The sequence below is a fragment of the Fistularia commersonii genome, chromosome 8 (genome assembly GCF_037954325.1).
Source record: "Fistularia commersonii isolate RoL2024-O1a breed Wild chromosome 8, RoL_Fcom_v1.0, whole genome shotgun sequence".
Lineage (NCBI taxonomy): Eukaryota > Metazoa > Chordata > Actinopteri > Syngnathiformes > Fistulariidae > Fistularia > Fistularia commersonii.
In genome coordinates this window covers 18,157,366-18,229,454 of record NC_141291.1, presented here as the reverse complement: position 1 = coordinate 18,229,454, position 72,089 = coordinate 18,157,366, and the positions used below count along the sequence as shown (strand labels likewise).

At 38.8% G+C, this 72,089-nt stretch overlaps 1 protein-coding gene across 1 annotated transcript; it reads right to left on the bottom strand.

Annotated features, from left to right (window-relative positions):
- Positions 1-29,903: 29,903 nt before the first annotated feature.
- Positions 29,904-58,650, bottom strand: olfm3a (olfactomedin 3a). The gene is made up of 6 exons (XM_086150423.1): positions 58,395-58,650; positions 36,003-36,146; positions 35,561-35,716; positions 34,043-34,262; positions 32,950-33,056; positions 29,904-32,038 (listed from the first exon to the last, which is right to left on the bottom strand). The coding sequence occupies exons 1-6, from the start codon at positions 58,449-58,451 to the stop codon at positions 31,361-31,363; spliced, it is 1,362 nt and encodes a 453-aa protein (XP_086006549.1). The 5' UTR covers positions 58,452-58,650; the 3' UTR covers positions 29,904-31,360.
- Between the last annotated feature and the right edge of the window lie 13,439 nt (positions 58,651-72,089).

Below are 72,089 nucleotides of genomic sequence, written 5' to 3'. Positions count from 1 at the left end.
GCAGCCTGCAAACACAGAGCAGGAATTTGGCCAATTTTCTCTGGCAGATAAAAGAAAAATGATTCCTCGGAGGGAGGATCACAAAGTTCAGCAAATTCTGTTCTTATATTTGACACACTGTTGAAATGTTTGATACCAATCCTGCGGTCAGGGTGTGGTTTTGAATACTGAACCCTCCAAGCTTGTTTAATGGCATTGGTGACTGCCATACATGTTTCTGAATAAAATATTGTTAGGAAAAAAAAATCTTAAATAAGTGTCATTCTCTTTCATTTTATTGTAAGGTTGTTTTATGTTTGTTTTTTTTATCTGAGCAAACATTGTGACAGTGCTGGAGAAAACGCACTGTTTTTGCAAATGATGGGCTTAAATTATTTTAGAACGCTTCAACTTCCAGGCTGTCTACTGGTTGGTTTTCTAAACATTTGAACCGAAATTAAGTGATTTAAATCTCTGCAATTATACATTTATTACCTCTGTGTTTGCTGCTTTAGACACTTGAGAAGGTGTTTCAGTGACACTGTAACTGTAACTACAACCAAACAATAATAGGTGCGCATTTTCATTATCACCTTATTCTATCCCATATGACACTGCCGTAGCACCAAAACACAAATTGGCCCATTCAAACTGAATAATTTTTTTATCTTTACTGTTGCTGCATCAAAGTAGACAGGGAAGAACCAAATAAGAACAAATAAATGAATAATTATTTAACTAAAATAAATAAACAAACAAAATAGATTAATAAATAAGTAAATAAATAAAGTTGATGATTTTTATTTGAACTGTCTGGCTGCAAAAATCCATCAATGAACATATTGTCAAAGAGTGTAACATAGTGTCATGGCACACACTCTCCAACCACTGAATAAACTAGATTTTTTGATATGAATGTTGATATGAATATGCAACTCTTTGATTTATGAAAAAAATAAGGACAGCATGCCTTGTTTATCTCTATTAATGTCTCCTTTCACAGTGGGCGGCGCAGTGGTAAGTGATTTGGCCTCACAGCATGAAGGACCCAGGTTTGATTTTGACATGGTTCCTTTCTGTGTGGAGTTAGTATGTTCTCCCCATGTGGTTTTCCTCCCACGGTCCAAAAACACGCTACAGGTTAATTGGGAAAATTGTCAAGATGAGGGAATGGTTGTCCTTCCCTGTCCAGGGTGTACCCTAGCCCTTGTCTGATAGCAGGCTCCAGTATCCCCCTGCGGCCATGAGTAGGATAAGACGATGAATGGATGTGAGCAGCGGGCGCCTTATAATTGTAACTCTCACTTTCCTTTTTTAAAAACAATTTACATCTGTTTTTATTTGTTCCCTTCTCTGAGCCAGGACATAACAACCATGATGTTTCAAGATGAGAACTGTGATCTGAAATGGGAGCAGATGGAGGAAGATCTCGTGAGGTGGAGGGACGCAGCCTAAATGAAACGCAATGCAAGACGGTGGCGAGACCAGTGACATTGTATGGGTTAAAGACCGGAAGCAGAGCTGTATGTAGGAGAGATGATGTTTCGGTTCTCTTTGGGAAGGACGAGGATGGATAGGATCAGGAGAGTGCATCACAAGGACAGCACATATTTAACCGTTTTGGAGATAAGGTCAGAGAGCCCATACTGGAATGGTTTGTTCATGTACAGCGGAGAGATAGTAAACCTATTGATAGAAGAATGCTGAGGTTGGAACTGCATCCAGGAGGCCTAGAAAAAGGCCAAACATATAAGTTAGTTAGTGTAAGTGAAAGGATACAGAGAATGGAGTTACATGGAGGAGGGTGATTCGTTGTGGTAGTAGGGGGGGAGCAGCTGAAAGTAAAAAAAAATGAATTAATACCGTCAAACATTTTTTCTATTTTATTTATCTTTTATGACAGAATTAATTCATCTCGGTGCTTTCCACCCCATGTTCATAGATATTGGATAAAAATGAAACAAATACACACAAGGACTTTACCCCACCTGTCTTGTGCAGACTTCAGGATGAAATTTGATACGAAAGACATTTGTATTGCAGTTGGTTCCATTTCCATCGTTCTGTCGCGCTTTACATATTCGAGCGTATCATCAGCAGCAACAAGTATTTTTACTGTCACACGAAATTGCAGTCATTTTCTTGATATCAGTCATGTTGTCCTGTCCTCTTTGGTACATTGATTCTATAAATAATTTTCCCTTTTTGTTATTTAGACCCCAGCATTTGAATTCGGGGTCACATTGGTAAATACTGGATATATTTTACAAGATGTTTTCCACTTCTGTCAGTTTTATTTCAAAGGTGTCACTACAAATGTACATGCCAAAATAGCAATTGAACACAACATTCATTAGTTTTGTTCAACAGCATTTCCCCATTTGTTTGTTCAAGCTTGTAAACATTTTTAATTCTGAAACACTATTCAGTATAGAATATACATAAGCATACCCTTTTCCAAAAAATATTAGTGAGACAATTTTATTCCAGCAAGCACATTGGAAAGACTCAATGACAATTTGTATATTTGTTATCATTAACATCAGGGGTCCCCAAATTTTTTTTCCTGCGATGGCCAAATAACTTTTCCGGTCTCTGATGGGGGGCCGGCCCAGTTTGTAACAAAAGGTGTGATAATGGCAGAGGTGTATAAACATATATTGATTTCCAGAAAGCCACACAACCAAAAATGAACGCCTTTCTGGAATCTTGACAGGAAGAAAAAATCAGACAATAAATAATAACATTATTAATGAAATAAATAACACTATTTATGAAATAAATAATAACCAAATAACCCTTTTCAAGTTTTGCACAGAAAAAAAAAAAACAAGGAGCATTAACTTTTTGTAGACACAACTGTTTGCATATCAAATTCACTGTAAAAACCAGAAAGCAAGCAGGCTTTAAACCGAACTGATACTAACACCTACCAGTATGGTTGTAGAACAGATTTCATCCCAGTAGATTTTATTATGATTATATTTGTTTGTACTCAGAATGGCTCGTTCAAGTCAGAAAAGTAAGCTTACCAATGTGAATTGGGGAATTAGGCAGTGGACTTGTAGCGGGGCGGTAAGACCCCGTTCATCCATCTCCTGGTTCACAAGCCCAATTGGACCATGAGACGTGCCCACCGTACCACCATACCCTTCCATGGTTTGGCATACTTTGCCAAAAATATTCTCCCCCGTTGTAGTCCCTTTGAGACTTCGGAGGGTTTCCAGATCCTCGCACATTTCATAGTTGCGCTAACTCCACGAATAAAAATTAGCAGCTGCGCTGTGTCTTGCACATCCGTGCTCTCATCCAGTGCTAATGAAAAAAAGTAACATTCTTTTGTCTTCTGCTGCAGCTGGGCATATACATTACCCCCAATTTCTTCAATGCGTTTTGCAATTGTAGTCGCCAACAGACTCAAGACATCAGTTCAGCAACCCGAAAGTTTTCTCGCACAGATGACCGGTTAAGCTCAGCTTGGCGTACAAATGTACTCTGCTGAGCTAACGGTCCACTTTTTAGCTTTGAGAGTTTGTCTGCTTGCATTTGGCCTTGCAAGATATCATACTTGTCTTTGTGTCGGGATTCATAGATTGTATTCTTTGAAAACAGCCACCGTCTCTTGACAGATGAGACAAATAGCCTTTTCTTCGAATTGAACAAAAAAAAAAAAAATTGTTCACTGTGGGTTAAATACCCTGCATTCTGAATCTATTTTTCTCTTACGTAATCTTTTCACCATTATTCTGTGTTATTTGACAGGGATGTGTCCAGGATTTTCTTTTTTGAGGGAGGGGTTTCAGATAAGGGACAGACTGCAGGAGGGTGGAATAGAATGTAACGTTCTATGCACAAGTCACATTTACGTGACTAGAATGAAAAAAAAAAAACGAATGCATCTGGTATTGTTCAGGGGCCGGGCAAAATGTGGAGGCGGGCTGTATCCGGCCCCCGGGCCGAAGTTTGGCGACCACTGATTTACATGATGGAGACAAAGTGAGGAAATATCGTCTTTAGGCTAAAATTGGTATTTATGCTTCAAATACCAGCCTACATCACATTAAAAGAACTCTTACAGCTCAGCAGGCTGCTTTGCTACAAATATTTTGCATTATGTAACACAGCTTTTTAGAGAAATTTGAGAAATTACCACAAACAAGACAAGCCCTTTTCTATCAACTATGGAATGGCTATGTTTTATTTAAAATTGTCCAGTTTGAGTTTAGTGTACTTCTCATTGGTATTGAAAGTTGTCTATGATCAGTTGTGTGCTACACAGCTTCTGATTGAAGCTTTCCAACCATTTAAAATTCATGCCAGTTTCACTGAGGGACATGTCAGCTTGTGCTTGAGATGTAAGCAGACTTTTTCACATTTTTTGTTTTGATATTAAAAATTGAAAGGTTCAAATGACAGAAATGAAATTAAAAGAACTAGATAAAGCTTAAGCGATGCAATCGTCAGGAAATCTTGAAAAATCTGAACACCTTACCTCAGCAGATCAACAGAATATTAACTAACATGGGATCTACTCTCCAAGCATTTCACCAGTCCATTTAACAAGTACCAATTTTACTATGGGCAGCCAATATGAGAGCTGGATGGAGATAAATCTTGCATGTACTGCCGTGATCCATTTCTATTTCTGCTTTAGGTTGTGGATGATGTAGATTTCTGAATCCGTAATGGCACATCTCTGTTTTGGCACACCCTCGTAACTGCTTTTTCCTTTTTTTTTCAAGTTTTATTGCTCATATAGAGCCAACCTGCTACTGCCACTCCTCCGTGGTGTGCGAACGTCTGTCACAGGAACTGTAAGCGTGGCAGCTCTCTATAAGTTCAATCAGTACCTCGCCTTTTTTATTTGCACCAACCCCCGAGGACTGTAAGATATGAGAAAGCAGGAGTCAAAGACAAAGCGTAGCCTGAAGGCAAAGCCAAGCCTGCCTCAGAAAAGAATGATGGAAAAGTCTCATTCTTATTTTCCTCATGCGCCGAGCTTGGTTTAAATGACGGGCAGGGCGTAGTATAGGTGATGTATTAGCTTGAAAGACACGGTGCCGGCTGTTTGAAGTTGGACTGCAACCGTGTGATCGTGAAACTCCTACAACCTCCGATGGACTCTTCATTTTAAAAACACGCACTTCTATTTCAGATTTTCTGGTCACTATCTATCTATCACTATAATCATGATAATAAAGTATGATTAAAATGAGCTGATTCACACAGGATGCATGAAATTCATCATCCTCATGTCTTGTGATATTAGATTTATTCCGCTTTATTTGAAGCAACTAGGTTTTAGGTAACGGCTGTAATTTTTTGTTGTCGGCTCGATACCTGATATGAATAAAAACAGGAATTTTCTTTCTCTCCTCCACCACAAATGTCTTTTTTCTTTTTACAGGCCTAGCCTGTTGGAGTATGATAAGCAGGAGGGTAATGATTTTTCTCCATCTCAGATGTTCCTTGTCTTTTTTGGTTAACCCTTAAAAATGTCATCGCCACCTGGGAATCTTTCAGTCATTTCAATTCCGAAGGAAAATGTACTTCACCTTCGCGATCCATAATGACCTGGGATAAGTTGGCTTCCATTGATGGAAGTGGGTGCCGTTCTTAGATAACACACAGCCTGACACCACCGGCTGTTTTAGAGATCGATTTAACCCTCTCTCCCTTCCCTTTCCATACCGCTCCTACTCATGCTGCAAGCATTATTGTTTCCAAGGATGGGTGAAGAAAGACCGATCAATTGAGGTAAAAAGATGAGTGAGTGATGGGGACATAAGCACAATAAATGCAGAGATAGAGATTGTTTTTATCCATAATTATATGATAAATCTGCCAGAGTGGCGCGTGTGGGCTTGCTTGTTTATAGTCACCATGGTTTACTAGTGTTAATTAAGTCTTCTCACTCTGCCTGCAAGCAAACTCCTTCAGCTCCGTACAGATTGTTAGGAGTGGATGATATCCTTGTTAATGCATGATGCTTGATACAGAAAGCAAATCCAGCAGGAGCTGGATTAAAAGCGATCCAAAGCGTTTATTGTCACATGTACAGTGTAGAAACGAGTTTCCCTGTGCAGTGAAATTCCTAAAAGCAATAGAGGACACTTGTTTCATCAGGTTATAAAGCTGCAGGATGTTTCAGACAGAAGCTATTGCAAGGGATAATGTATGGCAACATTTGTACTATGAGGGCTCAAGGTCATCTGCTCGTGCAGCCGTCCTTCGCTTACAAGTCTGACGAATCGCACAGATTGTTATGAGATTAAATGGTGAACTTTCAGGGCCCCTGGATTCTCTACCCAAAATGCGTACGAATAAGTCATGGAAGGACAACAGCTGGGAAAAGAGGATTTAATATAAAAAGAAGGTTTGACTGCAGAAATAATTGATTTTTTTGTTGCTGATAAATTATATACTTTTCTAGTAGGTCCATGTCAGTACTGGCTTTCATGGACATTTCTATGCCATTTAAACAGATCCAGCTCTTCCTGTGGATTAGTTACAGATTCAAACTCCCTCAAAACTACAGTGGAATTCTTTCGGTATATTTTATTCACAGTACATTGTGTACTTCTGTTCACATTCATTGTGAGAAGAGATACAGAAAAGAATAGCTACTCTTATGCAACATTGTGCTCAAAGACAGTCAGAGACATCGGAGACATTCTTTGAACGGAAAAAAAAAAAAAATACCACTGTATCTCCCCTGCTGTGCCGTTCATACAGTTGGTGTGAAGTTTTATGACAAACTGTGATTACAGAGGTTGCAGCATATATACTCTGCAGACATGTGAACGTATTAAGCTGTTTTTTTTTCAATGTTCAAGTTTGAATAGTAAACAAAACTATTAGAAAACCATGTGAAATCAACAAATACACTGGACACAAGTTAGTGTTATTATTAAATGCAACAACGGGGATGACTAAGGGTGTAGCAGTCTGAGTCCTAAAACATTCTGGAGACTCTGTTAGGTTGTTGTCGGTCGGTTATTGTTTTCCTTTTAATTTCTCCGCAGCGATGTGAGTGGCCCTCTTGAATGAATTTGAATTGGTTTGGCACAAACAGAAATTGAAAAGGTCAAGATAAATCCTGGATCCCACTCAATGCACACATACCTGCCATCCTCCCAGTACAACAGCTTCTTCTCACTAGTCATAAGGCCAATCCATTTGAGTGTCAGGCAGCTTTTATATTGGCATCTCACAGTTACTTCTGTGATCATATCAATCCTTTTAGCCATGTCAACCTCCTAGTGCTACCCTTTTCTGCACTCTGTATCATCACTGCTGCTCCGTGCTGTCTTTGTATTTCCTATTTTTGAGTATCTGGCATTACATTAAGTCTTATGTCTGTACGCCGGGTGGCGTGGAGGTAGAGAACCTTTGGAAGGAAGCAGTTCTGGTTCAATTCCTGCCTCCTCCTAATGTGTCAAGTGTTGTTGAGCAAAGACACTGAACCCTTGGCGCCGATGGATGGCAGGCAAGTGCTCATGATTCATCCATGATGGGTTAAATGCAGAGAATAAATTTCCCCACAAGGGGTATAAAAAAAAAAAAGTATAACTAAAATTATCTCACCTTGCAGAAGTTTGACTTATTTATCTCATTCGTTGTGTTTACTTTGTGCCTCCTTGTGGTTTTCAAAAGGCAAATAACACCTACCAGCTGAAAATAAATCAATCTACACCACATCCCAACAGCAGAGGGTACAAGATTGAAAAACTCATTAACTTTTATGGATCACGTTTTTCATTCCTTTCGTCATTTCTTATCATTCGTAGTTTGATATACATGAAATTAGCCGATAACGAGTTATGATGCTCCTAATTAAGAAATACAGGTTTGTTAATAACCTCTCACATCCTACCGGCAGGCCAGATGGAAATCCACTCAGGGTAGGGAATGGTTGGACCAAAAATATTTCTCTGTAACTATTATCCACAAGCATGAACTTATTGTTCCCATTTGATATCTGTCTTTTTATCAAAATCAAGTTCATTTAATTCCCAATCAGGTCCCACTAAGCTCAAGTTTCTGGGAGACATTTAACATGAAAAGGATTGAGTTGCTAATATAATCCAGGCTGACCCCCTGCTGCCTTCCTGCTTGCTTGCGGAGATCACAACTATGTCAGCCGTGCATCTACGATACGAATATCTCTTCCATCACCTCCTAAAGTTCCCAGTTCTACTGGACCGGAATGGGTATGGTGACTCTTGACGCTATTTGAGCGCTGGGGCCCCACTGTCTTGTTGAATAAACCAGTTTGAGATGTAAATTGTCGACTCAATTTCCTGTCAGCTGACAGGGTGGTAAACCTGAGAGCGCTCCTGTAACACACCAGCTTCCGGGTGTAACATATGGTGCAGTCAGAGATGCGCTCCTGCATACATTTGTTGTAACAAGTGTATATTTGAGTTACTATTTCCCCTTTCTTCATAACCTCTGGACATTTTGACCCAGAGGACTTTTGCTCGGTGCATAATTTCTCTTCAGCAAGACATTCACTGTAAACCCCAAACAGCTCTACAACATTAGGATGTGTTTAAAAATCCCAATTGATAAGTAGGGTCAGAAGCGAACAGCCATGGCTCATTCAAAGTAATTAAAAACATCATTCATCTGTATTGTGGTTTGAACTTCAGTACGTCTGCATAACAAGAAGCACTGAGTTGCTGGCATGTGATTGGCTGATTATGTCATTTTGTTAGTGCCCAGTTGAAGTATTCAGATAAAGTAACCAATCGCGATCAATTGTGATCTCATAGTTGAGGCTGCTCAATTTAAAAAAGAAATCCTTACTTTTCAAAAACATTTGGATTTGTTAAAGCCCAGCTCAATGTCCTCCCATTGCATTGCTTCGAGAATGAAAAGCCGAACGATGTTCATTTAATTTCATTAAATATCATTGTTTTTTAATGTTCTGCTTTATGGGGTTGTAGCTTGTCATGTTACAATTTGGATTATTAGCTTAAGAATTTACAATGATTTTAGTATTGTCATGTTTATTAAATGTGCCTTTTATTTTCGCTCTTGAGGGGTTTATATAATAATAATAATAAAATTTTTAATGTTTCAGAATAGTGCTATATTGCATTGATTTATGTTGCATAATTCCATATGTTGCATAGTAAAAACTATTTAACAGCCTTGGTTGTGTGGTCATTAAAGTATCTAATTCAATTGAACACAGTTGATTGAAGTCATTAAACTTGCAAATTGAAGTCTCACTTTTGACAAACACGTATGCGTATGCTTTCACAAACACACACACACACACACACACACACACACACACACACACACACACACAAATAGATGTGCCTCATGTGTTGCCTCTAATGCTCTGCCACATCAATCTAAGCAGTATTGATTTTGTTGCAAAATGTTTTTATTAGCGTTGATACCTGCAAACATCAAGACTGCAGGAGCAGGGGAGGCACGCGCATCAATTAACAGCTGTTATTTTCCGTCTCTAAGAATTAAACATAATGATAGTACTTATATGATTCAAAAAAGATCACATTAAACCACATATCAAAAGATCAGCGATAAAAAAAACTTGAAATTATCGTGCAGTTAAAAGGCGCTGATCTTAATTTGCATCCTAAAAACAATAAAAAAGGAAGCATGCAAGCAAACAAACAAACACACACAGACTGATAAAAAAGGATGATACTCATTTTTCAAACTCATATTTTTTTCTTTATCCAGATAAGACTCGGCATCACTCTCTATAGCAGATGTAATTCTCGAGCAATATAGAAAATCAGGATCTGAAATCGGAGTAGATGAGTCAGGTCGAATGAAAACGCGGCTTCACCGAGAAAAATAAATTACAACACATCAGAAAACAAGTCCTGGGATGCAGTGAGGATTCAGCCCGGTGATATACTGTAGTATGTAACCGTCCAAGATGGGTTCATCACTGTCCATCCTCACATACGGTCTAGAGGAATCCCATGATACTACAATTAGTTTTCAGTGAGTGTCTTGAAACAAATTTTTCATTTTGACACTTTTTCTTTTTTCTGCCGCCGAGCCGTGAGATACAATTTGAGCGAGGTGTCGAAATAAATCCCCATTCCTCTCTGTCACTTTCTTTCCTCATCACAATTGGATTCCTTTGTGGGAATTCAGAGGTAGGAGGGGAAATGAGACAGGAGCCGGGCCAAAGGGAGAAGAAACGTCGGATCGTCGTGTTTCTGTGCGAATGAATCGAAATGCTCCGGCACTGCAGATATACAGTATATCCACAGCTGCCACCAATTAATCCAGCCGGACGTAAACGCACAATCACATTTATGTGTCTGGAGAATAATAATACATCTTTATGTTTCCTCGCAATGCTAACATTTATGGCAGCTCTCACTACAGCCCACTGCGCATTAGCATTCACATCTAGCGGCAATGGAAAATTCCTTGTAATATGAGGCGCATCCACTATTTTACAGCATCAGCTCTCCTTTTAATCTTGATTATATTTCTCAGTGTAGAAGAAACAGGCTCCGCTCTGGTGTATATCAAGGCTATAGAGGCAGATGTCAGGATCCCCCTTTTGTCATGTTGTCCTTGGTAGATCTGACCAAGTTCCCTTCGCCTTCTAATCCTGCCTCTGCATGCAAAGTCACACAAAAATAAAAGGTGTTATCTCCTCTGTGGTTAATTTACTTCAAAGTGTATTTACATTCTCATACTACCCACACAAGGGCATCAGTCACCTCTTGGGAGACATTTTTGTCACAGATCCACTCATTAGCGCGGTGTCGTTAAATCCGTTTCATGTTTTCCACCTAACCCCCGCCGCATCCAGGCCTTCCAGTGAAAAGATTACCAGCAGCGAAACGCCGCTCTTTGCCAGCCTGCAGGCCTGGAATGCATGTTGAACTTCAAGCAACGAAGTGATGGAAAGAGACAGTAAAATGATATTTCATCATATCATGCTGATGTTTCCTGCACAAGCTAAAAACCTCTAGATGGAGTAGAATGGCAAAATTTACAGTAGAAGATGGCGTCGGATTTAGATAATTTAATTTGATATTTTCACGCACACTGCAAGGAACATATCAGCGATGTAGTAGGACATGTGTGATGAGCGTTAGGCTAAACTACCTTGTTATGTGATAATTATATATTTTTTCACATATTTTTAACTAACAGCTGGCATTCATTGCTCCACTGCTGGAGTGCAGTGCGCAGAGGTATGGCCAGATCCAGGATTTAATGCTTTTTTTTTTTTTTTTCTTCACAAATCAGTTCCAGTCTGTGCCAACACCATTTTTTGACCCTGGGGATTCAGAGGTTCTTTCTGTCCATCATGTGAATTAGACAACACAAAGAACATGGTTGAAAATAGCAAGAAAACACAACATTGGTCATACATATTGAGGAAGAGTTTATCACCAATATGATATCTGTGGCTGCAGGCGCCCTGCAGCATAGTATTAGCTCATTGCTACATTTGTACAATCACGTTTTTAAGAAAATTTTTAATGTTTTCAATACTTTGCAAAAACCCTGTTGAGCACACATTTCTATATTAATTAGATAATTTATGTTTGCATGAATACATATTCAGAAAGGAACATCCAGAGCCCCAAGGCATGAAAATTCCCCAAAACAAAACAGAAAATACAATGAGTAATTGAAAAACACTTGCTTTTAGATGTTGTGCAAATTATCATCAGATATAAATTGATAAATAATTGGATAGCGGTTATTTATTTATTTTTTATTTTAAGGAAAAGCCTGTGTCCTGAGTGAATCAGACCCAATTCAAACATCCTGTTTTTGTTGTCACCACAACTTCTTTAGAGCTGGATTTTGAATTTATTTGTATTTATCGTCTTATTTTTCATGTTTTTTTTTGTGCCGCATCTTTCCCTATTCTTTCCCTTGTGAGCCTCTTCAGTGTACCCAAGCTCTTTGGTAAACTTACCGTTACACACATGAATGCAAATGAATTAATGTTTTCTCACTCTGAGAGGACTCGCACACTCTCCACTGCAGATATTGCACACTGTCACAATATATTTCGCCATATGTTGTGAGCTGATACTGTGCCCTTTTAGTCTTTGCTTTTCTATGCAGTATTATGTCTACCCCTGATTTTGTTGTAACTTTTCTTTTTCTTATTTTCTATGTTTCTACATTACATATAATATCAGCGATTGTGTACCGAAGGCAAATACTTCCCAGTCTTAAATCTCCATATTGTTTTTGACAAAAAAAAAATAAAATAAAATGAATGGACAAACAAACAAACAAATAAATAAAAGATAAATGGATAAATAAATAAATAATGATCTTAGTCTACCCTATAGGCAAATTTTATTAAAACAACATTTTGGCACTTTGAGAACACAATGATTATTTTTAGTTACCAAAAATATACATGGCTTTGGACTGGCAATTGAAGTTTTAAGTGATTCTCAGTCTCTGCAGGTGCATGTCTGGAGCCTGCAGAGCAAATGCTGCACCAAAGTGAGACATTATCTACGAGCTTGTGCGTTGAATGAAGATGAGACTGATAAGACCAAAACATAAACCAAAAGTGAGGGGATTTAATCAGCGCTTATAGCCAGATTTTCTCAATCAATTCTGGCATCTGGGACTTAAACATCACATAATTCTTGTTCAATTTGGCTGTGATCAATATTTTTGTTTAAACAGTCAATCATAAGAGTTGAGAGTGATGATGTACTTTTCCCCAGCTTAAGTGCTTTATAGCTTTTAGTACTTTTAGCTGCCTCGGTCTGAAACTTTATTTTTCCCATTCAGGCACAAAAATATGATGTATCATATTGTTTTTGAGAGGCAGGAGCTGCACAGGTGCACTGCACAGCATTTCTATAAAAACCATAAAGTACAGATGGAGAGTCTGTAAGAAGGAAAGAGGTTTTACTGTCAACAGTGTTTTTGTTGTCGTGCTTGAGCAATATGTTTTTGTTGCATTCCAGTAAATGACAAAAAGACCTGGAAAGCATCTGACGAAATCCCTGCAAAAATCATTGCAGTTCAAATCGAGAAACACTGATGAGTGTCTCGAAGATTTTTTTTCTGCCTGCACTCTCGTTTAAAACAGATTAAAAGAGATAAAGTGTGTGTCCAGACATTCACAACCCTGGTAATGACTTATGTATTGACATAATCACTAGTTCAGTTCCAAAATAACAAGGCTACTTAATGGAGAACCATAAAAAATAGTCTTACACTTTCACTATCAAAACTACTGCTCTGTATTGCAGTATAGGATGGCTACATAGAAAACAAACAGATAAATAGAGTAAATAACAATACATAATAACAGTATAATGATGTATTGATAAATACATGAATAAACAATTTAATCCATTATGATAATAAGCACTGCAACTCACTCATTTTACATCTTGTGTTTTCTCTAATGTCCGACATGTCCACAAATATCTGCTTGCTTACTCAACAAATATAAAGAAAATAAGCATCCTGTGAGCTACAGATGCCTCGAGCGAGGACCGCTGCCCTCTTGAGATGAAGAAAATGTCAGTCTTGTGCCAGTATCTCACCAGATTGTAAGACCAGGAGTTGAGACTGAATGTAGCACAAGTTTTGTGCCTAGTGAGTTTCCTTCTTTTATTGCGTGAGGCTTTCCAGAACCCAAAACCAAACAATGTGGAGTCATAACTGTGAATAGTCACTATATCATGTTTGGATTAGTGGTAGGTTTTTTTTCAACATTATTGTACACCTAGCAATGTGTAATGTGAATCTTTCCATTAAGCCACTCAAACATTTCAAAATGCTTAGCAATCCACACCTGACTTTTTACGGCTGGTATGTTGGATTACTATCTCTTGGTAAATTAGGTTTGTATGTATGTATGTATGTATGTATGTATGTATGTATGCATGCATGCATGCATGCACCTATCTATCTATCTATCTATCTATCTATCTATCTATCTATCTATCTATCTATCTATCTATCTATCTATCTATCTATCTATCTATCTGAAATGGTGAGATTCAGTCTTTGCTTATTACTGCAGAAAAATGTTGTATCTTCAATACCAGTCAAACAAAACATGTTGCTTTTTGAAACAAATATAGTTTTGCGTTGTTTGCATAACTGTTGCAATGCTAAGAATGAACAGTTCAATCGTTCATCTCGAGGTTAGTGACGGCGGCCTGTATTGATAGACTTCTAGTTCATGCAGATTCGATAAGTGCAGGCAGTTGAGTCATGGGTTGAATACCTAATAGCAGTATCGGGGGTCGTGATGTATAACGGAGACTCAAATAGCCTCTGTTTGTGCTTTGTTTGTGAGTTTGTAAGATGGTGACCACGGAGAGATTGAATGTTTCATTACACACCTTTGGCAGCTGGTGGAGCCAGCAGAGAAATGTGATCTGGGATGGATTTCTTGTGCAACACATTTTTGGCTACTATTTCAGACATAGTTGTTCGGGGATGTTGCTGCTTCTGAAAAATCATGGAAGGATGCTGATTAATAGAAGTCAGAACCATGCACATCGGATAACAAGGGAAAAGATTTCTCTCACTCTTTACCATATTGCATCCACTGCAAAGCACCAGCTTCGGCCGTAGGCCACTGTTACCATCCTGCTTTACTGAGGAGATGGTTCCTCCCTAACAGCCTCAATGCCGACATTCAGCACTGTTCTGTTTGATCTGAATAAATAACACCAAACTGTACATCATGCAATTTAAAACATTGTACGTTACACGCATGTAGGAAGTACCTACCCAACCCCCGGATGGATGTGATCCAATCCATTAAAAAAAGTCTATTTCAATACTTGAATACATTGGAAATGACATGTTTTGCCAAAGATAAGTACACTAAATAATAGATAAAGGACAGCTGGTGTGAACAACATCGCTGAAGTAAAAACACACTTGAAAAAATACTACAATATTAAAAATGACTGAACTCCAAATTGATGAATTCATTAAAAGGGAAAAATAAATATAAAGAAAAGGCAAAACAGCTCTAAGTTAAATGTTAGGGCATTTTGCAAAGCTTGATATATCAATGATGAGATCACATCTTCAAATTAAGTGATTAGTGTTAAATATCTATCACAAAAGAAACTAATTAAAAACAACACTAAAACAGATATAGTCAGAAAAAAGACCCACCTGCTGCGTAAATAATCAAACTCAAGCTGAGGTTTGACCGTAACATTTGTTCCCTTCTCATAAAACAGCTTATAGAGTAACGTAATGGGTTTCATGAAAAAAAGTAAAAAAAGTAGATAAAGAAAAACACTGATGTGATCTCGAGCTGTAACTATAGAAATTGCAGCTCCTGTTAGGGCAAGAGATAAATTCAAATAATACTGAATATTATAAAATTAATTTCTCTGTCAATTATGTTGTTGTACCCTTTTAATTAAAAAAATCAATTATAAGACAAATCATTGATGTTGAAAAGTAGAATATGATTTTGGGGCTTCATTATAAAGAATGAATACATAGCAGCATCCATTTTAAAGTCAGTCAAAATATTTGAATTTCAGTACAGAAAATGTATTCATTTATTTAGAATTATATTGTGGTTAAAACTAAGTTTGCTTGATAAATGTGGTCCTTAAAACTAATGGCTGCGGCTGCTATCATTTACTTGTATGATTTTTGTTACATAAAGTACTGGATTGATATTCTTTTTGAAAATGAAGCTCTAACTTGGTGAGACAGACCCTTTTTAACTGAACTTTGCTTCTCATGGCAATTGGGCTACACCTCCAATTTGTTGCCAAAAGTATAGTTAATTTCCACTTCCTGCTTCCAGCTCTCTTTCGAAGAGACCCAAGCCCTACATCTGAAATACATCTATGAAATCTTCACATCTGAGAAAATTAAGAAAGGAAAAGGTAAGGGTAGTAAACAGTGTGGTACTAAAACTGTTGCTTTCTAAAGAGAAACAGCGGCATCCTCCACTGCGCTAGTCTTGTTAAAAAAATGCAATAACATTTGAAGTCATAATATACCATATCATATTAATTCATTTTTAGTTTTATTCCTGTCACATATCTGATTGTTTGACATGATAATAAAATGAATGGACTGTGATTGACTGGCATCCAGTTCAGGGTGTACCTTGCTGCTTGACCGATGACTGTTGGGTTAGGCTTCAGCTTCCCTGAGTGCAGGATAGGCGGCAGAAGATTGATGGATGGATAGAAAGAGTGGAGTCACTGAAACCCTTGCCTATAAGGCTCTGAAAGTCCAAGCGCCATATCTCAGCGAAGTCTTGGAACCCATCCACCAAGGCAGATTTCTACGCTCCTTGGATGCAGAGCTACGTGTGGTCCCTACAGTCTCTAAAAGCAGAATGGTAGCCAGACTGACCTGTTACCAAGCTCTTCTTCCGTGGAACCGTCTTCACATCTGGATCTGGGGGACCGGACAACTTCTTTCTTTGTAAGAAAACTCATATTTAGGGCTTACCTAGTCCCTAGTTATGCTGCCAAAGCATAATCTGCTGCAGGACATCCCATGATGCACTTCTCCTATCCTCCCACTCTTTCTTTCTTGTCTGCATTTATGTCCCACCACCAGTCCATGGTAACAGCCTCACATCGTCGACTGAGTCCCCGGGCTCTCGAATTATGGAGGTCCCAGGGGGCGTGGCTTGATCTACTGCAGCGGTCCTGCTAGGCGCTCAGCACTATTACCTCTAATATGAATATTTAAGCTCATTGTATCTTGTCAGTTAGAACCATGTAACTGTTAGCACTACTGCTATTATTAGTATCATTGTGCCTGCACCTCCCAACCTTATAACCCTCTCTGTCTCCATTACACTCTTGCTTTCGATCTTATACCCTCCTCTCTAACTCTCTCTCCTTCTATCCTAACTGGTTGAGACTGATGGCCGCCTGCATTGAGCTCAGATCCGTTCAAGGTTTCTGTGTTTTTCCCTCTCCGCTGTCACAAGGTAATTGCTCACGGGGGAATAATTGGTTTTCTCTAAATCAGTTTAAAGAGTGTGGTCCATACTCCACATGAGAAGAGTCATCACACATCTGTGTTGTGAAGTGGTGCCATATACAGAACAGTAAATCTGACTTGATATACTTGACCTGACTTGACACACATGTGGTATTAATAGGGATTACTTTTGGTTGTAATGGTATTTGTTAACACTGACGTGACTAAAGATAATACCTGCATCCCCTATCATCGCAATTCTATGGTGCTTATTATGTCCCGATGCATCTTTCTGCAAATACTTTGTATAAATGTATTTATCTTGTAAATGATTAAAAATATCCCTGCTTCATTAACCACGTCCCCTGTTAACTTGTCTTTTCTTCAATTTCTGATCCCAAACAAACTCCGGCACTAATCCGTGTCTTTTCAAGCTTTCCATCGCCTCACACTGCGGCCAGAGGGCAGGTCTGGTCGTTGAATGTGAAATTGGCTTTTTCCTAGTAGCCTAATTCTGTTGTTAATAACATGCAGATTACAGGGATAAATTACATTTATGTTCATCTGGTGAACATTTAACATATATGTAAAAAAATCTCCACAGAAGCTCAAGACGCTTGAGATGAAATCCTCTCATACCGAGAGTCTTCATACATTTGGTAAAAATATTTTCTAATCAAGTGTAACCAACAAATACAATTGAGTGGCTCCGTTTTATGATCACCAGACAGACCAATTTGGGTTTCTTTCATTCTTTTTCTTTTTCTTATTTCTGTCTCCCATTAATTAGTGCAGAATCTATGAGAGACTTTTCATCTAATAGAGAAAGCAATGAATCAGGCTGTGGTTTTTTTTTTTTTTTTTGGTGTAACCAGTGTTTGCATTTCAGTCAACCAAATTTGCATTTATAGTGTTTCAGTAAGCTAGTTTAGCAGCTATTCAATCATCAGGGATATTTTGCAGAAAGAACAGGCTCATTACTGTCTTGTAAATCTTGTATGAAAACTGTGAGCTGTTATCTACGCAAACAAATGGCAAAAAGGCCAAAAAAAAAAAAAACATTACTGGTGCTCGATTTCGGTAAAGTTCACCCAACATGGATCTATAAAATATCTGAACCAATGAGGCTGCAGATTTAGGGCCCATATATGGCAAAAATTTGGCTGATACAACTGTAGACATACGGGGCGTAAATAACAGCTGGAATGATTAATTGTATCCAAAAAGTGACAAGCCGAGCAGAGTGCACACAGAATGACAAGTAGGGTGGTGAAAATATAGTCAGGTTTCATTATTGAAGAAGTTACTCTCCACTCTGTTCTTGGGAATATCATGAATACGAGCCATAAGGTTGCTGAGCATCATCCTTTGTGTTTGGAGAAATAAGCTACACCAGTCAGAATTATTTCCCTGCCTGTGGTTCAGAGCTGCTATGCAAGATGCTTGCACAGCTGTTGGGAGCAGCTGGGGGCTCAGTGTATTGCCTAAGGGACTACTCCGACAAGTAGACAGGAGGGAATTGAACCACCAACCTTCCTATCAGCCATGATCTTATCTAACTCTACAAAGTAGATGTATTCAGAATACAAGGCCACATGAGGATCCATCTTGTCGGGCTTCATATGATTGATTTCGGCAAGATAACGATGCCGTTTAATGAATAACAAATTAACTTTGATAAGCACAATCAAAGGTTTCTTTAAAATATCATCAGGGTCATTTAATATATATATACTGCTCCAAAAAATAAAGGGAACACTTGAACAACACAATGTAACTCCAAGGCAATCACACTTCTGTGAAATCATAGTGTCCACTCAGGAAGCAACACAGATTCATTTTGACTTGTTTTAAGGACATTACATCAAAGTTGGATCAGCCTGGAGTTTGTTTTTACACTTTAATTTTGAGTGTGATTCTTATCCAGACCTCCATGGGTTGATACAATTGATTTCCATTGCTCATTTTTGTGTGATTTTGTTGTCAGGACATTCAACTGTGTAAAGAGCAAAGTATTTCATAAGAATATTTCATTCATTTAGTTCTAGGATGTGTTTTTTAAGTGTTCCCTTTATTTTTTTGAGCAGTGTATATATATATATATTCTCTTTTGTTTCTGTTAAATTTAAAATAACATAATTAAATAGGATTATATAATATTAACACATAATAATATGATATTTCATACAACATGTTTATGCTTTGTTTTGAGAGCTACTATTTTGACTGTGTATTTTAGTTTCACTTTCCACTCCATGACCTCAAATAATTTTCAGTCTCAATTTTGCACTTGAAGCTGTCATTGTCTCTCCATATTCTACAGTGATGGTGACAGAAGATCATTCATCAATGTCGTACAGCTGGAAAATACACGTATGGTGAAAATGTTGAATATTTAAGTGTTTTCTAATGAACTGAACTCCATGAAAAGATTATTATTTACACCGTGTCTGGGATCATGGATTAAATATTACTATATTATATATTATATCATTTAAACAACCAAAACCGAGTTGTAAAATTGGACAGGTCGAATTCCCCAAGAGCCTAAAGAGACCTTTTAATTGGTGTAAATGTAATAGTTATTGAGCTGTATGTTTTTGTATTCTCTCCTGTACAACCTGTTTGGTTGTTTTCCCTGCCTCAGCACGGCTACTAATTTCAGCCTCAATTCCCTCTTGTTTTTATGTGCCCTTGATGGTGGTCCAATAACCGAAGCCATGATTTGCCGATTCCTTTGGGTTGAATTTCATTAACATACAATTTGGTTATCAGTTATACGGCATTTCCTTATTGCCAGGGAGAATCTTGAGAAGATTGAAAACAATAAGGTTTAACAAAAATCTCGATCTAGTTTAATATTTGTGTACCATCTCTAGCATTAACTGTACCTTGGGAAACATTAAGATAATGGGATACTGGTATACCTTCGGGAGAATTACACTAAAGTATGTACCTAATTCAAGATTTGTTGTTCCCAATATAGAGGGATCTGCAATCAAATCTAAAATAACTCTAAACTGAACCCAGAATCTCAAAAGTGGAAGGTGCGAGGTTACAAATAGCTTTACACCTAACTTGCTGTGATACAAGATCAAGTCAGGATATTATAAAATGAAATTACTTCTCACTGAGCTGATGGCTCTCTTGGGAAACAGTGACAGCATTCAATAATTGCGTAATCCATTGTCTACCGCTTATCCCACTCAGGGTTACGGAGGATGCTGGAGCCTTTCCCAACTGCCATTGGGCGAGAGGTGGGGTACACCCTGGATTGGTTGCAAGTCAATCACATGGCCACAGACCGACAACCATCCCCTCTCTCAGTCGTACATCTGGGCAATTTTCCCAATTTCTTCCAATTAACCCGCCGCATGTTTTTGGACTCCACACGGAAAAGGTCCCCAGTCGGAATCGAATCAGGGCCCTTCATGCTGCGTTTGTATCCCTGCTTGTCTCTCAGTTTGTGTAATGGATTTCTCTTTCTCCGCTACATTCAGACCGTTTTCAATTATGTAATTTATATACTCTTACCCTGGACCTCGCAACATTTGTGACTGATTGCCTGACAGCAAAACCAACCATTGGATTGTGAAAACCAGAGTTCACTCAGAAGCTGATAAACACTTCAATGCTTATCTGCAATTCCAGTTGGTTGGTTTAGTCACGTGAGATCGTATGAAAGATCCTGAATATGATGCATTTGCTTTGCGATAAAGGCCCTGCTTGGGTCCATAGAACACGTTACCAAGGCAACATATCCAACTGACATGTGAACCAGATTAATGGTAGTGAAGTTACTTTTTGTTTGTGGGTTAACATTGTGTAGTTGTTAACACAGCAAAATAAAAATGAAAATGAAAATGAAAATGAAAATGAAAATGAAAATGAAAATGAAAATGAAAATGAAAATGAAAATGAAAATGAAAATGAAAATGAAAATGAATGATATGCTATACCATGTGACTGAAGTAAGGAAAATTCTGAATACTCACACTAACTTCAATAACTGCATTTCTCAATGTCCTCTTGGGTGGGCTTTAGAGATACACTTTGAACAATAAAACAAAGTTTGGCTGCAGTGACAGTAGCATTGGATGGGTGCTTATCCCTGTATAAAATCCAATTCAAATGAATGGCAAGATAGGAAGGCTGTAGCTGAGACAGCAAAGTAAGAATAATTCCTATGAGGAAGAACCCATACTAAGCATATCAATTTGAGGTGGTTAATCTGGCGGTATGCCATGGAAAACTACTGGCTCTGTAACTATATGCACACCTTTGGGAATAAATCAATTTTGTCAATGACAGCAGCTCATTCTTTATGGGATTGAATTGTCAGAAAAAATTACCATTCCTGTTGAATCCCAAGGTGCATCCAATTAAGCATTGTCTTCTTTGAAATAACCTAAACTGTTGTGCACTAAATGGTTCTCCTTTTACTTCATAGCATTTACTTTGATAATATAATTAAACAATCACAGGCTATATGACAAAAGAAGTGCATTTTAATTACATAAACTTAAGCCTCTCGCTTCGCTGTACTTCAAATGAGACATTTTTAACAATCCTGAAAGGAAAATTCTCTGAAGGAGGAAATGGAGGGGACTTAGAAATAATTCCTTGTTGCCATAGGCTGCTTTGAATGCATTGTATGCTAAGTGAGATTGGTATCCGCAGCAGTTTTTTGCTGATTAATATCACCCTCTCAACTGTGCTGTCAAACGTCTAATAAGGGGTAGCTTTCTTTGCTTCTGGAAGTTTGAGGAAGCCTTTTATGAAGTCTCAAGAACAAATAAAGCAACATGCAGGCAAACGTACATGACTCCATGTAGTATTTTTCAGACAGCTGATTGTCGATCTACATACCAAAAGGAAAACCAAGAGCAGAGATTTCAGAATGTGATGCAATGTAAGAGAAATATTTGGAGTTGCCCTGAGAAATTTAACAAACAGAGCAGCGGTCAAAGACACGAGGCGCGTGTGTACGATAACAAAATACTACCGAAGACTGAAAAGCCGCTGAAGCTACAGAGCAAACCTGGGCATTTTACGACCCACATGTGGCCCTTCGGCCGTCGCCCACCGGCCCGCGTGGGGTCAATCAGTACAAAAAATGATGAAACATTCTTGTAGTGGCAGCTGGACTTGAATTTCTTCACTTGAAGATGTTTCAGCCCTCATCCCAGAGGCTTCTTCAGTTCTAATGGCTTCCAGATATAGTTTCCAAAAATAACTGCCGGAGCTGTGGGCAGGTCAAAGTTATGGTTGCTTGTCATGTGAATGAAAAGAGTTGGTCGGCAGAAACTAGGTCTAAAGGGGTTGTTATGCCAACGGGGGTGTTGTTCGTTGGGGACAGAGGAGTAAATTGTGACAAGATTTCAACAAGAATTTACCGTGACCTGGATGACGGAGAAGCTCCACAGACAATGACAAAACATGTATTCGGTTCATGTTACACAAGCGTGTTGCATTTCTGTTATCATTGGTTCAGCCCTCCAACGGTGTTCAGGTTTTTCATATGGCCCCTTGTAAAAACTAATTGCGCACCCCTGCTATAAAGGCCAACGAAGAAAAATGGTTGAACACTTGAACTCAAGTGTTTGAACACTTGAAATTTCACACATCTATGACAAAAAATCAAGGTCAGTTGTCAAGTCCATATTCTATGCCTTTTTTTTTCAGCACCACAAAAATGAAATGGACTCTTTTCAACATTTTCATAAAGTCCTCTAATGCACATACCGAAGGTTCATCTGAAATTCCAGGAGCGATCATCATCTGGACAAAGGCAAGCCAAGAGCTAGTCTCTCCTTCACCTTCTTAGTGTTGAATTGTTCACAGGGTATGTTATAACTGAATAAGTAACCATCATACATACATTGAAATTAAAGACTATATGGTAAGTGTAAGGCCTAGGATTAGTGTAAGGGGATGGAATTGGGATTGGAGTTGGGGATTTGCTCAGGGTCAGTCAAGGGTTAAGGTGACCAACAGGTAAACAGAGAGCGACTGAGATATTTAAAAATGTGAAGTTTGCAGTTTTTGTGGAAGGAAATATTTATTTTTGATTCATTATTTAAAAATAAGATTCCCTGTGTTGGTATCATTTCACTGAAGGAATGGCTTATTTGTAACAAAATAAATCAGTGTTTTTTTAATGAAGGACATATATATTAAATGTTTTGATGTGGAACGTCAGGCTCAAACAATAATACTACAAAACTGGGAAATGGGTGAAATCTATAATGCATATGCCTCTGAGCTACTGCATTTGTATGGGAATTACTGGGAAAAGTACAATATCGGTTTAACAATAACATTTCTGACCACCATTACGCAATTGTGTATTTTCTTCTCAAGCATATTCTAGGATGCCAATTAAGAATAAAAAAAATAAGAGAAAAAATGTCTGTCTCATTATTTCATTCCGACCTGCATATTGAAAACCTAAACAATGCATTTTTCCATTAAAAAAAGATCTATACAGGAGAAGTTTATCTACACTATATGATAGTTTCTCAATCACTCTCGCAATTAATAACAACATGCACCCAAGAACTTTATGTTATAGGCAGAAGAATTTTCTGTTTTGTGATGATAGCACTCTGCACAGTAGAGAAAACATTGATAGACTGATAGTATAATTCACCAGGTGCTGATGTTGATTTACTGGTCTTTGTCTTGAATGTGAGCGTGGGATTATTGAACATGGGAGAAATCTGTGTGGATAAATGCCAAGAACAATTGAAATGCATCAAACTGCATGAACATTTCTCACATTTCCTGTTGTTGAACCTGTACAGCATTAATCCTTCAGCCTCCTGCTGTAAATTCATTATGTTCTCTTTAACTTACGGCTATTATTCATCATCATGAATCAATTTTAGGTATCATGAATATTTTGCCACATAAGATATAGATCATGACAAAGAAATGACATGCCTTTGCTCTTTCTGGGTTTGGTGTGTGTAGTTTGGGTCTTGTATTGCTTCTTCTGTTTTTTAAAGGCTATATTCTAAGTGTTAGAGATGTTGGGTGGAATGTTGAAAGAACCATCCAGTAACCTAAATTCCAGGCTGATGTTTAATTACAAAGTGTTAAACCAAACATCCACATGCTTTCTGAAATAAAAAAAAATCGAAATGAGCGTAACGCAGAACATTGCGCAGACGATTGCAACATCCCGAGTGTTGACAATGCAGTTGTGGTTTAATATTTGTGGTGATGTAAGAGTATGTGAAGTTACTAATCTTCCCCTTTTTAACCGTTACAGCAATGAAGTAACAACACTGTGTCGTGACTACAACTGACATTAAACACAACAATTACAATAACAAGGTCTTCCCTGGACAGGAAACACATGCAAAGAACATGCAAATTATACACAATGAAGGCCTCACAGAACATTATCTTTTGCTATGAGGTGGACTGGCAAACCACTGCGGCTCTGTGGATCAGGTATACGGAATGTAAAGCTGGAAGTAGCGATGGAGACGTACGTACTACTTTCTACAAGCCTGTCTGCTTCTACGGACCGCCTGAAATCATGGGAAAAAACGTATAATCATGGGAATGGTCGCTTTCTCTTCAATCAGTGCTTGAGCGGATGCATCAATGAAAGGACAAACTGACATGGAAGAGGTGTGTGTTAAACACTCATATGGCTTCTGTCCATCATCTGGGTCAAATTTGTCCAATGATTCTATACTTTCTTATAGACCTTGCAGATATGCAGCCAAAATGCAATAAATAGTAGCACTGGTGGATGTAGGAGCAGTAATGCACATGCTCATTTGCAACGCGCAACCTGTGAAAATCACAGAGAAAAAGGGGAGAGCAAACGGCATCCAGGGAAAACCATCCCTTCCAGTGTCACCACAAAAGCATCTGCAGCTAAAACAGATATTACTGTGTTTTTCATTAATTGTCATCATCATTATCAACTTTTTGCAGTGAACTTTAAAAGGCTGGAGCTAGACCAAAGTGCTGCATAACAAGCTTATTATAGATTTGTGCAGAGAAGCATTTTTTTTTTAGGAATCAATAGAAAATTGAATGACTATCAATCATCCCATTACGTTTTCTCACGGATTGACTTTGATTGCCCTGACAATGAATTTTCAGACCGTAATCATACAGAGTCTCATCAAGACTAAGCATGCTTTGAGTCAGCTACATATAAGTTCCAGCTAATTAACATGGTCCCATGTACATGACAACAGAATCTCTTTAAACTTGGCCATATCGAACCTCTTTAAAACTGGCATTTCAAGTCAGTGTAAATTTTCGATTAAGAAGCACTTTTTTTGGACTAGTTCATAAACAGAACAGAAGGGATTTTATCCGTCGAAGGCAACAGTATGAGCACGGAGGGGTTCAAGTCAATTGGTCACGTCAACAACACATTCAAAATGTGTGCTCAGAAACATGTTTTATGATGTGAGAAAAGCAATTCCAAGTTTCCCGGAGTCTGTGGTAGACTTCGATATTCTAAAATCAGAAGTCTGGGTAGCCATTAAGATGATGAAAAAGAACAAAGCAGCCAGGCCAGATGGCATGGCTGGAAAGATGGTTGATGCTTTGGAGGCCAATAGAGTTGATAAACTAACAAAACTCATCAACAAGATCTATGATGATGGAAAATTCCCAAAGGATCTGAGCAAGTCCATCTTTATTGCATTTCCAAAGAAAAAAAAAGTGCTGTGGACTGTGAATGACATTGGACAATCAGTCTTATAAACCACCTCAGAAATATCACCCTGGGAATTTTCTACTGAGAGATTGTAAAAGAACAGTTTGGATTCGTACAAGACACAGGTACCAAGAAAGTCACATTCGTTTTTAAAAGAGGAAAGGGATTGGGAATGCAGAAAGACATCTACAAGGTTTCGTAGATTAAACAAAAGCCTTTGATAAAGTAAGTGGTTCAAGAAGTTGTAGGGAAAAAAAAGAATCACAGACTTGCAAACTATGCAGACGATATTGTTTTACCCGCAGAATCAGCAGTCCCTTTGGAGACTCCATGACGCGACAGTGAGAGGAAGGAATGATCAATAAACTGCAGCATGACAGAATGCGTTGTCATTTCAAAGAAGAAAAAAGCTCCAAGATGTAACCTGAAAGCAAAAGGTTAGAAAATGATGTTTCTTCTTTCATTTTACTCGGTAGCATTATCACAGGAGACTCTAAATGTGGGAATGAGATCAAAAGAAGGATTGCACCAGCCAAATCAGATTTCTCAAAACTGGAGAACATTCTCAGGACCACTTCAATGATCCCTCCTGACAAGCCAGCGGAGTAAAATTACCACTTCAGAGTATGGAAACAAATTCTCTATGTAAAGTGTGTGAACATCAACGCAGGTGGCATGTAGAGCAGTGAGTTTGTTGATGGAAAGACTTGGGGTACATTTGTTGAGGACACGGTACAAACAACCTTTGAAAAAACAGACTGGTGACCTGCAGTGGAGGATTTGACATGGTGCTGTTGCCACAGATGTGTTCTTATCTTTGATTAATCTTGATTTTTAAACAAGTATCCTTTCTGTGAGCTGTCCAAAAATGTTTCTCACGTTTTTACTGAGTATTGGAGAATGACTAATTTATTTAACCTTCTAACAACTGTATTGAATCTTTTGGATTTTTACATCATGGGCCTGATTTTAATTGTGGGACACATGCATGGGACACAAAACCGAAAAAAATGTAACCACCATTTCATAAAGTGTTAAATTAGATGAGACAAATTGATTATTTATTAAACTTGTTCAAACAGATTTCATGCTGAGCTTAAACTGAACCTCTAGTGCAGAATAAGCCATAGAGCCAAGGAATGGAAAGATTAATGAACACATGAATGAACAGGCAAATGAATGAATGAATGAAATCATGAGCGAGTCATGCTCCATTCAATCACAGAATATTTCTAACCTATTTTGGATTTTCGACCCATTAATTCAGCAGTTAGATTTAGGAAATAAACAGTGGTTTGACACTGAGAAAAGTAAATTGCGTTAAAAAGAATTTGAGATTCAAGCCATAGCCCTGGCATAAAACACCCCAGCATTGGACACTGGTAAATTCTGTTTGGCAGGAGGTGTATTTATTCCAAAATTGTTTGTTTGACTGAAGTCCAAATCTGAAATGACAGGGCTTTAATGACCTTTTCACAGATTTTATGTTGCCTTTTTTGGTATTCTGAATAAGAATGAAGTCCATCAGAAACGTGTTGCTTGAAGCCAACAGGCTTCACATTCTGTGTGGTTATTGGAGCGCATCCAGCCACTGAGCACAGATAAACGTGCACGGTCTAACATGTAGACTTTGATCTAATATCTGGATGAATAAGAATCCAACAATCCAAACAGCATCACCCTGCGTATGGGGAGGAAGAAAGGGATGATCAATACTAATCCAGTCCTCTGCATGAGCCATTTTTGATCTAATAAAGACCCACTGTTGGGAGCAGTTGTTGCCGTTCTTGTTGTTTGTGTTGTATCGGAGCAGAGTGGTGGAGAGCCGGCTGAGCCTTGATCTTGATTGGAATAGATGGGGAAGGAAAGATCTGATACAGATAAAGATAGATAAAAGTGCATGCAATGCTGTATGCCATGGAATGTGCTCAAAATGTAGCTACCTCGGAGATTTGTCATCCTGTAATTCTACCAGAGAGGTCATTCCGAAATGAAAAGCAACCAACTAACCAACTAACCGATCAACCAATCAAACAACCGACCACCCAAACAAACAAACTTTGTAGGACTTTGGACTTTGAATTGAGATATAGATAAACCAATGCTATGATATTCACATATTTCATGTGACTAAGCAAATAGCAAGGGATGAACGGAGATCCATTTGATTGCGAGTCGCCTTATATTGACGAAGACAGCATCTTTGACCCGTCTGATAGGAAATAGATAAATGAACCAATAAACAACACAGAAGATGTCGCTGTTCTCAGTCTCGGAACATCATTCTCCAATGGCTGCATTTTAAGTCAGAAGGTATGATGTGACTTCCCAATTTCCAAGTCTCCCTTGAATGCTGCGTAAAACGAAAGATCCATCTTATGTAGCCTTCATCACCAAAGATAACATGGATTGTTTTAACCGAGTTAACGGACCTTATTTTCCTCTGTGACTAAAGATGCAGCATTTCATTTTATACCTTTCAAAAGGTAAAGTATCCATTTAGTCACATTTTTTTTCACAGTTCATTAAAATAATGTTCATTAACTTTAAAAAGGGGGATGTAAATGCTGCTTCTCCCCACTTTGAAAGGGCAGTAAAATGCAGCTTTTCAGTGCCCTCTAGCACTAGGTAGTCTAGTGATCCAGCGCCTGTGTCATTTTGGGCTCCCACAATTCTAAAATGACTGGTTTTGTTAGGAGAACCACCACCTCTAACATGAAAATGGATGATGAAATATCTTGATGGACAAGCAACTCATCACTGATTCTCTACAGGGAATCTGAACTGAGTAAATAGGGAGCTCAAGTTGTACAGGGAGCCTGCAGGATAACTAATCAGCTGTACATGCTGACATTCTGATGTTTCATATCTGATACTACTGGTTCACTTCAGTGTCAGAATTGTGGCATAATATTTTGACAGATTGTTTAGAATTTTTTTGCAAATTGGAACTGGCCGCATGAGGTGAATCTCCTGAAAACAAGCCGCTGACAGGGACACCTTTAAGTCTGAGCTCATTACAGCATTTCAGCGAATATAAATTCACTGAAAAATTCTTCTACTAATTGACAGTTTCTACTTTTATTACATCTGCATTCCGCATACAGAAAATCATTTGCTGTATTGATCAGTGACATTTCTGTTGATGCTTTATGTCAGTCTTTCCATGACTTAAAACCAAAGCATGTAGGAGTACACACAAAGCCTGAATTAATGGATTCACTACACTGCTTATGCTGCATGTTGAGTTTCAGCAGGGCTGGAGCCCAGCTGATATTAAGCGAGAAACAGTGTTCCCTCGGGCTGGCTGTCAGCTGATCAAATGGCCACATTCAGAAACATAAAACCTTCTACCCTTTTGTTCTCACCTATGGAGTCATTGGTTGCCCTAAACAACAACTAAATATCACAAACCCTGCCATGAATGGAGACCGTGCCTCCAGTGCAACTTCCACTTCCTTTATCAGTGGAATTGTTCCACTAGCTATCTAGCTATGGCAGCTATGAAGTACACTTATGATGTTTGAGGTAAACAAGCTGTGTTATTGGTCAAAACAATCTTTCTGCAATCGTGTACACACCTTCTTCTATTTCATTCAAAATGTATTGCAATATTGTTTATCAAAATCCAAGTTCATTACGCGAAACCAAATAATCTTACAACTGTCTGATTGGCAACATGCAGCACACAGCACACAGAGTGTGTTCAGTCTTCTTGGCTTGTCTTCAAATATGTATATGCAAATTCACTTTGCCCAAGGCATGCTTTCGTATAGGTGTATGAAAATACGACTACTCATAAAATGAAGAGGCTACACTGATACTCAGAACTCTCTATTAGGTAGGATGAAGCATGTCTCCTTATTATGGAAGATAGTGACATGATTGCAAGGAGAAGGATATTATAGTGAATGTCATGAATCAACCCAACAAATCGTTGCCACTTCAAGCTGATTGAAATGCCAAAGGATGACTCTTGAGCCATCAGACAGAGACATGATAAGTGCATGGAAATCCTTGCCTCTGTGAAATATACCGTCTATTCCATCATATTGTAGATCACCTGCGATCTAGGTGTTACAAACATAATGCAATGTGCTTTAGGTTGTGCTTTATTGTGCGTGGTGCATTCTACTACCTTGCTAAAGTTGCACTCTAGAAGATGTTTTCTTAGCCTCGCTTGAAGCAAATTGGACACAAGAAACAGACAATGAGGTGAGGTAATGTTTTATGAGATTACAGCAGATAAACTGATAAAACCTTTAAATGCACAATATTGTAATTTCAGTGAAAATGCACAGCTATTCTCAGTTTATCACAGTTTTGTTTAATAAAAAATACACAGATATAGTTAACAGCAACTTTTAACAGGCCATCTTTAAAAGAATGTTGACCGTACTAAATAACCAGTTACCTCTAAATTGCAGTGGATATGAGGGAGTGGTTGTGTTGGAAGAATAAATAGCTGGGCTTTTGGCAACACTTTACAATAGGTAATGGGCGAAAAATAATGTTATTTTAAGATATGTGAACTTTATTAAGTAGCTTTTTCCCCGACACTCAATCCTAAATCACCAAATTAAGAAACCAGAAAATATAGTCGATTGATACATATGAACGAATCGTTCCGGTTCTGTTTTTGATGGATTCCATGGTTTCCTGAAACCTTTGCTGAGATGCCTATTACGGGAATTCATTCATTATTGTGCAAAAAAAAAAAAGAAAAAAAAAGAAAAAAAAAGTTTCTTCCCCACAACCACTTAAAGACGATAAAAGAATGTATAACTGGTTTAATTGCTTGTGAATCCATTCTCTATGTGTGTGTCATCTACTGAGGCAGCAGGTGTAAATCCTGGATTCCAGCCCAACTGAATGGAATATAGAAATAATCGAGGGTCTTAATTGTACAGGAACCTGTATTTACAAAGCAGTGATGTGTTAAAACAGTGTTTTTGCCAAAAAACTGACTGTAGAACTTTGGCAAATATTTAGCCCACGAAAATAGAATAAAGAAATGAATAAATAAAAAATGGAACTAACAATGTGTGTTCCAAGATTTGAAAGTGGGGCTATGCAAAGAAAAGAAACGATTGACATGAAAAAAAATAAATTCTACAAGTGGCAATTGCGAGTGTGTGAGTTTGCATCTTTCAGCATCAGGTTTGGGTTTATCAAGACATTTTACAAATGATTGTAAATTAATTATTGCGATTTTTTTAAGTGCAGTCAATTTTATCTACTGCATAGTCCTTGATTTGGAGAAATTAGTAATATTTTTGGGACCGTCAGTGTTCCTAATCGTCTCAATTAATCACTCATTTCCTTTGTTCACTATCATAAAGTGCTACCAGACATTTAAATAGACAGAGTTACAAGCACTATAAGCAGACCAGATTCCAAACATAAACACAGATGTATCATAGGAAAATCACTGCAGACAAGATTTAGACATCCATGCAGGAGCCTCCAAAAGCTTTCGGCTGGCAGATCCAATACAAAGCAAATAAGGCATAACAGTCTGATCGGCAGCGATGAATATTTGTAAAAATGTCGGACAGTTTTCTTGTATGGTGGTGAGTCATTGTTGTCCATGCCCAATTCAGCCAAAAATCCCAAACTACGAATTAAAAAAGTTTAAATAATAGCAAGTAAAGTAGAGAAGAGAAAAGTTGATATTTAGTCTGGAGGTCCTTGTATCACAAATGATGGTGCTGTAGTTGAGGTTGGAAAGAATAATGTCTATGATTCATCATCAGTTTTTATGACATGATAGAGTGTTACGTTGAATATTACCTGGTGTCCATTATTCCAGGCGTAGAGCGCTCTGTCTCTGGCATTGTAGTCAAGCATGGAGATATGAAAGTACTGGTTGTGGAAAGGAATGTCTATGTACTCATAAGCTGAAGTCTTGGTTGAGAATGCGTAGTAGACCTTGGCTCCTGAGAGGTGGGAGTTAGTGATATAGAGAGTCCCGCAGATCATGAAAGATTCACCTGCATTCCTTTTGGAATATTCTGTGTTCCAAGTCTTCAGCACCTGAAGGGTATCTGGGTCAATCTGGGAAATAACAACGTTTCCCGCATTTTGGTTGGTGGCGTACACGACCCACATTCCCACTTCGTCGGCCATGACATCGATGTCGGAGTATCCTCCCCAAGTGTACGGATACATGTTGTGGAAGCCAGCAAACTCCATAGCTCGCTGTGCTAGAACACTGCCTGTCTCAAAGCTGTATTTGACAATAATGTTGCTCTGGTACTTGTTGTAGTAAAGTGAGCCATTGTAGACAATATGATTGGTTCCTTCCCATTTGAACGGGAGGCTGTAGGTTCGAGAAACCACTCCAACGACAAAGTCGTCCATTGTTTTGTACTCGCGCACAATCTTGCTGTTAGTGTAACTGTCCATGTACCACACCTGTATCAGAGAGTATAAAGAGGATGGGGGATGAGAATCCTCAACTGTTATGACAGGAAAACAACCACAGCTGGAAAAGTAAAAGTCCTTTAAACATTTCAAGATATGGAGTCCCTGGTGACCGATGTGGAATAAAGGGCCACTCTCGTAAGATTACGATGAGATACCAAAGTTGTACTTAAAGAAAGAAAGGCTGGAAAATAACAGTCCTAAGGTGTTCGATTCACAGACCCACTGATCTAGGATACTTGTTCTGACTCAGGTTCAAAACAGCATGGCTTCTGGGACTCTTCTCCAAAGCCTAAAACTTCTAGTTCTCAGGTGAAATGAATGAATAATGAATGGTATGTCTTTCCTTGAAGTAACATGAAAATATGGTTCTCCTTACATCTAGAATGAAATAAGAATCTAGAAGTTATTAATTATGAACACAAATTTTTCTGATAGATGGGCTACTTTATTGTATCCAAGGCGTTGGGGCACAGCAATCAAACGGCACACATTTTCCCACAAGATGTACGAATGGATCAGCCGGCTCACAATTAGCTATTATCTTGTTGTATCAAAAACAAATAAAAACAATGCCATGAACTTGAAGCACAGCAGCAGGGGGTGTCATAAAAAGTCGGACTTCGCTTATTGTCTCCGAAGCCGATCATTAAAACGCTCTGCGAGCCTGAAATAGGTAAAAATACAAAGATAGACAAAAAATGGATATATTTAAAAAAAAAAATTACTGATGAAAATATAGCCCCCTTTTTCATAGCCTCATATTTAAACATATTCCAGAAGTAGTGGGCAAACCGGTGGCCAAATCACTATAATATTTTCCCCAATTGTTGCTCCCCAGCAAACAATGCCAGCACTGCGTAATTTTCTACTTATTGTAGCCCTTTCTTCTAAAAACTCACCCTGTTGTTTCTGGTTGACGCCAGAGGATCCGTCATCCATGCTCCAAAACGAGTTCCAGATGTCTTTATTGTAACAGGTCCAGTGATTTTCATTAATTTTCCGCACGCTGTTGATAAAGAAATGCAGCGATAAGAGGCGTGTGTTGGATTTTGTCTCCAGCTGGATTTCTCAAGCCAATTTCATGCCTGTGCTGCCGGAGAGTGTGTCCTCCATGCATACTAAGAAATCACTGCCACCAAGCTTCTTTGCCCACTTGAAGCATAATGATGCAATCGATGTTCATAGCTAAAGGCAACTTTGGTTTCTCACATCTATTACATCTATATTATTTTGACCATTGCACGAAAAAAGGAAAAGTCAGTGGTTTATTAATCTGATAAAGATCTGTTTATGATTCAATAGAGATTGACAGCAATGGTTAACGTCGGACATCTGTGAATGAAAAGCATTTAGATAAATTTTGGTTCCATTTGTCGTATTTATAAAACACTTATTACATCTTGTCTTCAGTGCATGTCCTTACTCAGCCACCGTGATATAACATGATGTTGAACACTCAATTAATGAACAGCTGCCATATGAGCAGCGTGAAATGTCTGGTAAAATTAGAATAAATTAGTGTGCTTGTAGATATATCTAGGCCATAACCAGCCTTCTCTGCTTCTTGCGAAATAATGAGGTGTAAGATATTTCAGTCCCCTGTTGATGGTGGCATCAACTCATAAACTACATAACTCCTGAACTGCAGAATGAAGGTTTATTTTCCACTGTCATTACGGTAGATTGTACTGAGACTACGCTAAACCTTAACGGTCATTTACAGCAGACTTTTGTAAGCGTTTGGCATTTTGACAGTAATCATCTAACCTTTTAGAACATTTTAACTTTCCCAGGCCTTTTCTTAATTATTTTTTAGTTTAATATTTATTTGATTTAATTGTTAAAGCACATTGTTCATACAACATGAACAATAATGACAAGAATAGGTTGGTATAAAAGTCAGACTATGACTTTAGATATTGCTGTCATTTAAAACACATAGTTTAACCTTGTCTAAGTGGATTAACAGGGATATTAACTGTGTCCACTCACTTAGTTTACCCATACAGCTGCGGAGCCGGTTGTCCAGCCTCAGGACTCGCTGATAGAGTTCATCGTAGTCGTAGGCCCCGAGTTCTTCTTGGATGCTAGTCAGAACCGCTGACAGGTTTTTGATTTCCTCTTTAAATTGGGAGATGAGCGCAGCATCCATCTTGTACTGCTCCAACACAGGGATCAACGGTTTCAGCTCTTCCATCTTGTCCTTGAGCTCCTACAGAAGAGATGGCTATGGTGATAAAATGAAAAGCAAAGAGCTCCACTGCCGAAAAGAAGGTATTTCCTGCGAGAGATACGTTTATGGTCACTATTTCCTGCTGCAATCTTATAGCTTGTTTTACATTTAGAGTAGTATTTCTAATCCCAAAACTTTACCCATTTCAATACACTCACATTCAACAATCAACAAAAAAATCTCCAAACATTTCTGATGATCAAAACCCCTCTTAACATTTTAGCAAATATTATTTATGATAACTCTGATGCTGTTGAAGATCCTTGACCTCTAATATATGATTCGGCATATTTGTGGAAGAAGAGGAAGACTTTCATTGAGTGGTCAGCTATTTTTTTGATTTTTAAATCAAGTCATCGCTGTCTTAAAATTTATCTTAGTATTACCGCTTTTAGTGCTGGTGGGGACAGGGTGACAATGGGAAATCCATCAGCAAGATAGTTGGAATTATAGATATGTAAATATAACATTAAGCACCGTCTGCTTAAGTCGGTAAAATCCTTATTTAATATTCCATACAGGGGAAATTTGAGTGGTTGGCATAGCAATGAGGACAATTTTCCAATTATTTGTCACTGAAAATTTCACTTTAAAAATTCCACTAAAAACTTACAGCTACTATGTGATTTTTATCAAACTTATTTTACAGCGAAATTGTAAAGTGTAATTTTTGATATTGCTGAGCATTGGGATGGGTTGGTAGAGCTGCCAAGCATGCTTTGTATTTGTGAAACAATAATTACATGCAGCTGTGTTTTAATGCATTAAAATGTGTTGTTTTTGTGTTAGGTTGCAAATATTCGTATAAAGGGCATTGCCTTGTTGAATGTAAAATCATCACTTTATTATTAAGCCTGCATGAGGCTTGACTTGCCACTCTATCAAAACAATCTATGATACTATCTTAGATAGATCTCGATCTACATAAATTCTCAAAGAAGTAAAGAAGTCCCCTCTGTCATTCTCAAGGAGTCTCACATTTTATTTAATCTTAGAAATTTAAAATAAAATAAAATAAAATAAAATAAAATAAAATAAAATAAAATAAAATAAAACAAAACAAAACAAAATAAAATAAAATAAAATAAAATAAAATAAAATAAAATAAAATAAAATACTCTGCAATATCTTGAATTGCTTATGAAAGCATGTTTACAGTGTAAAAGGCAGTGAAAAAATTTGTGTTACAAAAATAGAGGGAGACATAAAAGTAAATAAGGATGATTGATTGGACATCACATTTAACTGAGCTATGGTGAAACAAGGCCGTAAAATACCTGAAAGTTTCGGGCCATAATGGATTTCCTGTCATCTTCAACCTGTCTGAATTTGGTCCTCAGGCCTTTCATCTGGTTTTCCATCTTCATGACATATTGGAAATCCCTCTGAGTTCGCAAGTTCAGCATCTCAATGGACTGAGACATGTTTTGCACCTAGAGTACAACAAGCAGTGATAAATAGTAGCCTCAAATGGGTTAACCGTGTGCAGTGTGCAGCATTACTTTTTTTTTTTTTTTTAAATCCGAGCTGTCCAAAGCCTGTGGCTGAAGGTGTAGCTGGTTACAGGTTTGTGGGAGCAAACATTGTAAAGCTTGCAAGAATGTGGTAATGGAACAACACCCTGACACATCTGTTCAGCTATGATCATCCTGTGTTTCACTGTTTGTCGGGTTAAAGTTCCAATTACACAGCGCATACCTTGTTTTTTAATACGCTTACCTTTTCCAGAAGCTGGCGCAGCTGGCGACTCTTGGCATCTCTGGAGCACAGGCTTTGTTCCGGTGCCACTACTGTGCAGATACAACGCCCGTCAGCATCCTGAGCTGAGCTGTAAACCTGCCATCCCTCCTTTGGGCCAATAGTCTGGGAGTACAGAGCATACATGGACAGCATGCTTAAAGTAAACTTTAATGACAACACATTTTTCTGCTTTTGCTTTTTTTCTTTAAGCAATAATCAATAGCATTTTGAGAATTTGAGTCACTGGCTTCCTCTGAGACAAATTTAAAACATTTTATACGCCTGGTTTTGTTAAATTCCTCGATGTCAATTAGATAATTGGTACGCGGACACACTCCGCATATTCATTTGTTTTGTCCTCTAAGGCATGAAATGGTGTGTCTAAAGGAAAAGGGTGTTTCGGAGGGTGACTATTTCAACCAGTTTTGTAATGTCTACATGTTATTTTTCCACACGCACATCTCACTGCGAATACGAGAACCAAAGAACTGGAAGCAAGAGGCACTTCTAGAGATTTTAAAATCCTTAAAAGTATTTTCTTTTTGTCCCTCTGACAAAAAAAGATATACAATACACAACTTTCTGGATCATTTTTATTTGTTACATTAAATATCAAACATAATGTGATGCATATCTTTACTGTTCCCTGTCTTATGAGGATGCACTCAATGCCCCCCTAGCTCAAATATTTATTGCCTGGTCCATTAACTGCCTCCTAATAATTTCATGCCAACATCACATCCAGATAGTGACTATGAATTAACTGTGAATTATTGTTGCATTTTTATTGTACCTTCAAGCACTGTAGATATTGTGCTCTGCCCACACTATCAGCATCTACTTACTGCAATATGGAAAAATGTTTTTGGAGTCTACGACCAAGACCCTCAGCCACCACCTTAACAACCTCATATATGGACTGAACCCTGAGTGGAAGATCATATTAGTGATTAATACCTGAAACCTGTGTTCAGGCCCTTCAATAAAACTATTGTTTGGAGTATTGGACTATACTACTCCAACTGAAGAGTGTGTATTGGTATTTTAAAATGAGAAGTAGTGACACTGGAAAAGATGACCAACAAGACTCCTTGCTTGATCAACTTTAAAAGGCAATGTTCTTTGAAAATTACTTGACAAACAAATGCAGGGACAAATCTAAGAGTGCCTGGCTGGGGAGAGTCGAAGTTGTGTTTGCACACATGTGTCAAACTCAGGCCCGCGGGCCAAATTTGGCCCACAGTTTAATTATAATTGGCCCGTGAGATCATATCAAATGTGCGTTAAAAGCTGGCCCGCCGCATGTACTGTCATTACAACAAATCCCACGACGCTTTGCTAATATGTTGGCACGCAGTCGAACCCGCAACAATCCTTTTTTCTGCTGACAGTTATTAACAAACATGCTACAATCAAATTTCACCCTCCACGAAAATAGCCAAATGAGAGATGGACAACAGGAGCTTTCAAGACAGGTGGGAGGCAGATTATCTGTTCACGAATATAAAGGACAGACCTGTTTGTCTTGTGTACGAAGCTTGGCTGTAACGAAAGAATATAACATAATAAGACACTATGAAACAAAGCGTTATGAGAATTACGACGTAAAGCAGAAGCTGCAGGAGGTATACTATTAAGCTATGCTTGTTCCATATTTAGTTTTTAAGCAAAACTTGTTTGGGTTCATTGTTATATCTGGAGGAAGGTTTTTTTCAATAAATATCATTGTTGGCCAACGACTTTGTCCCAGTTTTGGAATTTTGGCCCACTGTGAAATTGAGTTTGACACCCCTGTGTTAGATGCTCCACCAGACACAACTCTCTGGGGAAGTAGGCTCCTTCGGGAAGTACTCTGTTACTCCTGACCGGGAGTTCTCCTTTGGAGAGGCTCATCAGCACTTACAGACAAAACTTACGATCAACATCTTACAGACCCGCTTTGAAGACAAAGACAAAGATTTGTTTTTGTGGCTAATTTTCTGCACCAGCTACTATAAGGAAAAAACCATGCCTGCTGGGAAATTTGGTCACAAACAGGAATGCTGACAGCAGTAGTTGTTGCACTGAGACTTTACACTTAAACTGCAATTTAGAAATGTCTGTGTAATTCATAAGCAATAAAGATGAGTAAAGTGCTTCAAAAGAATGTCCCATTTCCCCGCTCTATTGGAAATAGTGTTTATTGTGGAAGAACATCTACTTTTATTAATTTAGTTTTTTTTTTTTGAATTTTTTAAACAAATTAACAAATTACTATTTTGCTAAATAATTATGCAAAATCATCATGTGACTTTTTTTAATGGGTTAATAAGTTTTTTTTCCCCAGTTATATAACCTAGAAATATAGATTTTCTTAAGGGTGATAAAATCTTATTCTCACATAGCAGGGTGCTGCACCACTTCTCCGGCAGTGATGTTAGCGATATGATGCAAACTTCCTAAATTCCTAAATTTATTGTTCCTTATCTGAACTTTCAGATGAATCCGATTCTTTGGCAGTAAATGAAGACATACGCAATTCCATATTTTCTTCAGTGACTTAAAAGTGCTGTTTATTTCAGTAATGTGAGCATTGATGCCAAACTTCATGTATGAAACCTTTTGAATATATGTGTTTTGTTTTGTTTTTTCCATCTGGAGGACAATGTTTATTGCGCTGCAGTCAAACCAGACAGATGGTTCAGCATCAATGGAGGGAAGAGCCCCTGTTGTCAAATCTCGTAAGAGCGTGAGCTGAGACAAGGACCAGACTCCAGCTATGTTCATTTTCTCCACACATGACAAACATAAAGAGAATCACCTTTCAGAGGGTTGCCTCATTTCTCTACACCTAAACCAACGAATTAACTAATTTCCCATAAATTCAACTGAGATATTTAAGCTAATTGAGAACTTTGTGGAGTCTTGGTTGAATGACAAAATGAGAAAAACCTTCTCTTTTGCACAGGTATATCATTTTAAGTGAAAAAGCTGCATCATCAATCAGAAGGTGCTAAATAGGCAATATTGAATCAGAGTTGCAATTTATTTAAGTGGAATGAGAATTAATTTGTATGTGACAGAGACATAGTTTTTCAATTATTCATAGCGATGTACTCTTCAGATTTGTCGTTCTTCTGAAATCTTACATATCTTATTTTTTATTCAACGCTTTTCAAGTCTTGAATTTCATTTTAGCATAATATTCTGTATAATTTGAAAAAGTTTCAATTGTTTTCTGACAAAAAAAAATCATGAACTCTAAATAACTTCAACAGTTTTCATATTGTTGAAAAGGGCCTATGGCAATGCAGTCCTTGACAATAGAAATTTTAGCTGACACTTGAAACAAACAGACGACATGCAGAAATGACACTTTTGTATTCATATAAATATTTATGTAAGTTTTCACTGTGAATTTTACGAGAATATCTTGTCGCCCATTTTATCCAAATTGCATTTAACTTGGAAAGGAGGTCAATTCGGAAGGGGTGATGCATATATGAACAGAAAAGGGGTGATATAAAGGAATAATCTGTAAGGAATAAAAAAAATAACATAAACAAGTAAAAATTGGAAGAAAATTGTGACAATTTCTGTCCCCAGGGGAGCCACAGGAACCAAACAGAGGCACAAACACAACATATGTATCGTAAGATGATGAGGTCAGGTTGAGGCCACATAAATACACTGAAAAGACAATGGAAACAAAGTAAAGGGAAGTAATAAATAAAAGATACATGCCATCGGTAGCTACTGATTAAAATCACATGCTTATTATGCGATACATAACTCTGGAAGGTTTCTAACATGGCGGCATACCATATGCGGCATTGCTTTCAATTTTACAATGTTGAGACAAAGATGAATTTTTCAATATTTCTTATCACTCACCATGATAGATAGAAGACATACGGGCTTCAAGGCTACAATGGTTTCACAAAGCTGCGCGGCAAGAACTAGTCATTAATCATCTTTGCAAAACAGCATCTAGCAGCTCAAAGCTTTCCCCAGCTGCCCCACAAATTTTTGTTCAGTGCACAGGCATCTCTCTCTCACACAGCAACACACATGCACGCAGACACGACACACACGCATAACCAGATGTCAAGGCGAATTCATAAGGTTTCCATTGCCGGAGTGGTTGTGTTCAGTGCTTTTTGTTGATTTATCCATCTTTCAGTCAGATAGGCTTTTGGATCAACAAAAAACACGACCAGAGGACTCTGGGAGCAAGCCCCTCAAATTTCGGGGCGCATATTTCTTATACTCTCCGGCAGTTAAGGGGCTGTCTGCGGCGGAGTGTGAAACAGTACGAATGAGAGTCAGCACCTCCATGACAGAGGTGGGGGTTCTGGTCTACGAATTCTTGCTTCCAGGTTGGAAAAGAAAAACTGCCTGAATGAAAGGGGTCTAGAATTCTTGGGGTCTCGTTCATGATCGACGGCATGATGAGGCGTGAAGAGGATGGAGAGATCGGTGTGACGTCGCCAGTAATGCGGGCACTCCACGGGTCTATTGCGGTGAAAAATGAGCCGAACCAGAAAGTGGAGCTGTTAGATTACCACATTTATGTTCCACCTCTCAGCCATAGCCAAAATCTGTCTGACATGATCAAAAAGAACAAGGTCTCGAATACATGCATCCGAAATGAGTTTTCTCACCAGGATGACCGGCTTTCCCGTGGAGGAAACTCATTAAATATATAGCCTCGGGAGTGAAGCACAGGGATGTCCAGGTGAAGCTCAGGGTAGAGCGGCTGCGCGGTTGGATAGAAAGGATTCAATGGAGGTGTTCTGGGCATTTAGGAATGGCTGCCTCCGGACGGATGTGTTCTGGGTATGTTGACGAGGAAGGAGGCCCCTCGGTCAACAGTACTGGGGGGGCCGAGTTTCTTGTCTGGCCTGGGAAACACTTTGGGACCCTTGGGAAGAGCTGGGAAGTGTCACTGCGGACGAAAACACCCGGGGTGACTTACTCAGTCTGCTGTTGCTATAAGCCCGGCCTTTCACAAGTAGTGGGACAATGAATGCATGAATGTATTCATTTTTTTAAACCTTAAGATTTTCAGACACATGAGGTTTCAGATTCTCTGTTTGCATGGAAAGACATTTTCAACAGACCGGATTTGAGCCACGCCTTGATGACACCTGTTATTGTATTGTATTGTATTGTTATTGCAACTGTTATTGTTTCACATGAACAAAATATTCAGCTAACAGAACTTAATTCCGCATAATGCCTATGTTAGTAATTAGATAGTCCAATATTTGTGGACTACTTAAAGGTTAAGTGGAAGTTATTATATCTGACTACTGGCATTTTCACCACTGCTAACTAGCACTCTTAGCCCTCTCAGATGGTGCCACCACTGGGCTCATCCTCAGGGCGCAGGCTTACTGAGCTTTTGAGTGAAATTTAACTCACCGACTTAAGTTGTGCAACAGCAGATGACGATTCACGTGTAATAAAGCGACAGAAAAGTTTCCGGCATCAGGATTCCAGGAAAGCGCATATACAACTATGAGGCAAGAAGGAAAATAACCTCAACACCAAAGCGGACATAGCTTACCGTTTCCTAAAAAAGGGCCTGGACTCTCTGTGAGTCTCTCCACTGTCACTGAAGGCTGACCCTCCTGCGTATTGCTGCTGGAGCTCGGAGTGGTTTGGGCACACATTTGTTGATTACACATTAAACCGGCAGATGTAGCAAGAATGGAACCAACCTTTGGATTTGTGTCAAGATGCATGCAAAAAGAAATAATCAGTTTTGAGCTGGAACACATGGAGATTTCTGCATCCACAAGCCAGAGCTTGTTTAGAGTTTGTACACATCATGAATACAAATACAAGTGTTGAAGAAACCACAGTTATGGATGTGAAATGTTTGCATTTATCCTTAGGACCCAAGGCAGTACTGTCTTGCATCGCAAAACAGGACAGGCATATTCCTATCACATGTAAAACAAGATGGAAGCTGGCTCTGAGCTGAGGCAACAACTCCTCAAGGGCAAAAGCTCACCTAAATACAGTTGTAAGCAAAGGAAAATACCGTCAATAGCCTCTTTTTAACAAGGGGCATTAGATGAATCCCTATTTTTGTGCACATGGTTTCCCTTTCCTGATCTACACCTCTTACTCTTCAGTCAGAGTCACAGGTAGGTGCTGGAGTCTATCCCGGCTGTTTTCACCCTGGTTTCACCCTCCAGCCAATCACAGGGTCACATATAAAGACATACAACCGATCACTCCCTTATTCAGGTTCGGGCAATTTAGGGTCTCCAATGAAGTTAATGTCTGCTTTCGGACAGGAAGAAAGACACACGGATGGCAGCAGAACATGCAAAGTCCAAACAGAAAGGCCTCCAGAGAGCATCGAGGAAGCGGAAGCGCCCACCACTGCGCCAACGTGCATCACCTTCTATAAATTCTCCTAAATAATCATTTTAACCATTCAACATTTAGAACAACAATAATCAAATTATTTTATTTTTTACATGACATCTGCATCGTTCCAGTGATATCCCAGACACTGACACCGTAAGAACATCCTGATTGTCTCTGCAACTTATTACTTACTTACTTATATACTGATACATAAAGGTTACCACGACTACTGTTTTTTTTTTTTTCTTTCTGGATTTAATAATCTATGCATTTGAAGTGACTGACAAAAGAAGATGACCAGCTGTGGAAAAAGACCAACAAGAAATCAAGTTAAAGTTCTTTGATGTTGAAAAAAGGACTTTCTGGTAAGAAAGGAAGGTTTCCTATTGTTTCATATGTTTAAATCATCTTGTATATCTGGGGTATAAAGCAGATTTCTTTTTTTTTTCTTATCCCGCCCTTATCCGATATATTTCTTCCTGGGGAAACCTGTCACTGGGGTGGAATCAATCAATGTATGCTTCTTTATGTTGTTATTTTCAGCAAACACCAACCTGGGTTTTCAATCGCAGACCTTTATTATGTGATATTACATCACTTGCTGACGCGAAGATTATCAGGCAGTCAGACAGCCACTTACAATGAATGACTGCAGCATTATTATTTTTTTCTTGACGATAACAAGTTTTGCAGTTTGCACCGGGGCGCACTTGTTAATTACACCAGTATGATGTTCTGGTTAAATCATTTGGGCGTCGCAGGCCATTTTCATTTGTAACTGATAATATTTGCTTATTTTCAGCTCGGCATCGACACCTTCATGTGGACGTTCATGCGGACGTTTATATCACATTTACGGCCGGAGACGAGGCCGATCATTCCATTAGTGTTGGTTTTTTACGAGGCAAACTGATTAAACTGTGAATTAGCCCTTAAGGTTTTTATGCTTTGGTGGGAGTGACACTTACAGTTCTGTATATTATGACTGTATCTGTCATCTGGTTAACGAGTCATTAGGAAGTGTCCGGGGTCGAATGGAGCCAATATTTATTTAATGCCACATGAAGTTCTCGGTTTACAATGCTGTACATGTCGTTTTACTGTCCGAAACAAATTTATTGTTCTGGCATGTTCCTCGGCATTAAGAAGGCGAATGCTCTCTATATTTCGGATTAAAAATATCCCTCTTGTCGATCTTGCGGTCTTCCAAGTCAAGATTAGTCTATAGGCATTTTCAAGTGAAAACTAAAATAGAGGATTTTTTTTTTCATAATTAATTTCTGGTTCAGTGTTACCTCCTAGAGGTACATGAAGTCCTAAAATGAGGAAAATTGTGTTTCATGGTTAATGGGTCTTAATGTGTTGTATCCCTGGGGTTGAAATCAAAGCGCAAATAATAGGACACACATAAATATTATAGCACAGAGAGTCACAATTCACAACAGCAAATAATGAGACACATCATCGACCTCCATTGAGAAATATAGGCACTTATTGAACATCATAAGAATGCCTTTCTTTAACATATATTCCTTTATAAATTCAATCTCCTCTCCTGTTGTTTGAACAAATGCAATATATGTGCAGGAATCTTCTTGTTCAGTACACAGACGGTGGATCTGTTTTGGAGGCAGTGTGAGATGTGCTATGAGTAATCCCAAAAACTGGTTAATACTGCTTGTTCTGTCTATTTGTTTTCATTTTAGCATTTTTTGGCATCAGGATGTATTGTGATTTCTTTTCATGAATGTCTTCAGTACATGTACTTTATGATTCCCACCTGTCATTGGAGAGTTATGTTATCAATTATGATGAGTCAACCCACCTTTGTTAATTGTCATTTTAATTTTAATTTCAGCATTACTTTGTTAAATGGCTCTTTATCAAGACATTGTGATCATTTCAGTCTACGGGTCTTCAATATTTTTCAGGCTAAGATAGAGACCTACTATATATAAATCAATATAATTATTAGATCACTTTGTTATGATGCATTTAACGCGACACTATATCATTTACCCATGTTTTTATTTTAAACATGAGCAAAGTGCAGTGAGTACGGTGGCCACACTACCCACATTTTCACACTCATCCATCAGTTTGTGACAATCAACCACAAATTTCACGACCCTCCGGCAATACTCCCGCACACCCCCTTGGGGTTGCAAACCCCTTGTTGACCTCTCCGCCAGACTTTTCAATGGCACTTCTGACAATGGATGAGGAGCGCCTCTATCTGTGTTGCACAATATTCCCCCTAAGAGGCCCATACCCTCACTCTCAACCCCCCCCCCCCACACACACACACACAATGAATAAGCTTGTTATTTATGATATTACTTGTTTTTTTTTACAAAGAACTACTTCAAGTTCTACACCTGCATCTTCCAAGAGAATAGAAAAAATGGCAAAATTAGGAGCCTGTTGGGACAACCGCAGCTGCTTTAGCAATGCGACAGTGTGTCATGGCCCCTGGGGAAGAGGTCATCCACAATAAAATATCTGTTTTAGATCAGAGAGATGAAACACTGGAAATTATGTCATATGCAAGCTCATTTGGAATATGAAATTTAAATGTGTGAAGTGCATGAATCCAAGACCCTCATGGGTAATATTCAGCTGTATAATGTTAACACTATTAACAGCATTTACTGGGCCTCCTCTGTCATTGATACTGAGTGCATGTAGGCTAATTCATTCTCAAATGTCCAGACCATCACAATTATTGCAGGGATTGTTTTTTTCTTTCTTTGTGTTTTAGATCAAAGAACGGCTACATGCTGAATTGGCCATTTCTAGTAGAAATTCTAAATTCATTTGCCATGATACTTTTTCTTTTTTTTTTTTTTGTTTTGGATAACGGAATTAATTGTCACCATATTAAATCTTGTTATCATGTCTGCCATGTAAGGCTTGCTTTAGTACAGCTATTTAATTAACATTACAGTGTGTTTACATATAAAGCCTGCCCACAACCACGCAACCGGAAATCACGCCTGAAGATATAACAGCTATCTGCACATCATTGATCTGTTGCACCAAGTTGTAAGTATCAATAGATCAACTGAAAACAAACAAGCAAACAAAAAAAGCAAGTGCATAATCACACTCCATTATTTGAAACATGCTGAAGGGATATTCTTCCTGTGAAATAAACAATTTATAAGCAATCATTAAATACAACTGTTAAGCTAAGGGAGAGTGATAAAAGAATCTGAACATATTCTTTCTGAATATAGCCTACAGTCACAGTTTGACATCTTCAAACTCGAGAGTTCACCACAACAAAAGATACATCCAAGAATCAGAAAAATGTGGACTTTATGAAAAAATGGAATCAACGTCATCTGAAATTCACAGAGGCTGAACTGTAGCTATGTTCACCTGAAGTCATTGTAACGATGACACAAATGTCACGCCTTCGCACATCTGCAAACTGACAAGGAAATATAAATAGACATCTTGCCAGATGAGTAAGTTGGCCATTTTCAAAATCTTGCAATATAAAGGAATACCACAAGACTTTTCTTTTTTAACCAGAGTTTTGCCTTTTAACAAAGATTTGTACAATGTGATGGATGATGATATTTTGTAAAGACAGCATCCTGTGTAGAACAACTTGTTCCTCATATATTCATTTATTCATCTATTTATGTATCTCATTATCAAACCACAATGATTGGTAATGAATTCAACAAGTGAGTTATAAATTATTGATACTTAATTTAGTAGCTCCCTTGAAATATGCTTGTCTGTTCACTTTGCAGTCTAGATGCCGGTGTTTCAGAAAGCCATTTAAAAGGTAAAAGGAAAAGATTAGAGATGAACATATTTATAGACACAGTCAAAATTAGACGGTTTAACCACTGTGACATCGTGATTTGAAAAAAAAAAAAAAAAACCTCAATCCTAATTCTTAGGCTCCAATAGTTTTCTTTACCCTGTTTCTAAACCTCTGTTTTGTTTGAGGCGGGATATAACTGAGCAGCTATGATGACGGCATCATGATTCAAACTGATGAAGCGTTATTAGCTTTATTTCAATTTCCTGCATCCACCTGATAATCATATTGTATTGTTTCCTTGTTTTTAAGTCAGAAAAACTGCTTTCAGTGGCTTCTTAACTAAATTTGTTACAGCTAGCATGATGATCGAAGGTAGATTGACTTCCATCAGGGAACACCCACGGAAACACACGGTGTAAACGGTGCTCAATGAAAACCTGAAAATATATAATCATTATTTCCCCCTCGCGGAGGATATGATTCATGTTCTTCACAGCTGACAGGTATCCTGCCGACTACACACATTATGACTAAAATTTTGTTTGTTATTTTGCCATTAAAATGTATTTTACCTTGACTGAAGCACACTCTCCATTAACTTCGTCCTCATCAACCTTGCTGTTAAAGCGAGGGAAGACATGGGGGGTTGGTAGGGAGGGAAAGGTTAATATGGTTCAGACTGAGCAGTTAAATGATGTTGGGTAAATATTTTTTTCATGTACTTTGTCCACTGAAGCTTGAGAAGATTTCCTATGCCAACTTACAGAGCTTTTTTTTTTGTAAAATCACAGCATTAATGATGAAAATGAAGATGTTCTGCTACACTTTTCACCCCTGCGTGCATATATCACGAAGCTTGTGCAAAGGAGTGATTCTGTTTTAATGCTAAGTGGATATATTTCAGACTGACTGCCAGGATTCACACTGGTTCCATAGATTTAATCTGACTGTCTGCACCCTAAATGAATCCGCGACCCGATGCGATTTCTCGATTTAATTTCTTTTGAAAATCTCATGATGGCTGTTTCCACCTGTGACACCGTGGCCGTATGAGCACAGCAGAGTTAGGAATTACCCTGGAGAATACCACGGGAGCAAAGCTGAGGCTGAAAAATTAAAAGACTGTCAGTGCTGGTGGGAAAAATCAATTTTTCAGATAAACAGTCCAAGTGGTATCCACTCTTTAACAGCAAGAGCTGCAGGGCGGCAATAAATGGTCTAATTCTACATGGCTATCATCAAGTGAAGAGAACAGGAATTTCTGAAGTTTGTAGTTTAGTCACCAAATACTCAATTTGTATGAAGTCATATTAATTTTCTCTTTCAAAAGAATGACATAATAGGGAGTAGTTTAACTTTAAACTAAATGCAATTTTCATTTCTCATTGTGTTTCTGTGCCCTCCCCTATGTATTAAGGTTAGTTATTGTTATTACATAGCTCATGGGAATTAGGTTTCCACGGTATTGTTTCACGCAAATTAAACAGTTACCTGTGAATTACAAGTTGGTCCAATAACTGAAACCTTGTAGTCCCCTCAGCTCAAATTGCTTTGCTCTTAGCTGGACGTGCAGCTGTATCTTGTCGTTCAAGGACAGAAGTTCCCAAGAACCGGGGAAGCTCGGGATGACCATCGCACAACTGGTATCTGTGTGCTTTATCAACATCCCATTCTCTGTCCCTTTGGTCATCCCCCCGAATGAGTCATGCATCCCAACGATGCAGAACTTACTGCCCCAAGACTTGCCGTTTCACACCACTTCATACTAACCCCCGAAAGGGCACGGGGCTTCCGAATGTCCTTACCGCTCTGTTTTCTCTGTCATCCAGGAGGCAACCGCCTCCACTGTTCATTCCCTTGCCAATTAAATTACTTGCTGGAGACTTGGCCGTAAAGTCAAGGGAATATCTCAAATAGATTTTTGTTTCACAAGCTGTGGAAAATTTCCCCGTATCCTCCCTGAACTTCCACCTGATTATCCCATGATAATGCCATCATTTTGGCTGCAATAGTACTTCGCTTACGTTGAGGTATCTAAGCTTGGTATTCGCAAATAGACACGTCACCTTGATACTCCGCAGTTGACCTGGATGTAACATTGACTATCTCAAACTCTTCGAGAGGCGTGTCGACGTCTAACTCACCAGCAGTGAAAACAGAGAGAATTTTTCAGAATGTGTCACAAGTCCAGTATCAAATATTTTATTTGATATTTTTTGCTCCGGACAAAACAACACAAAACCAAAAAAGAAGAAAAAAAAATGTTCTATGTTATTTTGCTGAAAAGACTCACGACGTCTTGACTTATTCATTGAGCTGCTATGAAATTGTTTGTCTCCGTATTCAGACTGAGTGTTGATGTGTGTGTGTATGTGTGCACGTGTAAGTATAGGTGTTGAGATGTGAAAACATTTCATTACGATCATCGGAGGAAGTATGAGGCAAAAAACTGGTCACATCTATCAGAATTAAATTCAACATTTAACACCACATAGTTGTCAGACACAGATTTAAAAAAAGAAGGCGACCTGAGTGCTTTTAACAGACTACTGCTCTGCAGCATTAGCACAAACTTTGCTAAAATCTATCGATGAAAACCTGCGTTTGCTATGAGTTGTCAGAGTGGAGCATCAAGATGGTATAAATTTAGAAACAATCCGGTTGCCGCCGATACCGACAAATCCAAATCTCAAATCACAATAAGGCTGCTGTCCTGCCTGCCAGACAGAGACCTAAACAGATGCTATCTATCCAGTCATCTATCAACGTGTCCAAACAAAAGCCACCAGGGTATTGGAGGCAAGTGAAGTGGAATGCACATGTCAGTCCTGTAACTGATGATCATACTCTTTAAATGAGTTAACATTTTAGCTCTAATGGCAGGGGAAGATGAACTTGCATGTGCAGCCAGTCTCTGTAACCACACCGAGGCAGATGTCTGAGTCAGCGAAGACAAATGGTAACAGCCCTAGAGACGGTGGCGGCATCAACGCCGGCAACTAATTTCTGGGACCTGAGAGGTTCCAGTACACCACTGACAATGAGATGAGGGATCGTATGGAAGGGCGGTGAGGAAAAAAAAAAAAAAAGACGGGGTAAAAAAGAGAAAGCCTCATGTCTCTCAGACGTGACAATGACGAAAGGCGTGCAGGAAGATTAATTTCCAAGAGGCGTGCCACCTTCTTGCCTTCTCTGACCCCTGGTGAAGACAGGACCAAATAGATAATTCTGCAGGATCTCTGCGCACTCTGCCCTCGACTGTCTCCAAATGAGCAACGGCATTATCTCATTCACACCCCCTTTGCTTTTTCTCTGGGGTGCGCTTTAGTGAGTCTTGTGTCTGAGCAAGAAGACGTGTCAGTCATGAGTACCGCGGAGGATGATAATGAACCAGTCATCAAACATTATCACTGAAGTAAAGCCAGTGGACAGCTCCAGGCCACACACAATGGTGTGCAGATACACCAGAAGAATACGAAGCAGAGGAGATGGTGTGCTTGTTCGCTTCAAGTTATTACCCTCTGATTAGAAATACAGTCAAGATTAAGTTAATGTTAAATTTCCATTAGCTGGTACATAGATGAGCCTACCCCTTAAAAAAACATGTTTTATGTTTTATAGTGGTGGGCAATGGATTGTTTACATTTCTTGTGTAATTCCAGTCGAGCAAACTGCCAAGATAGCGATCCGAATTTTGATTTAAATGTGGTGTCATCCGCAAACATAGCTAGCTCATCAGTATTGCAAAAGAAAATCCCAGGGAAGGACAATCCTTCGATATTAATTTCAAACAAGCTGAAGACCTTCCTGCATTTTATGTAGTAGTGTAACAAAAGTTCACCTGATTAATATCTGGTTTCTTTTTTTTGACTTTACCCTTGCAATATCTTCGCTCAACAAAAAAGTATGCAAATAACCGCAGAGCAAACTTCACCACAGTTTCCATCCAGATGTAAAAGATATAAGACCAAAGAATTCCATGTTTATACTCAGGAAACATGAACTCGGTAGCGGGTAATTTTTCCAATTACTAGATTTCCACCGGAAATACCATCAGAATGATTTAAACTCTTAGATACTGTCAAATAAGTATGTTAAATGCATTCCAATTGACTCTTTGATGTTCTCCTGCAACTAGGGCCGCTCTATCCAGGATTGCATCTTATCTCAACTCTAGTCCTTTTAATTTAATAATATTTTTTGTTTCTTCTTCATCAAAAAAAAAAATTCTTTAAAAATCATTTGTAATTATAACTACATCCGAGCATTTGTCTGTCTTGTGCAGCCATTTCAGCTGCAGTCATCAATCTGTCTTCAGAAGTCTAGTGAAGAATTTAAAATAATTTAATAGAAATAGTGCCTGCCTATAGTCTACTTTATTTGATGCACATATCCATCTGTATACTATATTCATAGTATCCCATCTGTAAATCTCTTGTAAATTGTTCACATACAATACCATAAAAATAATGTTAACATATTTATTATATCTGCACTTTTGTTGCCCCTTACCTATACATGTGTATTGACAATGCAGTTGAATGTAATCTAATCTAATCTAATCTGAGGTACGGGGCTGAATAGCGGCCTCGAGGGATGTTCAGTATAGATCATAAGGATTACTCGGTAAAGACCACCACCTATCTTTATTGTGAAATTAAATCAGTCACCGATGAACTGATGACTTTTCCAACTATTTTCTGCTTTTTTTTCCCCTTAGGTGTTCTAATATTATACTTTTGTCGAATGCCCCTCTGTGCTTACTTGTCCATTCCCCTGAGAGGTCACCATTGTAATTAAGGTTGTTTCTTTTTTCAATTAATGGAATGGTGGAATAAGAGTAAATAGAAGTTGAGGAGACGTTATATATCGATCGGTTAGCCACATGCTTTCAAATCCAATAATAAATCAAAGTCAGTCGTCATCTTTATCATCAGCAACAGCAATTTCTAGTGGTTTCTATTATGCATTACTTATCATGGTTCTATCAAGGACACGAGGGCGGTGCCTCACAGGACTGTTAGCTGATGCCGTGCTTTAAGTCTCAGGGGTTTTTGGCACGAGGTGTTCCTTTGTCAGTTTTGGTTACAGTGTTGGGGAGTAAAATTTGAACTCACCTTCATCTCAGTCATCTTTCCTCATCTTGCCACAGTCCAAACATCAAGGTTCCACTATGCGTGTCAAAACACACCAATATTTGTCTTTTTATTCAAGACAGAACCATTTTAGTATTTACAAGAATCAAAAAGCGTCGTAAAGAATGTACTGCCATGTTGAGGTAAAAGCTGATGGTTGTGTCCACAACATGTCATTTGGTGACAAACACAATATTCACACAAAGATAAAACTGAAAATCAGAGTCTGCTGCTCTCCAGAGGCAGTTCTGGTCAGGTTCTGGTGACATGGTAAGATATAAAGCAAGTTCCAAGGTGTTCATTTGCCATGTTTGTTTATTTCTAAATTTCAAACCAACTATTCACTCCACCATGGTCTATACTGCCTATCCTGCCCAAAGTGTTTCAGGCAATCCTACTTTGCAGAGGGGGAGAGGCGGACAACACCTTGGCCCTGTTGCCGGTAAATCCATTGAACTACATGATTACACCTTCACAAGGGAGAATTACAAAATGACGAACTCTAAACATCCACAAATGAATACTTCTAAATCTGGAGCACTGGTTTTATTTTCCTTGGTTGCTCCCCTCTCCTTTGCATCCTCTTCTCTCACACCACCCAACTTCACATCCTCTTTCACTCCATCCATACATCTCTGGTTTACCTCCAGCCTGGTAAGTCCCACCTAAGCATCCTATATTCACTATCCCTCCTCTGTACATGACCAACCATCTCAATCTGGTTGTATCTTCATGTGCTGTCCCTCTGATGTAGTCATGCATACATACATGCATAAATCTTTCTGTGTAAAGCATTTGTAGAAATGCAAAAGGGTGTTTTAAAAGTGGTCAACTCATAGACTGATTTTCTTGCTTTGCAAGATAGTGAGTGACATTAAATGCATTGTCTTTGTTTGACTGATATTCTAAAAAACATTTGCTATATAATGTCATGAAATGCTATATTATGTGTATTGTGAGAGTATTGTCAGTCAAGCCAGTATCTAGCCAGGCATCCCTTACGTTTTTTTAACAAAAAAGGCAATTTAAGATCGATGTCTGGTCACATTTGACTGTAAATTGGCTTTATGGTCTTAGTGTGAATGATTACATCCTTTCCTAATTTTTTCAGGCCCTGCATGACGGCATAAAGCGTTGTCAGACACACACAGATGGACGCTCACAAGAAAATTGCTTCTTTTTTTAGCTCACTGATAACAATAGGATACATACAATTGACCTGTTTGTTATTGTGTCGCATGCAAACAAAAAAAGCTTGGAAGCAAACCGGGTTGTGGGGCTCCTCCAGTCTACAGCTGTCACTTGATGATTACAGGCTGAGACCTGTACTTGTTGTTTTGTCTGCAGTGAACATCAGCAGTACAACACAGCGTCCCTGGAAACATTCTGAGAGAGAGAGAGCACACTCCTACAACGGCGCAGTTCCTGCACTCACTGATATCCAGTATGTAGATACTCCCTTTTCCAAATTCACAGAAGTCTGTTGCACCGTGGGGGGCAAAGGGTCTGATAAATGGAGACCTAACATCCTTTTGTGGACACGCAAGGAGGCATGGTATATGCAGTATCAGAACATTACTATAGGGAAAAGCAGGTTAATCACCTCAGAGTTCCACTTCTTGGGGTTGTATACAATCTAAAGAAATACCAGTTTTTGGCGCTCTTAAAAATGAAAAGTCCGAATGAAACAGGGAGCTGACCTTCTATCCAGGTCAGATAAGGATTTCAATACTGTTTATGCCCAAGGAAATGTGGCTATCTAGTAGGTTCTTTTAGAAGAAAACATGAGCATTCTGTTGGGTTTGGACAGCCTTGAGATTGGCTTTTAAACTCATTTACTTTTGTCAAAATATAGCCGTGACTGGCAGTGATTGATCTAGTAGTGAGCCCGCCTTGCCTATTTGACTCCAAAGGGGACACAGATACATTCACGCATTCAATCTCTCGTCTGCTTATCTTGCACTCAGGGTCGCACAGAGGTCATACAATCACTCACTCGCCTGGGCAATTTAGGGTCAATGAACCTAGCGCATATTCATTTTTCATATTTCATTTTTCATTATATTTCTTATTCTTCCTCCTTTCTGTTATTATCTATTACTGTTATGTTTTTTTACTTGAAACTCTGGCACAACAATTTCCTTCGGGATTAATAAAGTTGTTCTCATCATCTCATCTCATCAAAATTTTTGGGACTGTGGTATGAAACCTGACAACCCAGATGAAATCCACATGGACATGGAGAGAACATGCAAACTTCACATAGAAATGCCCCCGGTCAGAATCATCCCACGGACCTTCTTGCTATAAGATGGAAGCACTAACCAGTGCATGCACACTCACCAGATGCTTCAGCCAGTATGCAGCAAAACACATTTATAACAAACAACTTCAAAGTATCAGAGACTAGCTTGGACAGTGTGTGAGAAAATGTGATGTGTGAGGGGAAAAGTGGACTAAAGTGGAGTCATAGCTTTGAGGATGGGAGAGGATGGCTTTGCCTCAAAAAGGCTACAACTTTGAAGAAGCACCTTTCTTTATTTAAATTGTAATTTTTGGAATAAATTGAGAAGCAAGGTTGCATACTAAATTTTGAAGATGACATGCAGGATTTACCAATGAAAAGCTGCATTAATGAATGTATGGATTCAGAAAAAAAAACTTCAGTTTTGCATGGATTGGTGGATATTAGCTGCCGACATCATCTCATTTGCCTTAGTGTGCTTGGTATCCTAACGCAATTCTTTTTCAAATTGTATGTAAAACATAACAAACAGTTTGTTCACAACTTGATGCTGGAAATGTTACCCGGTGCAGTTGCCTGCAATTTAAAATGAAAACCTATTCTGACATGCCTGAATCTGAAATCACTTGGTGGTCAGAACAGAAGTCAAAACCATGATTTGTTTTTCATCCTGTATTTTTAAAGCATATGCTACTTATTTTTTGTAATAGAAGGAGCTCCCAGGCACAGCAAACATTCATTTATTTCCTGTCAATGGACTACTGTGTATATTCACTATCTTCCATTCTTCTCACGTCCGGCTAGCAGCTCATATGCAGTGTGATGCACCTCCTATTGATGCTGCTTATACTATAATGACAGTAATCAGACAGAGGGGACCATCACTGCCACACGGGTTTCGATACCGTTTCCCGACTCCTGTAATTATACTGTTATTATCTAAGCAATATTCACCTGGAGTTATGGCAGCAGTTTAAAGCAGTGGAATCTTATATAAAAAAAATGGCAAAGATAAATAATTCCTTAATTAGATATCATGGGTGTTAATCATGGTCACTGATGATTCATTTCAGGTCAAACCACAACGGTAAGTAGAAAGAGCTATTAAGTAGTAGTTATCACTCACTGTAAGAACATGGAAATCTCATCATTAATCCACAAGATGAACTCACTCACTTGTCAGCTAAGTGTTTCTTGTCCTGTATTTCCAAGCAAATGACAGATTCAAGTGAAAGGAAAGATATTAGTGCCACACAAAGACCAAACTAAACTTACATTTGTCATAGCGGAAGCAGAAGTTGCTGCAGCAGCGAGAAAGTGCTTACATCCATCATCAGAGGGCTTGTTTCCTCAGACTAACAATAAGCTTTGACAACCTCCTCTCTCCATGCTTCACACATGAAACATGCAGTGTCACTAATGGCCGATGCTGCCAGACTTATGGTGCTTTGCCTTGTTTTGTTGACACTAATTAGAAGGTGTCATTTTTAATTTGGCCTTCAGTGTGAAGGGTGTAGTAAACCTCCATTATGATTTCATCCCCCCCCCCCCCCCTTTTTTTTTTTACCTGTGATATAAAACAGTCGTATGTGTTTGTGTGTAGGCGTATGCTCAGAGCAGTTCTCATCTTTTATTGTGGCATCTAAGCCCGAAAATTTCCCCAACTTCTTCAGAGTGTATCAGCCTTAAATTCTAATGCAATGTAAAAAAAGGATTCTGAATAAGCACCAACTCCTGGCACACAAACCCTTTAGCTCAACAAAAACAAATAACTTGAAAGAATGCCTTTTGTGTGTTGTGTGCAAGTGTGTGCAAGTGTGTGTGTGTGTATGTACAAAATGAATGATTAAAAGAGTCATATCAAGGGGAGGATGTATTTACAGTATTGTTACAACTTTTGCTGTGGTCACATTGCTCTTCTCAGGCCTTGCCCAATTTTAACAAAAATGGAAGTTTAAAATTCTGGTTTTGATGTGTTTGTATACATAGATGTATACACAGCTAAAATAGCTAGATATATAACTAGACAGACAGACAGACAGACAGACAGACAGACAGACAGATAGACAGATAGACAGATAGACAGATAGACAGATAGATAGATAGATAGATAGATAGATAGATAGACAGATAGATAGATAGATAGATCTAAAGTGTAGGATATGCGGTATAGATAAGCCATGAAAATGAATCAATGATTGAATGAATGAATGAATGATTGAATGAATGAATGGAAGTATTGTATTTTGATGCATTGCAATGTTTAATATATGCCAGTGTATTCGGAATGAATTGTGGTGTGTGCGGGCACTGCAATGTACACAATATGATGAAGACTTTCATGCATTTAAAGTTTATTATAGTCTATGCATTTATTCATCCTTAAAGAGTCATTGTTGTTTTTCATCAAGATGTGGATATTCCAAAAAGGAAGTATAAAATTCTGAGAATGACTTTGGTTTTGCACCTGTTTACTGTTTGACCAGACATTGTGCACATACTAGATCTCTCAAAAATCACATTTGCTTGTTTTTTAATTCACATTTAAATCTCAAACAGATTTTTGAGCCCAACCATAGGTGCAGAAGTGTAACATTTTTGCTTTTAAACTGAATTCAAGCACCTGTGTGATGCCAGGCTGTGTGATGTTAAGCCTCCTCCACTTGATGTTTCCTCCAGATGCACGACATAATACAAGATCATAAAACACAAATTTCTCTCATCATTGCGATCACGAGCAAAGTAACACATGGCCATTAGCAACCACTGCGTAATTGAATGGTAGGTGTCAACCGTATGGGAAAGGTACTATATGCAAATATCTAATTTTCTCACTGCAGCTCCCTAAGAGATGTGTTGTCCACTCTACAATCTACAAAGGTAATATATAAAGGTAATATATAATAAACCATAGCATAAGAAAATCCACACCCTTAGCTCCGGCTTTGGCCGGTTCATCTAAAATAAATGTGGCTTATAATAAAGAACATTAAAGTTTCGAAAGTGGAATCTTGAAAAAAATAATACATGTAGGAATTGCAAAAGCAAACATTCTGACAGTTCGAGGCCAGCTCTCTAAACAAAATACAGATATGAAAAAAAAAATGTTTTTTTTTTAAATATCCAATAACCTGTGAGTGAAAGCTTTATAACTTTCATCTCAGTATAATTCTACCAAATACTTTTGCGTCTCACGTCTTTTTTAGTGTGCGCCAGAAACTTGAGCAATTTGCATGCAGCTTTTGCACCAGCGATATCTCATTTTTCTCAATAGCCAGCAGAGTATTCATTGATTTAATCAGATGCGTGATAGAAACTGAACTGACTCATCGAAGATAACCAGAGGTGGCACTGCAGAAATGCATTTATTAAACATACACACACCGATTTGTTAACCCTCAAATGGGCACCTTCTCTTTAGCTATTTAACAGAGGCTAATCAACAATAAATATAAATTCTGGTGCATTTTTTTTAATCTATAAATAACACAAATTAACGATTTTTGACCTCACATTCACCCAGCACAGACATCATAGAGTAGAGAAACCAATGATGGGATTTTTTTTTCCCTCTAATTTGTTTTGGAAAACTAGAATTGAGGAACATTAATTAGACACTATGCAACTGGGTAAACTCTATCCCACGTAATTACCCTCTGTTGGAAAAGGTTAACAAATCTGCATATGGATACATAATGTTTTTGCTTCTCTCTCATCTGACTCACAGCATGGCTTAGGGAGTGAAGTTTCAGCACCAGACATGGGTGGACAGCTCCACCCTCCCGGAGCAATACACTGATCTGTAATTGATCATCATTACAGACTTTCACTGGACTTATCAGCTTCAGGCACATTTATTCCAGCTTTGTAAAATATATCAAATAACCATTTGTTATGTTGTCATATTTGCCCAAATTTACACTTAAGTCAGGCACTGTTCAGACAGTTACACATACTGAAGGGAAATAGTGCTCACTGTGGGTTGAGAAAAAGAAAAAAAAAAAAACAGTTTCTGTTTCTTTTACTGAGCTTGATGTCAGAATATATTTGTGGATGAAAAACCCTGCAAACGACCAACACTGATCTGTTGTCGAAGGTGATCCTGCAGAAATGGACTTACTAGAAACTCCTCTTGGCCACATTTCGACGTTTTTTTAACATTGAAGGTGCCGCTGCCTCACATTTCTTTTGTTTACTGAACCATGCCGGAGGCATCTAACCCCCCCCCCACACGTCTCTTTTTTCTCTGTGTCTTTAAAATTGTGTATTTTTTCTTTTTTATCAATCCATTAATCCAAATAATATTTTATCAATTATTGATGAATGGATTGACTTTCTCATGCATTAACCTAATATGCTCTTGTCTGGATTGAAACTGCGCCAAATAACCCCTGGAGTACATTCACGTTACATGTCGATTTTTGAATTCCTGTCACTCGATCATTGGCGAGAAAATAAAGTTTAGGAACAGTTTCTCAACAGCTCCTGTCACACCTATCATTTTTGAAGTATACATGGGGGAAATAACTACATTAACTACTCAATATTTACATCATAGAATGTCTAAATCACAGCAGTGATAGATAAATATATACCGATACACGCCTCTCTGTAAAGTCTTCTTATCCAAATTAATTCAATTTAATCAGACCGTTTTAATGCCTCCTGTTTTGGAAGCAGATTTTAAATCCGGTGACTTTTAAATGGAATCCGGCGAGTCAGCCTCTGTGACTGGGTGGCCGCTTCCTGGTAAGAAACTAAGCTGAGCGGGCAAATACGGAGGCAAATCAATAACATTTAACATTTAAAGAAAATATTGGAAAACAATGCCTTTTACTCACCATTGAAGGATAGGAGCCGCAGACTAGAAGGGAAAGGACACGCAACAGCACCCGCATAGTGATGGGCTCGGGGTGCCACTTTTCACCGAGGTCTGGTCTGGTCCTCTCACATGTGGAGCTCCCGTCCGGGTCTCACCTTTCACTGCTGCCCAAACGCAGGAAAAGCGCTCCGGTGGCGGCAAAGCGACCGCACGTTTACCGGCATCACACCCAACGCGCCTCGGTGATCCGGCTGCAGGCAGAGCTACGCAACAAAGTTTTCTGTGGGCAGGAGATATTCTCCAATATTTCACATTGAGGAGACTGCAGGGGAGGCGCACCGAGGATGTGACATCACTATCTATCTATCTATCTATCTATCTATCTATCTATCTATCTATCTATCTATCTATCTTTGCAAAATATGCAAAATCGAATAATACATTTAATACAACATGTGTGTTGATATGAACCCTGTTAAAGGTGCAGATTGAACAATTATCTATAGCAATAAACTACAAAATAAATTAAGAAAAGGCTTTCAAACTTTAAAATGTGAAAGGAGTGAACTTAAGCATAAGAAAATATCAAAATCAAGGGCAGCAAAAAATAAGCAAGAAAATATCAAACATTTTTTACAATAATGAGAAAATAATTTTTAAAAATACCGGCAGGGTTTTATCGGATTTAGTGTCTATGAACCATTAATTCAAACACAGAGACAAAAAAATTCTTGTTTATTCCCAGAATATTCTTCTATGCAATGCAGGAAGGTCTGATACGACTCCGTGTTTGCATTTCTGTGGACTCGCTTTCTCATAGGACGCCTGCATATATAGTTTCCACACACGTAGCACTCGACGATGATGATAGTGATTAACATTAATTGCGTAGAGTAATACGAATTCTAACCAGCCGCATTCGATCAGATGCTCTGCCAAATGTCTCTGGAGTGCGGACGCAGGGGAAAGCCAGAGACTTTTTTTTGAGTAAACAAAATACTCAATATTGCCATCATGCTTGCTAGAATTCAGAGCAGGTTCACTCCCTGGATATGATAGCTCTGCAGCAATAAGAAGAACCATTTTCACCTAGTTTATGTCATTATATATTACTTCAAGATTCCTTGGAAAAAAGGGTGAGCAAAACAGGTTTGACAATGAAAGCACATCTCTGATAAAGAAAAAAACAAAACAAAAAAGAAGGTTTCTTTACTTCCGAAGGAGTCTGTTGCACAAATGAATTTGTCTGGGATTTTTATTAAAATGCAAATTGGGAAACATCATTCATATGTTTTGGATAATATTCTAAATTAACTGGTTTCCTCCCAGGATCCAGTTAAATTTGAGATCCCTGACTCCCCAGACCTGGTGTCAAGTGACCATTAAAATCGCTGCTGAAAAAATCTTTGGTTCTTCAAAATGTCACTCAAGAGCCTTTGTACCAACACACATCTCAATCATGAGGACCCTCCTTTTGTTATTCAAGCAAAGCTTTTAAAATTTTATTTACAAAGGTGCTATTGGGTCTTTATAGCAACACAGAAATAAAAAATGATGCTCAAAAACAGTTGCATAGATTGCCTTTGTCTTAGTTATAGTGTCAGTTCATAACAATGTATAACATAATTTCCCTTGATTCCTGTTGTATTACATTACATTTGTTCATTCGTATTTGTTTATTAGATGCAGACACCAGGGTAGACTTCTTCATTACTTTTTATCAATTTGCTCTGTACATTCATTTTGTTCCATTAAAATAAATTTCATTTGAAAAAAAAAAAAAAATGAAAAAAAAAAAACCCACCACCAACAGCAAAAATGTATTAAAAGAAAAATTATATTTCATTCCAAAAAATTTGCTAAGTCTTTTCATTTTTGATTGCAGATGAAAGTGTTTGAAGACATGTGATATTGAGGTTTGGTCACATTTGGAGTTGCTGATCCTCATCCTGGCCCCTTCACACTCACCTTGGAACACTCCAGAACACTGGAGCGAACAGCTCCAGGGAGAGTTGGAGATCATGGCCTGGTAAAGCCAACAGAATCACATCATCTGCAAAAAGCAGAGACCTTAAGCTGCGGCCACCAAACTGGGTACCCTTGACACCCTGGCTGCGCCTAGAAATTCTGTCCATCAAAGTTGGGAACAGAATGGGTGACAAAGAATGACCCTGGTGGAGTCAAACTCTCACCGGTCTGACTGACAACCGGCAATGCGGACCAAGGTCTGACACCAATCATACAGGGACCGAACAGCCCAAATGACGGGTTTCGGTACCCCAAATTCCCGGAGCACCCCCCACAGGATTGCTCGCAGGACATGGTTGAATGCCATCTCCAGGTCCTCAAAACACATGTAGACTGGTTGACCCTCTTCACCAGCACGCTGAATAGACCCTACCAGGGAGGCTGAGGGGTGTGATCTCCCTGTAGTTAGAGCAAACCCTCTGATCCCCTTTTTTAAAAAGGGGGTTCACCGTCACGGTCTGCAACACTGTCCACGACATCCACGCAATGCGGCAGAGGCGTGTCAGTCAGCATCCAGAGCCCTTGAGGAACCCAAGGCAGACCTCATCCACCCCCCTAGGGCTCTGCAACTGAAGAGCTTCTTGACTGCTTCAGCATCTTCAGCCCCAGAAATATGCGTACCGGCTCCAGAGTCCCCCGGCCCTGCTTCCTCACGAGAAGGCGTTTCAACGGGGTTGAGAAGGTCTCGGAAGTATTCCTGCCACCGATCTGCATCCTCTTGAATAGAGGTCAGCAGTGCCCTGTTCCCATTGCTCTCATCGCTCCCACACTGTGTCCCCATCCTGATCCACTGCATAGTGGAACAGAATCTCCTCAGCGCGCACCAGACGTTGTCCTCCCCGAACTCCTCCCATGCCTGTTTTTGTTCTAGCAACCAGCGAGACCGCATGTCGCTTGGCTTGCTGGGACCTGTCAGCTTCCCCCGGAGCCTCGCAGGGCAGAGAGGCCCGATAGGACACCTTCAGTTTGATGGCATCCCTCACCGCTTGAGTCCACCAGCGGGTTAGAGGGTTGCCGCCCAAACAGGTGCCTAACCGCCTTATGGCCACAGCTCCGGTCTGCCACCTCGACAATGGCAACATTGCCCATTCTGACTCAATGTCCCGTCCCTCCCTCGGGACGTGGTTGTAGTTCTGCAAGAAGTGGGACTTGAAACGTCCTCTGACAGAGGACCCTGCAAGACATTCACAGCAGACCCTCACATTACGTTCGGGTCTGACCGGTATCCTCCCCCACCATCGGAGCCAGCACCAGGTGGTGATCAGCTGACAGCTCCACCCCTCTCTTCACCCGAGTGTCCAAAAAGTATGGCCGCAAGTCCGACCACAAGGTCGATCAAAGAAGTGTGGCTTAAGGTGTGATGGTGCCAAGTGCGCATACGGACACCTTCATGCCTGAACATGGTGCTTGTTATGGACAATCCCTGACGAGCACAGAAGTCTAATAACAAAACAAAGGTCTCTCTCAGATCAGGTGTTACAATAATTTATCCTTTATTAATCCCTGTGAGGAAATTTATTCTCTGCAATTAAGCCATCGTGGATAAACTATAAGCATGTAAGCATGCCATCGACCAGCGCCAGGGGAGCGGTTAGAGGTTTGGTGTCTTACTCAACAACACTTTGGCACACACGGAGGAGTCGGGAATCAAACCAGGAATGTTTGTTTCCAAAGACAATTGCTCTACTGTCTGCACCATGCCGCCCCACATTGGATGTCAAACTGTTGTGCCACACATATCCATAATTGAATTAATCCACCATCTTTAAAACATGATGGCAATGTCTCTATCACCTGAGACAACCACTAACAGGAACCCCACCTGGAAGGAGTAATAGACATAAATCTGCTTTACTATTTGTCTCATACTAGGATGTGTTGATAAAAAAGCACAAAGAATAGTATTTTTGTAAAAATTGCAATTTATAACTTATATTCGGGCTTAGCCGTTGTTCTACAAGCAATGCATGCTGAGTTGATGACATACGTACACTGCTAGTGGTATATGGTAATAATGCCACATCCTGTTGTTTTTGGTTGCAAGAGAATAAAGAATAGAAGAGAATAAAGGAGGGGGAAACTGCTTGTGGACGTACACAACTTCCAAAGGATCGGGCACGATTTTGGAGGAAGCTGATGACGAGTCCCCCGGTCAGTCAACACAGCAGTCCGTAAGTCTATAGTGGACAGGTGATGGCAAAAGGTGGAACTCCCTAAAAAGAGGCCCTCTTTTAGGATAGCAACGCATTCGACGCATGCACACCAGCAACTTTTGACTTGCTTCCCTCGTTGTGTCGTTTACTTTTCACTTTTTTCTTGAGTGATATCCTCCTCGCTCATGTCTCTCTCGGGTTCAAATGGGAAGGGCTGCACATATGATATGTTTTTTTGCACCCAAGGTAAAATGAATGGGACCAAGCCCAAGTCAATCTTGTGACCTCACCACCCAGACAGCGTTGCAATGTAAACAACAATGGCAATTTTTTTTTACTATTTTATACAAACTTAGATATGTTGATATATGTTATAGTTGATTTTATGTCACTCGAACAAATGTTTATCAAATAGGACAAAATGGATATCCCTTGGTAAACAGATATCCCTTTAAAGCAAGTAATTGAAGCTATTAACTAAAGCAAACAAGATACTTAAATTTTCTCTTTGGTCATCCTTGTTTATGATAGAACACATATGGCACAACTTACCTTATTGATACCATGCATGAAGTATAACCCATACATAGTATAATTTTTAATTTCATTATCTCACGAAGGAGTTTTACCCAATGAATGCAAAACAAATATTTGAGCAAAGATTTTCGCTCAACCAGAGGTAAAATATTTCGTTGCAAAGTTGCAACTGACTGCAATCGTGATGCAATGAGTGTCAAACACAAAGCACAACGGCAGTAGAGAGAATGACATGCAACACACCGAAGGTACTTGCTTGCCTTTGTCAAAAAGAAGATGAATTAAAGATGTCAAGGTTACAAGAGATTTAAAATGAATACATGACATCCTGAGATGGTGAGAACTGTGTTTACAGCACATTTACTTCATCATCCAAACACTCATTCGGATTTGTTTTGATTCGTTGGTCAACATTCGAAATTCTTTCTTAAAAAGTCCACTGTGGTACACAGGACAGACATGTCAAAAAATCATTTGTTGTGCGCAACGCTCGCAGTTTTAACAAACAAATGGAATAAAGCAGACAGTCTCACAACCCCGAGAGAAAAGCTACACCAGCCATGATCAGAAAGTGGTTTTAACACACAAGGGCTTTAAGGATGATGAAATGTTTTGTGTTATTACCCATCACTTATGTCGAAAGAATTATGAATTCATGCATCTGCCTCATAAATCCTTCTCAGGCCATCCAGATCATTACATAGAGGTCAGTTATCTAGTTTAGACTTAAATCCCCCCGATGCAGCAAATATTACAGACACACAACACTGACACTACTGACATTAGCTGGTTGCTTATGCACGGTAATCATAAAATATAGAAGAATTAATGTTAGTGGGATGAAAGGCATCAGTCTAATTCAATTTCCCTCTTTCCTTTGATCCGATGATTTTTGATTGAACTTGATAAATAGCCAAGCTTGTTCTTGTGGCAACTAATCTTTGCCCATTAAAATAAAATAAATAAAAAAATAATTATGTGACATTCAAATGTAGTGTGGTTGCTTTGAAAAGCCAATAATGAATAGAGGTGTTATAAAACTGTCTGAAGGTAAGCGGAACCAACACAGCCACCAAATTAATTCACTGGATTGACTGAATGGCTTCTTCTCTTTCTTCTTCTTCTTCATCTCTTTTCGGCTTTTCCCTTCAGGAGTCACCATAGCGAGTCAACCCTCTCTATCTAATCCATCTAACCCTATTCTCTGTATCCTCCACTCTCACACCAACTACCTTCATATCTTATCTTATCTTATCTTATCTTATCTTATCTTATCTAAATTTGAGTCTATGTGTGTCCTGAGAGGAGAAAGAGAAAGGAGAAATTCACAGAGACATTGACTTGTATCTACCAATATATTCACTATCCCTCCTCTGTGCATGACCGAACCATCTCAGTCTGGCGTCTGACCTTCTCTCCAAAACATCTAACATGTGCTGTTCCTCTGATAGACTCATTCCTGATCCTATCCATCCTGGTCACTCCCAAAGAGAACCCTGAGCATCTTCATCTCTGCGACCTCCAGCTCTGCCTCCTGCCTTTTCGTCATTGTTACTGCGTCAAGGCCATTCAGCGTCACTGGTCTCACAGCTGTCCTGTTCACATTTCCTTTCATTCAGACTGATAGTCTTCTATCACATAGTACCCCTGACACTTATAGTACAGAGAAATTATATGACTCACATCCCAATCCTTGATATTTGAAACCAAAATTAAAAGATTGAAAATATCTTTGACATTTTGTTTTATTTCTCCATTTAAGAATCGATCGATATTTATTGTTACATGAACGTATTCATTGCAAGACGTAGAAAACAGGCGGATTTGGGGTAAGTGATGAGCTTTTTCCAAGGTCGAGGGAGGAGAAAGTGGGAAAAACGAAAGGACAGATCGCATGGTAGGAAAAAGAAAGAGCAATAAACTCGGGCTGACAGCTTGCAGCCATTGCCTTTTTTTAAGCCTTTCGCTCAGTGTGAAGCTCTGAATACTCTGAGCTGAACTCGAGCTGAGGCGCTGAAGACTTCACCAGTGACTCCTCGGAAAACTCAGGAGTCAGGAAAAGTACTTCCTTTGATGAAAGTTTCCTCAGTGACACCAATGTCCTTCCGTTTTAAATGCGGGGCTTGGTCAATGCTAGCTTTGTCTTCATTAGATCCTTCAACATGCCTAACACAGTGGTGGACAAAGTAGTTGGCAAAGAGGTTTATTAAATCTATTTTAGGTTTACTTAACAAAAAGGATGAGGGAGGTAAAAGCAGCAGATATAAAACACAAGGTTTAATTTGACTGAACAGTTCTGTGACAGCCAGGACCGTCGAGAATGGAACAATGATTACAACTTCTTCCACTGCAATTGTTACTATTATAACTAATAATAACAATAATAATGATAATGGCACAATTGCATGTGTAGTTTAAAGTCTGGATTCAAATGACGCGGACAATTGATTCACAATAATCCGAAGGAGAGTTTAATTTTTTTTTCTTTCCTTTTTTTTGGCCAAAACACAGTTTTTGATTATCAATTTGTGCCTTTGGAAAGCATTTCAACCGTTTGCATGTAAAGGATATAAGCTTTATCATTCTGATTCTTTTCTGTATGGTTTTCACAACATAGACTATTTGAAGTAGAAGACTTAACAAACTGAGGTGCTGAATACCCATTTCCACACCACTCATCCAGATGTGTCTCCTGAATGATGAGTGTGTCCAAGCTTTTCAGAAAACTCCTTTTCAAGACTTCCACACTTTTGCGTGTTTTTATACATCCGTGTCTGCTTTTCACCTTGATATATTCAAATGGCAATGTGGGTAATTGTCAAAATTGCTTTTTTTTCTGCCTTTTTAGAGCTAGAAGACAAAATTCATTATTCGCTTGAGGTCAGAGGACCAATAAAAATGCACATAAAACTACAGCAGCAGACCAACTGATAATTCTCCTACTTTGAAGCATCTCTACACTCATAAAAAGATCAGCCGCTGCTGCTTCCTGTCAAAGAAGCGTAGACTCAAATGCACTATTATATTGGTATCTTCCACAAAAGGACAATTAAAGACATCGGTATCTGTTTTTTGATCGAGATAGGTACCTGTTTTCAAACTGCACAAAGGAGACGGAGCTGGGAGCCGCCAAGAGGTGCAAGTCTATCAATTTCCCTTATGAAGGAGACGAGTCAGCAATTTTTATAATTCTTTTGTGACCTATAGGGAGACACTGGTATGCTGTGATGGCCGGAAGAAAATGCAAAAGCGGTTAATTTCGGATTCCAAGTGGATGTTTACAACAATTTGAACACAATTATCGAGATATGCATTCAGTCTGTGCGGCGAAATGCGCAGAAAATCATAGACATAACTTGCTAAATAAAGGCAGGTCGGAATAACTGAATCCCTGATGTAAAAGAAAAATACGACATGAATCACTGCTGGCTTAAAATGACTTTTTGAGACATTTGAAGTAAATATATATTCTAGGCCACCCACCTATTATCTTTTTGCCAGCCTATCAAACCTGTGCAGCTGCGTTCTAAGATCATAAAAAATAGCCACGCTTCCATGCTTGGCAATTTTTTTGCAAAGGCCTTGGAAATATGACTGGCTTGGTGGCTCCATGTGGCAATAAATCCAATTTGAGGAGATACTATGGGTTTGCACATTCAAACTTTAAGCCGCTGACTGCAGTTTGTCTCTACAGCACAGGGATAGAAGCAGAGCCTGGTGTCTAAATTCTGTTGCAAACATGTTCCTGGTAAGGCAGATGTAGAGGTAGAAGATAAAGCTTCTCAGTACCACCAGTAATTTTCTTACGTGCAACTTCATTTCAGCAGATCCGTTTCCTGCTCCTGTGCACAGAAACCAGGGCGAGCTATAAATTCATTGCATGAGAGAGAAGAATCAAAAATGAATGAAGAATGACAAAGAAAATTTGTTTTGACTGTACTCCAATTAACAAGATTTTTAAAACTCAATGCAAGATGGGGAATGTTTGATAAATGAGAAAAAAAAGATAACAGTAAGTGTAGCGCCGATGGGGGTTGTGGGCTGAAGTCGACACAAATCAAAAGTAGCATCATGAAAGAGTTGAAGACAGAGGCTTTTTAAAGTGGTTGTTAAAAAAGCATAGAGTTATGCAGGAGAAATTGGTGGGAGAAGCCCCACCCTCACACCACAACGGTCCACCTTATTCCATTAAATGTTACTTTCAGACATGGGTGGGTTTTTGCACTTTGGGCTGTTTAACTTACAGCTAATATAACAGGAGGATGGATCAGACGCTAAACGACCTTCAATCAGAAAGCTGAAAACTTTATTTTTTTCTTTCAAAAAGAAAGGGGGCGGTCAATTTGTTGTAAAGACGAGACTAAACCCTGTAATGATGCCAGTCAGTGGCTGGATCACATCCTACCTCCTGCTTCAATAACATTTCAATCTTTGTCATTCATGGTAGGATTCGGGCTTGAACTGAATATTTTAAGAGTCTGAAAAACTTTTTTAATCATCTGTTTTCATTTAATTCAAACAGAAAGAATTTGGCGTTTCACCCCTAAGTGATATAAAATGTCTTTTCCATCACTATTTTTGCTCTTTTATTTAATCTTCCAATTTTAAATTGATCTTCATTCTATGTTGACTCATATCTCTTACCTATTTATTAATTTTAACCATATAACTGTCCCCTTTTTTTGAATTCAATTAATTCTGCTAATTAAATAGTCTTATTCTAGAGCTTATTTTTACCTTTTCAAATTCCTCTGAGCATTATAAGCGTACCTGGGAAAGCTGTGCTGCGGAAATAACTCTGCCTCGCCTTTATCGATGGAGTTGACACAGCTTGAAAAAAATCTTTCCACAAGGGAAAGCAATTTAAGACAAAACAGAAGTTGGCGTCCCCTCCTGTCTCCCTTCTCTGCAGCCCTCGGTTGGCAAAAGGCAGCCAGAGATTCATCCTTTTAGCACATGGCTTTGCAATGTAGGACCACAGATTTGCAAGTGAGCTCCCACTTGGCTGAGAAGCTGCTAAAGTGTCATAGTTTCCCCTTGCCTCCTGAAAAGAGAAGAAATATTGACTGTAAATAAAAATGCAAACATCGTGAAAACTCAGCACAAATGTCGCGCATGGAATTTTTTGATTTGTCAGCCCTGTATTTGACTGGTGGAAAAATATGTACACTATATGGACTAAAGTATTTGCTCAGCCATCCAAATATTCTGAATCTGGTGTTCCAATCACTTCTGTGGCCACAGGTGTATAAAATCAAGCACCTAGGCATGCAGACGCTTTTTTCAAACATCTGTGAAAGAATTGGTCGCTCTCCGAAGCTCACTGAATTCCAATGTGGAGCTGTGATAGGATGCCACCTGTGCAACAAATCCAGGCATGACATTTGCTCGCTTCTAAATATTCCAGTTAACTGCCAGCTAATATAATAACATGGATGTCTTTGGGAACGACAGCAACTCCACTAAGTGGTAGGACACATAAACTAATGGGGTTGGGTCAGTGGATGCTGAGGCACATACTGCCAAGAGGTCGCCAATTGACTCTGCCGAGTCAATGGCTTCAGACCTATAAACTTCATGTGGCCTTCAGATGAGCTGAAGAACAGTGTGCAGAGAGCTTCTTAGATTGGGTTTCCCCGGCCGGGCAGCTGCATCCAATACACACTTCACCAATTGCAATGCAAAGGGTCGGCTGCAGTGTTGTAAAGCACGCCGACACTGGACTCTAGAACAGTGGAGACATGTTCTCTGGAGTGACCAATCGCGCTTCTCTATCTGGCAATCTGATGGACGAGTCTGGCTTTGGGGGTCGCCAGGAGAACGGTACTTGTCTGACTGCATTGTGCCAAGAGTGAAGTTTGGTGGAGGGGGATTATGGTGTGGTTATTTTTCAGGAGCTGGGCTTGTCCCCTTAGTTCCCGTGAAAGGAACTTCAGCATGCCAAGACATTTGGACAAATCCATGCTCCCATAGACACACTTCTGGACCTTGTGGACAGCCTTCCCAGGAGAGTTGAAGGTGTGGACAAACGTCATGTTGAACTCTATGGATTAGGAATGGGATGTCACTTAAGTTCATTTGTGAGTCAAGGCAAGTGAGCATATACTTTTGGCCAAACGGTGTATATTTACATGTTTGATGGAAATAAATACCACATAAGCCAACAAATCTACTGTTTGTCACACTGAGTGATCACTGGGCCCTGTATTACAATGGAGGATTTTTGGTTCGAGTTCCATGTCATGACAGGGGGGTTCATTGTTCAGCAGAAGATGTCGCCATGGCAACTGATGTTGACCACCGAACCTACTCGAAGGCACATCCACATGTAAATGTGTATAAAATCACAATATACTCTTCAATTTTTCCTTAGAAAATTACCAGGGTTATTTTATTCTCTCTATTGAAACACATCCTCCACCACAAACACCACCACCACCACCATGTCTCACCGTGTTCATTAGTCTTTTTTCCCACCGGCTCAAGTTTCAAGTATTTTTGTTGATGTTTACTCATTTGCACATTGTACGTCTTTCATTGAAGCCTGAAACAGAAAACTATTTAAGCAATAAACCATGACACTTTTTGAGTCACATATTTTTGTTTTGACTTATGTTGGAGACAAAATCCTCATATGCAGAGAAGAACACCAGCTAGAATCAGCCTAATTATAAATACAAGCCATGAATTATTCAACTTTTTCTTAATGTTGCGGAAGCACAATTGTGATTATATTGTCCAGTCGTCTTAATGATGTGACAGGAAAAAGATAGAAAGATATAAAACAAGAGTGACAATTTAAATGTCATGGTTAATCAATATAGTAGATTGACTGATTTCACTATGTGAATTTAGTTGCCTTTTAGCAGTGCTTTTTTTTTTAGCTTTGTCTTATAAACCTCATGCTTGCTCAGGACAACGGCTCGCTCCTCCAGAGCAGTATGAGGTCCAAGACCTCTACATGTCATTGATAAATCATCTGATGCTGACACCACCCCTACTGAGGTGAGTGCTGATAACTAGACTGAGAAATGCAGGGTTCGGTGATCACCCCCATGATACGTCTCAGCTGAGCAAGATCTCGTTCTCATCTGATGCTTTAACGGTAAGTCCCTGATGTAAAGTGTTGGAAAAGGCAGCAATCAAATCACCAGAATGTACTGTCAGGTAACAATGTCTGACAAAATGATCCAGAACTAAAAGAGCCACGGAAGCCATGAGTTTCACAGAGTTTCCAAGTGTTATATTCAAATAAGGAAAAAACAAAACACAACAAAAAAAACTTTTTTCTTGAAATGTGAGGGAGGGATGCAGTGACACACCTAATCATTCTGTGAAAAGTTTTGTTTTTGCAATCACTGCTCAACAGAAAGTTGCACGGTTTTTTTTTATTCTGTATAAACACCTTATGTCTGATATCACTAACACCAGGCCTCTTTTTTTCTGAGGATAGCTGACAGAAGCCTCACTTTTACTGTAATCTGTTAGAATTTGAAATGTGAAACCTCCGTATCCCAATTCAATAAACTTCAAAAACCAGCGGATGAAGGACAATGGTTCTTAAACCTAAATCAGGTTTCATCATTTTTTATTTATAATTTGGTTTTAAATGAATAAGTTATCAGCATTTTTTTCTCTCTCAAACACATACACAAACACAGAGATATGTATGCATACATTTACTCTCAATGCTATTTCCCATCCATATCTCCTGCCTATTCTCAGCTGTACTTCAGAAGTACAGCATCTTCTGAATTTCAAGACATTTACCTTTTCATGTGGCTCAATGTTTTATTCTCAGCCCGAATCACAGTGTTTCCTCTGTTGCAGATAGAAAGGAAAAGCTCAGGCTGTAGTTAAAGCAAAATTAATCTGCTTTTCAAGACACTGCTTTTGAGAGCTGCTTACCAATGAGGTCCACACAACAATTGCCAACCCCAATTATCCGAAGAAAAAATGTTGACATGAAAATACTTAAATTAGGTAAAGATGTCCATTAGATAGGTAATTTCAGTTCTTTTTTTTTGGGGGGGGGGGGGGGGGGGGGGGTGTTATCGTAAAAAATTCTGATGAGAAATGAAAAAAAAAAAAAAAACTTGTTCGTGAAGCTATAACCATTACTTTCAGAATAATTGAGTCTTAATGGAGCGGGCTTTAATAGAGCTAGATCAGACAGTTTAATTTAATGTAATTAAAACCAAGCAGCTCTTCTCCGAGAGGAGACCAATGGGCTTATTTCTATATTGTTTCCAAAGATTGTGTTTGTGAACTGCAGCCTCTGCTATTTGTCAAGTGTAATGGTGTTAGCATGCCTATAAGATTCCTCTGCATTATTTACCACTCCATTACAGGCAATTTGGTGGACAAGGCTATTTGGTTTTTTCGGCCCCCCAGCTCATCTCCATTATTTAACTTTCTTTCCAGCTTTTCATAGTGCCCTGAGGCTTTATCGATATGTTCTCTTATTCAGTCTAACATTCTAACAAGTTCAAATGAATTAGGAAGTTAGTAACACATACTTCTTATTTTCTTTTGTTCGAGACCAAATGGAAGTGAATTCATTTGAGTTTCCAATGGCGCTATATGTAACAAAAAGTTGAGTCTGTAAGAAATATGAGGTACAGATGGAGATTTTATGGGATAAAGTATTTGAATGGGAATTTTCATTACAGACAAACCGCAACCATTTGATTAACATCCACTATGAATACTAGTATTTTTCACCTCAAATTCATAGTTCAATAAGTAATTGAACACAGTCCTCTGATTCTGCACTTTGAGATCCACGGTTCACAGGAACTGTGAGGCAGGGAAATAATGGTTTTTCATTTTAGTGTTACTATCTGTCATTCCCAAAACCACAGAGAACATGTTGTCTTGAAGACAGGGATTGGCCCATCCAGAGTGAGTGTGAAATGGGGTTGAATCTTGGGTTCTACATACAACAAGTACTCACACCTTTGAGCGAGGGCCCTTCCATACGAAGAAGGTCATTG

Coding starts and splice junctions, on each gene's coding strand:
- olfm3a (XM_086150423.1), bottom strand. CDS start 58,451: ATGCGGGTGCTGTTGCGTGTCCTTTCCCTTCTAGTCTGCGGCTCCTAT. Junction 34,263..35,560: donor TTATGGCCCGAAACTTTCAG/GTATTTTACGGC, acceptor TCTCTTCTGTAG/GAGCTCAAGGACAAGATGGA. Junction 32,039..32,949: donor CGTCAACCAGAAACAACAGG/GTGAGTTTTTAG, acceptor TCTCTGATACAG/GTGTGGTACATGGACAGTTA.